At 40.6% G+C, this 72,089-nt stretch overlaps 2 protein-coding genes across 2 annotated transcripts; both read left to right on the top strand.

Moving 5' to 3' along the window:
- Positions 1 to 30,388: 30,388 nt before the first annotated feature.
- On the top strand, positions 30,389 to 36,936 carry LOC119895649 (GTPase IMAP family member 9-like). Its single transcript, XM_038708905.1, has 2 exons — positions 30,389 to 30,473; positions 34,047 to 36,936. Exons 1-2 carry the CDS (start codon positions 30,452 to 30,454, stop codon positions 34,856 to 34,858), a joined length of 834 nt encoding a protein of 277 aa, XP_038564833.1. The 5' UTR covers positions 30,389 to 30,451; the 3' UTR covers positions 34,859 to 36,936.
- Positions 36,937 to 40,968: 4,032 nt separating this feature from the next.
- Positions 40,969 to 45,658, top strand: LOC119895625 (GTPase IMAP family member 9-like). Its single transcript, XM_038708873.1, has 2 exons — positions 40,969 to 41,039; positions 42,991 to 45,658. The coding sequence occupies exons 1-2, from the start codon at positions 41,012 to 41,014 to the stop codon at positions 43,950 to 43,952; spliced, it is 990 nt and encodes a 329-aa protein (XP_038564801.1). The 5' UTR covers positions 40,969 to 41,011; the 3' UTR covers positions 43,953 to 45,658.
- The last annotated feature ends 26,431 nt before the right edge of the window (positions 45,659 to 72,089 follow it).

Here is a 72,089-nt window from a genome sequence, read left to right as displayed (position 1 = left end):
TTCCAGTCTCTGCAATAGGATCTGATGGTCAATGGTATCAAATGCAGCACTAAGATCTAATAAAACCAGTACAGAGACAAGTCCTTTGTCTGATGCAATAAGGAGGTCATTAGTAATTTTCACCAGTGCTGTCTCTGTGCTATGATGAGCTCTAAATCCTGACTGAAAATCCTCAAATAAACTATTGCTCTGTAGAAAGTCACACAGCTGTTTAGCAACTGCTTTCTCCAGGACCTTAGAGAGAAATGGAAGGTTAGATATAGGTCTATAGTTGGCTAAAACATCCGGATCAAGTTTGGGCTTTTTCAGAAGAGGTTTAATTACAGCTACTTTAAAGTACTGTGGTACATAGCCTGTTGATAAAGATAGATTGATCATATCTAGTATAGAGGTGCTGACTAAGGGTAGAACATCTTTAAGCAGCCTAGTCGGGATGGGGTCTAAGAGGCAGGTTGATGGTTTAGATGAAGAAATTATTGAAGTTAGTTGGTAAAGATTGAGGGAAGCAAAACAGTCTAAACATGTATCTGGTTCTACAGCTGTTTCTAAGGTTCCTGAGTTAAGAGATAAGTCGGTGCCAATTGAGGGCAGGTCTTGGTGAATTTTGTCTCTAATAGCTAGAATTTTATCATTAAAGAAGCTCATGAAATCGTAACTACTGAGAGCTATGGGAATACTCAATAGAGCTGTGACTCTCTGTCAGCCTGGCTACAGTGCTGAAAAGAAACCTGGGGTTGTTCCTATTTTCCTCTATTAATGACGAGTAGTGCGCTGCTCTGGCATTACGGAGGGCCTTCCTATAAGTTTTAAGACTATCTTGCCAAATTAAACGAGAATTTTCCACTTTGGTGGAACGCCAATTCCTCTCAAGTTTCCGTGATATTTGCTTTAATTTGCGAGTTTCAGTATTATACCATGGAGCTAACCGTCTTTGTTTTAGTATTTTCTTTTTTAGAGGGGCTACAGAGTCGAGTGTCATTCGCAGCGAGCCTGCAGCACTATCAACAAGATGATCGATTTGGGAGGGACTGAAATTAGCATAGGAGTCCTCCGTTACTTTGTGACTAGATAATGTATTTAGAGCTGATGGAATCGCATCCTTAAATTTAGCTATGGCACTATCAGACAGACATCTTGTATAGAAATTTTTGCCCAATGGCGAGTAGTTCAGCAATACAAACTCAAAAGTTATCAAACAGTGGTCGGATAAAGAGGGATTCTGTGGGAACACCACTAAATGTTCAATTTCAATACCATACACCAAAACAAGGTCGAGGGTGTGGTTAAAACAGTGAGTTGGTTCATGAACACTCTGAGAGAAGCCGATGGAATCTAACAAAGAGATAAACGCAGTACCGAAGCTGTCATTCTCAACATCCACATGAATATTAAAATCTCCTACAATAATAACTTTGTCCGTTTTAAGGACTAAAGTTGACAAAAACTCTGCAAATTCAGATAAGAATTCAGAGTACGGGCCAGGTGCTCGGTACACTATAACAAAAAGAATTGGTTGCAGTGATTTCCAACTTGGGTGCGAAAGACTAAGAACAAGACTTTCAAATGAGTTATAGTTTAGTTTAGGTTTAGAGCTGATTAGTAGGCTAGAGTCGAAGATAGCTGCAACTCCACCTCCTCGGCCTGTGCCTCGAGCACTGGGGGGGGTGGATTCATTTAGGCTAACATATTCTCCATCACCCAGCCAGGTTTCAGTAAGACCAAATAAATCAATATCATAATCTGATATTAGTTCATTTACTAGTACACCTTTAGAAGAGAGATCTGATGTTTAAGAGTCCACATTTAACTCTCCTATTCGTTTGCACTATTGCTCTTGTGGTTTTAATTTTTATGAGGTTTTTATGCACAGCTCCTCTTCTGTTTACCTTTTTAAATAATTTCGATGGTCGGGGGGCAGACACCGTCACTATAGGATTTTCACTAAGTAACTCCTGAAATGGAGGAGCAGAGAAGTGTGTTAGACTGCGACTCTGCGTAGGGTTTTGGGTGGGTAACTGCTGAACAAGAAGGGCAGAGAAGTGTGTTAAACTGCGACTCTGCCTCCTGGTCTCAACTCTGGGTTGTCATGGATTTGGTCCACTAATAAACTTGGCCAGATTTCTAGAAATGAGAGCTGCTCCTTCCCAAGTGTGATGGATGCCGTCTCTCCGGATCAGACCAGGTCTTCCCCAGAAAGTCTGCCAATGATCAACAAGCCCACATTGTTTGCTGGACACCACCTCGACAACCAGCGGCGGAATGACGACATGCGGCTATACATGTCATCACTGGTCAGATTTGGCAGGGGTCCAGAGAAAACTACGGTGTCCGACATTGTTTTTGCATATGTACACACCGACTCAACATTAATCTTAGTGACCTCCGATTGGCGTAACCGGGAGTCATTACCGCCGACATGAATAACAGTTTGTAAAACTGCAGTGGGAACATGAACCGGACCAGAACTAAAATGCAACAATATAATTTTTTTCACTTGGTCTGGACCAAATGAACCGAACTACAGGTGTGAAAGCACCCTTAGACAGAAAGGATGTATGGTTTGAAAGAGGTGTCAAGGAAGCCATTCACACCCGGGTTGAGGAGCCATCGCTGAACGGAAAAGGCCACCACTTATCCCCCACTTACAACGCTGTCCTTTTATCACTTCCCAGGAAACTGAACAAATGTAACCTCTTGGCCTCAGGTGAAGATGCCAACGATTGTTGTTCAGACTTGGCCTCGGGTCATTCCATAACGACTGCTGTTACAGCAGCCAGGAGCGCTAACGAACCAGCGGTATCGATTATCCCGGCAAACAACCCCACAGAGGTTAAATAGCTGAGTTTCCCTACTAGTCAGTGAGAACTGAAGAAGTCTCTTGGATGAGGGATGAAACATCTTCTAGTATCTTCAACCAAGTCCAATTGCCCTTGACTTTAACTTTCTTTGGATTGTATAAAAAATTAACACAAATTCCCACGTGTGAAAGCAGGCCAGAGCAGTGAAGAGCAGTGCGAAGAGCCGTTCAGATGCACAGGTGAAGACCTTGCCTTACCCTTAGGGTGCTGATGGGACTGGGTCTGATACAAGCCCAGGAACAAATTAGGTGACAACCAAGAACAGGTTGGTGACAACTGTAGAGACAGATGGCAGCTCGGAAAGATGGCACCTGGGGCAGGAAGTACCTTGTGTAACGAAATACCCAAGGATGGTACAGACAGACCTTCAGAAAGATACACTCAGTGGTATCTCAGAGGGGATTCAGAATAAACACCCCAGCAGGGTGGACAACTTTGGCAAATGTAACACATCTGTAGGAAAGTCTGCAAGAATTTTGGCTTGTATCCACAGTCTAATTTTTTTTGGTCATTCCGCATAGCTCATGATGGAGAAGTTGGATAAACAAGATGATATACATTTTTAAATATCCCTCCAACAAGGTTATAAAAGCAGTTCTCATTTAAGTTGATTATGGTGGATATAGGAAGAATGTGAAATATGCATTGTAAACCTGGTTGGATTAAAAATCCTCAAAAACTCATTAAAAATTTCCATATCAGTGTGTCCGTAATGGAATTGCATTTATTTTAAAATGGTCACGTCTGTTGGATTTTTCCGTCATTACTGTTGAACAGAAAAATTATACTCAAAACTTCAAGTCCATGTGTGAATGTAGCTGACAAATTTCTCTGGTAAACAGTTCTCAATACCTGTACAAATGTACTCTACGCAGTACTCAGCCCCCTGATTTCTTGCCTGCAGCTACATTTTTATTTCTGAACTGTGACTGGTCAGATTTTGGGTAGGAACAGGTGATGTGTATTTAAGGGGAGGGGCCTAGGAGCAGGCTATAATATATAATGATGAGATGGAAATTCAAGACATCCACAGTGACAAGACATCACAGATCTGCTGCCTTCACAAGACAAAGATGGCCAGTGAAGAATTTCTACTTTCTCGTAAGTATATTTCTTTGACAGTACTAATGCTCTGTGTAGTGTTTGGGTTTATATATGGCACAATAATCTTTTTCTCTAATATAAAGAAGTTCATCAGTTATATCCATCCATGTTTGTCAGCTCTCATTTGCCAATTAGACCGCTTTTACTCTATTATACAACACTTGCTTTATCAGAATTAATTTGTTTATTATCCTAATATGTTTTCCAAAAATGTATTATGTAGTATTTGATGACTTAGCAGCATTTGTGTACTTCCCAAATATTTAGTTTGTCATTATGACTTGACATATCAACTTTATGTTGGCTGGCTAAAACTTGACCTGTGTGTTTGCTTTTTATTCAAATCAAGCCATAGCAAAAACCTTTTTTCCAGGTTTATTTGTATAGCATATTTCATAAGTGATTTACATAATGTATTAAACAAATAAATTAAAAAGTTAACAACAAAGACATGCATTAAATATAATTTGGTAAAAGACAGATGTATTCCAGTCTGAAGCATTTTAGAGATTATTAGCTCTGTTCTCAGACATGCTGGAAACCAGTGAAGAGTACTAAAAAGTGTTGTGTTCAGTTTTATTGGTCTTGGTCTGTCTCTAGCAGCTTTCTGAATGTGCTGAAGTTGTCAGAGTTTTTGGGGAGACCTGAAAAAAAAAAATAAATAAGACCACCAGAGAACTCTAACCTGCTGGAACAAAAAGCATGGAAAAGTCCTGCCTGGTCATAAATCCCATGATATTATGTTTTTAATATGGTACAATAAAAACTTGATTTAACTGTTTAACTTAGTCCAAAATGACACCAACATTTCTGACTTGGGTTTTGGTTTTGTTGAGATGAGCGATAACTGTCTGTCTTCCTTCTTTTGCACCAGGACAGTCAGCTTTGTCGACCTTTAGCTGGAGAAGGTTTGAACATGTCCAATATATTATTTGATCGATTTCCTTGCAGAGAGAATCTATAGGACTGTTGTAACTTGGTTACAGAGCAAATGTGGTAAATGTGGGTGTCATCTGCATAATTATGATACTTGCTTTTAAATGGTCAATAGAAGAGGTCTAAGGATTGAGCTTTGGGGAACTCCACTGTAGCAGAAGCCTCTTGCTACGGGTAACCCCAGTACAGATGCCAACTCAGGAGCTTGTCTAACCAGTGACTTTATTTCACACACTGCCGTACACATATACACTTCAACATAAAGTTCTTTGCCCAGGCCGGCCGTGCGCTTCCCGGCTCGTTCACACTGGTCCCTCCAGGCAGTCCTCTGCCTGTAACACCAGCGTCCAACACAAACTTGCTCACATACTGGCTGTTCTTCGTTTCATGGCAGGCAGCAGCCATCTAAGGTCCAGCACACTACTGCATTTAGAAGGAGAGCATAATTAATGAATGAACAGTAGCTGTGACAATTTGCTCTCCCCGGCTCTGCTCACCTGAGCCACCTCACCCCACTGCAGCTGAATGCAAACCATGCCACCTCCACATCCACACATCATGTTGGTCCTTTCAGATGCATAACCCTGTCCTGAAATTAGGACTTTTTGGCATTGTGAGAGCCGGACCCAGTTTTGGAGTCTGTCCATTAGTACTGTATGGTCAATGTGTAAAAGGCATATACATCTAATAAGACTAGAACTGAAATCTTGCCTGAATCAGTTTATAAATTAATATAATTCTGAGCATTATTCAGAGCTTGTCTCAATTATTTTAGTTTAATAGTGAAGGCTTGATATTGGTCTGTAGATGTTAATCTGAGATGCATCAAGACTACTCTTGATAGATTATTAATAGATTTAATGACTGCAGTTGTCAAGGCTTTGGGATGACATACTATGTATTGAATATCTGCTGCAAATCTGTTGCCAAAAAAAGCTTGTTGGTGGAGCATCAAGACAGAATGTGGATGGCTTAAGCATTTTTGGATGAAATTCAACTTTTAATTGATGATCTAATAACTTTAATTTTATTACTGCTAGCTATAACTTTTATGTAACAACACTACATCACAAAATTAACCATTAAAATAAAAATTTTCAAATCTAGAAACTGTTAATATCATGGGTGAGTGGACTTACTTACATAATTGAAAATGTTTCGCCTCTCATCCAAGAGGCTTCTTCAGTTCTGACTGACTGGAAAGGAGTGTCCCCTGTGGGTTCTTTATCAAGGTGATGGATACCGCTTGGTTTGTTAGTGCTCCTGGTCACGCGAGGCCAGGTCTGAATGACGGTTGAGGCACAATGCGAGCATTTGTTCAGTCCCCTGGGAAGAGATGAAAGGAAAGCATTGTAGGTGGGGGATAAATGATGCAGACCTCCTCCCTTGTTAAGAGATGGTATATTTACTTGGGTGTAAATGGTCTCCTTGACTCTCTTTCAAACCATCGGTGTTCCCCGTCAAAAATGTGTACATTGTTGTCCCAGAAAGACGCTTAACCTTCAGATGTGTGTTGAGCAATGCGTTTGTGTGGTGGTTTTTCATTTCCCCAGTATATAGGTCTGCGCCGGCCTCACTACACTGAACATCATAGTGCTACTAATACGTTGTTTGGGTGGAAAGTCTTTAGGGGAATTACAAAATATATCGTCTGTCCATGTCCTCTTGTACAACTCTTCACTATCAGCACGATGACACAATTTGTCTGTCTCTTCCTAAACTGTTCAAAATCATGATGTGACTGTGGTTAAGGTTTGGGTAGGTGTATGCACAAATACACCTAAGTTTAGGGAAAGATCATGGTTTGGGTTAAAATGACTACATACTAAAATTAGGGATAAAATAATGCTTGACTTGTAACAGAGTATTTGTACACTGTGGTATTGCTACCTTCACTGCATTAAAATGAAAATTAATTTCATTAAAAAATCTTCCCCCACTGATGTTTGTGTGATATTTTCCAACAGAGCTGAGGATTGCACTCATTGGGAAGGTTGGAGTTGGGAAGACCTCAGTCATGAAAACCCTCCTGATGAGCTCAGAAGAAGTTCTCCCTGACACAGAAAAGTGTCAGAAGAAAGAAGCAAAGATCGGAGGACAAACTGTGGTGGTTGTTGACACTCCAGGTCTGTGTAACCCAGATAAAACAGACGAGGAGGTGATGGAGGAGATTAAAAAATGTGTCTCATTAACTGATACTGGTCCTCATGTGTTCCTCTTTGTGCTGAATTTGGATAGATTTACAAAAGAAGACCAGGACACAGTTGAGATTATCAAGAAGACTTTTGGTGAAAAGGCAGCAACATACACTATGGCTTTGTTCACCCATGGAGATCAACTGAAGAAAAAGGGAAAAACCATAAAAATGTTTGTCGAAGACAGCGGAGATCTCAAACACTTTGTTGACACATGTAAAGGGGGACCACATGTTATCGACAACAAAGATAAGACACTGTCTGAAGCCACCGAGCTATTGGAGAAGATCAACAACATGGTAAAAGAAAATGGAGGAAAGTGCTACACTGCTGAAAGCTTCAAAGAGGCTGCGAAAGAAGGAAAACGTTCTGGACTTCGGAAGAGAATCGCTCTCTCTGTGAATGGCTCTGCTCTGGCTGGAGCAGGTCTTGGAGGAGCAATATCTCACTTTGTTGGTAGCACGGTTGGAATCCCAATAGGAGTTGCAGCGGGAGCTGCAGTCGGAGGTGTACTTGGAGGTGTAGGGATAGTTACTGCAGAACACATTAAGGCTAAAAAATGCGTAATGCAGTGAATTTTCATTATTCTTATGAGCATGAACATAGGTTTCAGACAAACAAACGCAAAACTGTATATCTGAATGGTATATCATATGTTTATATATATATATAAATAACATTGGAATGGAACTGATGAATGAAAGTAATAGTAACGAACAAAAGAAAAAAATAATTTCTGTATTATTTTGACACTCACACTTAAAACTTTTTCTTAACAGAGACCAGAACTGAGCTACAAAGTCCTTCCTAAGTTCACAGTAGCTGTTAAGTTAGTTATTACTCCTTCAAAAAGTAATAATATTACTAGTGCTGGGCAAGTTAGCGTGTTATTATCACGTGAACGCATTAACTAACACCAATTAACGACCCACGTTAACGCAGTTTTTATTATTATTATTATTTTGAAAGTCCGTTGGTCACTGGCTATGAATACACAAAGTCAAACCATGGGTCACAGGAGGGACGGGATGTTGATCAGCCTGGAAATCACCCACCCAAACAAGCAGCGGAGGGAGGCTTCGGCAGACTAAGCTGGATGCAGTGTGTGGGAGAAGTAGATAAACAAAAGCAAGACAAGCGATCAAAAAAGGCCACATCGAAGTGGATAGCTATACACTGCATGCTGGTTAGTATTGGGGAAGATGTCGGTCTGGGGAACGTTCTTAAAATTACAACGTATTCGCTTGGCCCCGCGGGGTCGCTATGCGCTCCTCAGGTGAACAGACAGGGAGACAAACGCTCCATGAGTAAACGGCAATCGCTCTGTGGATAGTAACCATTGCACAGCTTACCTGATAGGCCTTCATCTCGTTTTGCAGGGATGCTCTGCCATGTGAATTCCCTCCTGTTGATGTCCTAGTTAGTAATAGTAATAGATTCTGGAAACTCACATAAAGTGAGGATCAATCTCTCTTTCAATGATTGGTGCTGCGTGTCGTGTAAAAAAAGTTCAAGACAATTTAACATTGGCGGCGGGTGGGTGTGTGCATGAGGCGACCACTTCACCTCACTCTAACAGGGAACACAGACTGTTTCTGCTGCTCCCTGATAAAAAGAAAAATGTTTGTGCTGATGCCTGTTCAAAAAAAATCCCAAGAAAACTGGACTCTGATGGTAACTTGTTTTAACAACCTAGAAGAAAGGTAATGCCCTGGCAGTGTTAAATAGCTTGGTTTTATATTTGATTTGATCACATTAATGTTTAAGTTGAGATTTACAAGAAATACTTTTTTGCTACTGTGTAAAGGGAATACTGCTGGTAAAAAGCACATTATTTGTTTAAAGTGAAAATTAATTTGTTAATCGTAAGAAAATCATGTGATTAATCGCGATTGAAAATTTTAATCGTTGCCCAGCACTAAATATTACTTTACTTATTACTGGGTGATAAAAGTAACTACTTATGTTACTAGTTAATTACTGTATTACTTTCACTACCGTCAACTCTTGACTATTGAACTACTGTTTTTCTGCACATGAAGGCCTATTTATAAGAGCAGTATTCAGTATTTTTACACAACATAGGGCCTAAAACTTAAGCAAACTTAACGCCACTCTCTCCCTATGAGTCCAAGCGTCAGTGACAGTAACGGTCGAAGATTCAGTAAGTTTCAGTTGCTGTGCTGCTACAGCAGATGCTTCAATAAATTAAATATAGAATTCTTCGCGGTTGAAAGCGTTTTGCTGGTCGCACAAAGTTTACAACGGATGACAATGTTCTTTGCATCTTAGACTGTGACACAATAAAGGCAGTAGCTACTTACAGCTGTGGAAAATTCAGTTCAAGGATGGTGGATTCAGTAACGCTGTAACACAGCAACTTGGATTAGTAACTGTAATAATATTACTGGTTTAGAAAAGTAATCCTTTACACTACTGGTTACTGGGAAGAAGTAACATTATTACAGTGACGTGTTACTCCCCAACACTCGACTTAAGTAATGTTTAAATCCATTGCTAGAAAATGTGTCCACTCAAAAGCAATCAATTCGGTAAACAGGTACTCACTTTACCATCACAAGCTAGCAAGATTTGAGGCCAACAGATATATATTTTGTATTTGTTTTTCTTTCTGTCTGCATACATGGAGAAATTTGTTTTTCAGAGTTAGTAGTATTCATACAGTTTAGAATGAGGTGGAATATCTGATTATGCTAAGATAACTTTATTATTTACTAATTTAGATAATTATAAAAATGATATGTAGACTGTATGCCATACAGTACATAATCTTTAACTTTCCACATATCAGAAATGATCATGCTAATGCTAGCTTTGTCAGCTGTTTGAGTTATCTACACAACACATTCACTATGTTCAGTGATAACTACTCTTTACACAACAACCCAGTTTAATTTAGTGATGCATTTAAACTCCACTGTGGATTTCAGCAGCTGGACAGTCAGAAGATTGAGATAATTTACATGTAGCCTGATTTTTGGTTTTGATTCCTGGTTGGCAAAATTCCCAGATTCAGAAGGATTTTCCTCAAACCTGAAATAACTGATTCTTTGGCCATGTAGCACCAGGTCCTGAGGTAAATATTTGGCTCTTTAGCTGCTCAACTTGTGTTGTATACTGTTTTGTTGTGTAATCTGCTCTTTATTCTTAGACTAACAATAAACACCAAAATCTGTCTCGTAATGCCTCGTAATCACTACAGTATCGATGGTGTTTAGGTTGTGATGATTTCTCATACCACATGAGGGAGTAACAAGGGGCATAGTGGGACTTTACAGCAGAGCAGGATTTAAACAACATAAAGTGACCCGTCAATATAATGGGGTGGAGCAGGTGGGGTAGCCAGTGGTGTAGCTCAAACTGTTGCACATGCAAAGTAGGCATGGTTTTATAAAATGTATATATTAATGTGGAGTTGAGCCCCCAGACAGTTAAACAATCATGTGAAATAGAAAATGTATTTTACCTATATGCACTTATATAATCCTGTATATGTCATCTACCTTATGTACTTATATTCATCTTATGTGGTATTATAATTTGCACTGTGTACCAGTGTTTTAAAAAGAATGAACATCTGTCACTGATTGTTTTGTTGTTGTAAGCATATTCCTTTCCTGTGGCTCAAAGCTTTTCTCATAGACTACACTATTATTCTATTCTAGCTTTCTCTGTCAGAATCTCTAAGGGTTTCTCTTACTTTAAATAAATATCACAAAAAACAACAATGGAATTTCTTCATTTGTTCTTTTATCCAAGAAAATATACAGTCTTCACCACACTATGTTTGACAACACTGAAAATAAACTTTGACTTGTTATTTATACCTCAACAACAGTAAAAAGGTTTGTTCTAAAATGAGACTAAATCATTGTTGATAAATGTTTGAGGCTACTTCCATCGGTCCAGGTTTGTTTATTTTACTTTTTTCTTTCAACATAAGTGCTTGCATAATGTTATAGAATAGATTTATCTCCTTGGCTTTGATTTTGACATATTTACTTTTACCAGCTGTCTTGTCTTCTTAATGTCTTTCTTCAATAGGAAAAATGAAACGTCTTTGTTTTTGGTTCCATCAAAAACAACGGCATGTATTTAAAGCAGGAAAGTCAGTAAATCAGTCTGCATTGATCTATGAATTAATGTGAGTGATTCACAGCTGGTCTGTACAGAATAGCTTCTCCATCAGTTCATGAAATCCCTGCAGCACCTGAAGGCAGCAGGACTGATGTGTTCATTGTTGTCCCAAAGTATGCTAACGTGGCTGCAGATGGTTCAAGAGTTCAACAACTCAACTTATTCAGTAACATCTTATGATCAGTTATATCAAATTTAACAATTAGCCCAACAAGTGAACCAGTCATGAGTCTGAGTTAATGCAATCAGCTGTCCCAGATGCTGAAGATGGAAACTACTGTGACCCACATTGTTAAATCAACAGCCTCTTGTAAACGATAACAGGAATCAGCCCTTACAGGAAAAGAATTCTGCTGCTTGAGTTGATGAGTTTCTGGTGTTTATCTTTACGTCTGAGCTGGTGTGTGAAGATGCCAGGTGGCTGCAGAACAGAAACAGACCTGTTTTTAAATGACTGTACAATATGCAGTGGCAGAAAGTAACTACACATACAATTTTGAGGAAAATGTCCTGCAAATGCCTGCATGTCTTTGACTGTCTCTGATCATACATGTAATCAATAATTTGACCACGTAAGCACTGCCCTTAACTGTCACTGGCTTTGTTATAAGTTTGATACATTACAGGGGCCCACAATGCTACAGTCTCCTGGAAGAAAAAACATTCAGTTGCTTCTTTTTGTTCCCAGCAAGCTTGTTGAATTGTGAAATGGAAATTGTGTTGTGAATGTTTGTGCATTTTACTGTTGTAGCTGCTCATTGTGGCACTAGCTTTAACTATACTTCATGTACTGTTTACTTGTTTAATCCAGGGGTTCCAAACCTAGGGGCCGGGCCCTCTGAAGGTCAACATATAAATCTGAGTGGTTGTGAAATGATAATGGGAGAGGATAGAAGAAAAAACAAAGTTCTGATACACAAATCTGCTTTAATTTTTAGTGAAATATTAGATAATTTTAACAGTTATTGAAATTAAACAATGTCATAAGTTGAGAGGGAAAACGTCTGAGTGGAGCAACTCAGAGACAAGGACACATGTTGAGGGGACACTGGTTTAATCTTTAACAATGTGTTGTGTTTTATGAGTTTAACATTTTTCATGTATCTCAGTCTGTAAAGTCACTAGTTACTCTAAAAACAATGACAAGGAACAGCTAGGAGACTAGCTACTACTAAATGCCCAGTCCTAAATACTAAATGCTCAGTCCTAAATGCCCAGTCCTAAATACTAAATGCCCAGTCCTAAATACTAAATGCCCAGTCCTAAATGCCCAGTCCTAAATACTAAATGCCCAGTCCTAAATGTCCAGTCCTAAATACTAAATGCCCAGTCCTAAATACTAAATGCCCAGTCCTAAATACTAAATGCCCAGTCCTAAATGCCCAGTCCTAAATGCCCAGTCCTAAATACTAAATGCCCAGTCCTAAATACTAAATGCCCAGTCCTAAATGCCCAGTCCTAAATACTAAATGCCCAGTCCTAAATACTACCAGTCCTAAATGCCCAATACTAAATACTAAATGCCCAGTCCTAAATGCCCAGTCCTAAATACTACCAGTCCTAAATGCCCAATACTAAATACTAAATGCCCAGTCCTAAATGCCCAGTCCTAAATACTAAATGCCCAGTCCTAAATACTAAATGCCCAGTCCTAAATGCCCAGTCCTAAATACCCAGTCCTAAATACTACCAGTCCTAAATGCCCAATACTAAATACTAAATGCCCAGTCCTAAATACCCAGTCCTAAATACTAAATGCCCAGTCCTAAATGCCCAGTCCTAAATACCCAGTCCTAAATACTACCAGTCCTAAATGCCCAATCCTAAATACTAAATGCCCAGTCCTAAATGCCCAATCCTAAATACTAAATGCCCAGTCCTAAATACTAAATGCCCAGTCCTAAATACTAAATGCCCAGTCCTAAATACTAAATGCCCAGTCCTAAATGCCCAATACTAAATACTAAATGCCCAGTCCTAAATACTAAATGCCCAGTCCTAAATGCCCAATACTAAATACTAAATGCCCAGTCCTAAATGCCCAATACTAAATACTAAATGCCCAGTCCTAAATACCCAGTCCTAAATACTAAATGCCCAGTCCTAAATGCCCAGTCCTAAATACCCAGTCCTAAATACTACCAGTCCTAAATGCCCAGTCCTAAATACTAAATGCCCAGTCCTAAATGCCCAATCCTAAATACTAAATGCCCAGTCCTAAATACTAAATGCCCAGTCCTAAATACTAAATGCCCAGTCCTAAATGCCCAATACTAAATACTAAATGCCCAGTCCTAAATACTAAATGCCCAGTCCTAAATACTAAATGCCCAATCCTATGTGGCCAAATTCCCAATTCTAAATACCAAATGCATTTTAGATTTAGACTTTTAGTTTTTGATTTAGACTTTTAGTTTTAGACTTTAGTTTTAATTCTGACCCAATAATCCCTCCACAGTGGCCAGCCCGCCCCTGCTGCTTTGCCAAAGTGAAATATTTAGTCTTCCTTCACTGATCCATTAGAGATGAACTGTGCATTTTCTCTTCTGACCACCAGAGGGAAGCATTTTATTAAATAAGTGTTCACTGAGAATCAGAGCAGCCTTCCTCAACTCTAATGTGACAAGTCAAGTGTTCAGTATATTTACCATTAAGTTTGATAACATCAATATAAAGCCAGCTATAAACATTTATTGAATTTGTATTTGCAGCAGAAATTCCTAAAAAGCCCTAATAAATTGTTTTATTTGACTCTCCTGTATGAAGACTGTAAATATGTTTTAAACTGTAACACAGAGTTAATTCATTTTTGCATATGTCCTCTCACAGCGCTTTAATCTATTGTTGGTCTTATTTATTTCCTTTTAGTTTCACATTTTACTACTTTGAGTTACTTTAACCTTGTACTCCTTATTAATTTTATTAGTGTATACTGTTTATTTGAATATGTATTTGAGTATTTAAATGTGCTAAATGAAGAAATTGACTTACCTGACACATGAAAAACATCAAAGGTAAGTTACTTTATTGTCACACACACATAGGCCCTACATGTAGCCTAGTGAAATTCATTCTCTTAACCCATCTCTCAAGGGAGCAATGGGCAGCCACTGTGCAGCGCACTGGGATCAGTGTCACTGGTCAATGGCACTGAAGAACCCAACATGTTTTTGATGGTTGGGGAAACCAGAGCACCTGGAGGAAACCCACAGAGACATGGGGAGAACATGCAAACTCCACACAGAAAGGCCCTGACAATCCTGATCCTGGGTTTGAACCCAGGACCTTCTTGCTGTGAGACCACAGTGCTATCCATTGTGGAAAGTTTACTGTATTAACAGGTTTCTTCAGAAGAAGGCAAAGTATTGAGTATTTTTGCAGTCAAACAGTTGAAACAATCCAATCTTACACCAGCATTCAAACTCTGCCATTTAACTGAAAAAATTGCATTTTGGCAAATTTGCACTGTTAACCAATAGCGAACTGTCTTGACTGAGCTGACTTTTCAGTGGACGGAGAGCAGGAGAGTAAAAAATGGAGGAGGCTAGCGTAGCTTATTAGCTGTGGGTCTCAGTCCAGTTTTTTAAACTCCTGTCCTTGAGTATAACTGCTCCACAACAGGGAGCTGGTTCACACACAGTTAACTTCACTTTATTGTCTGTGGTGTCTTGTGATGCGCAGGTGTAATTTTGCGTCCAAAGTCGGAGGACAAATTTCAGCGTGCTACAATCAACAAACACAAATCATGAGATTCCAGTAAAGAGCTCCAACTAAAGCCCCAGGCACTAGGTATGATTTTGGAATGTTTACCGTGATTTACGTGCTTCTTCAGAAGAAGGCACAGCAAGTAGAACCCTGCTGGAAAGAATGAAAATGCGACTGCTCAAAGGTGATTTGGGGAAGGGGCAGATTCAGAATGAGCTCTATTAGTTTTATTTTTTCTAAATCCCCAATAGTCTGAAAAATGTCCGATTGGACAGTGAGCCCATTTGACAGTGTTATCCCTAAAAGAAACAGAAATTGCTCTGAAAAGACACACTTTCCCTGCAGTTGTTAGTTCACTGACTGCTGGCCTTTTCCATGGTGCTGAACTGCCGGGGTGTCGCTCTGCACCAACTTAGGGAAAACTCTCACGATTTTATTCACATTGTAAATTTGACTGCAACAGTAATTTCACTTGATTATGTCATTTGGTGTAAGGCCTGAAAGATGGAAAACCTATGGTGACACAGGACTTTAACCCTGGAGACCACTGATCATGTCCTGTGTGAAACCAGGCCCCCTCCCCCATGACCTGGAAGGGGGCGTTAGTAGCTCAGTTTGTATAGACTTGGCTTGGAAACCAGTGGGTCACCGATTCAAATCCAGCTCTGAATAGAGATATGGAGTGTAACCAATAGCGAACTGTCTTGACTGAGCTGACTTTTCAGTGGACAGAGAACAGGAGAGTCAAAAATGGAGGAAGCTACAAGAGTTTATTAGCTGTGTGCCACAATCCAGTTTAAACTCCTGTCCCACAGTATGACTGCTTCACAACAGAGAGCTGGTTCACACACAGATAACGCAAATTCACTTTTTTGTCAGTGGTGTCTTTTGATGTGCAGGTGTAATTTTGTCGGAGGCTGATGTGAACTTTTTCCCTCTCAGTTGCTTGTAATTACAGTTTAAACGCTTTGACGTGAACGTGGCCTTACTGCTAACAGTAAGTGTATATTTTGGCCACTCAACTATTAACAAACAAAAAGCATGAGATTCCAGTAAAGAGCTGTTGACTCCAGCTAGAGCCCCAGGCACTAGGTGTGATTTTGGAATGTTTACCGTGATTTACATGCTTCTTCAGAAGAAGGCAAAGGCAAGTAGGATCCTGCTGGAAGGAGTGTGATGACTAAACACATGAATGTAATTGTCTAAGAAAGCCCAAGTTTTTATTAATGAGTGAACTGAGATGCTACAACAAGCAAAATACAGAAAGAAGGACGGGGAGGTCAGGGATGTCACCACAAAGCGCAACCTCACCCTCGTGGTGTTTGAATATGGAGGCTTTGGGACAACAGCCGCTCATTACTCGCTGTGGTACGAGATGACAGTTTTTAAAGTTAGCAAAGATCGAAAAAAAGTTATAGTCAGAAACTGCAGTCTTTCCACCTTGGCTAGCTTCAGTTCCAGTGGCATAAAACTGCAATTCATGTCAGACAGCCCCCTCTCAAGTGAGTAACACCAAGGCATGTGGGGCATTCATCATGGCCATCTGCATGATGACACCCTACATTCACGGATTAACTGCGAGAAGAATCAAGGGACATTTTCCATCATGATGTGAGCATATATAAGCTACGCCCCGCACCATTCCAGTTCACTGGTGATGTTGTTGATATTAAATACAAACATCCAGTGTTGAGCACTGACTCTGGCAGTCAGGAAGAATTAAATAAAACTGCATTCTGGCTCTGAGGGATCACAATTAGTTCATCTTTGGTGAACTCAATACTGACAAACAAATTTGCACTGTTAACAAATAGCGAACTGTCTTGACTGAGCTGACTTTTAAGTGGACGGAGAGCAGGAGAGTCAAAAATGGACGAATCTAGTTTAGCTTCTTAGCTGTGTGTCACGACTGACTGAAGAATCCAACATGTTTTTGATGGCTGGGGAAACCAGAGCACCCGGAGGAAATCCACAGAGACATGGGGAGAACATACAAACTCCACACAGAAAGGCCCTGACAATCCTGATCCTGGGTTTGAACCCAGGACCTTCTTGCTGTGAGACCACAGTGCTATCCATTGTGGAAAGTTTACTGTATTAACAGAAGAAAGCAAAGTATTGAGTATTTTTGCAGTCAGTCGCAACAATCCAATGTAAAGGCCCCCTTACACCAGCATTCAAACTCAGGACAATAGCGAACTGTCTTGAATGAGCTGACTTTTCAGTGGACGGAGAGCAGGAGAGTAAAAAATGGAGGAGGCTAGCGTAGCTTCTTAGCTGTGTGTCACAATCCATTTTTTTAAACTCCTGTCCTTGAGTATAACTGCTCCACAACAGGGAGCTGGTTCACACACAGTTAACTTCACTTTATTGTCTGTAGTGTCTTGTGATACGCAGGTGTAATTTTGCGTCCAAAGTCGGAGGACAAATTTCAGCGTGCTATCAGTAAGTACAGATTTTGGCCACCCAACTATCAACAAACACAAAGTATGAGGTTCCAGTAAAGAGCTGTTGACTCCAACTAGAGCCCCAGGCACTAGGTGTGATTTTGGAATGATTACCGTGATTTACATGCTTATGGCGACACAGGACTTTTACCCTGGAGACTGCTGATCATGTCATGTGAATCATGTGAAACCAGACCCCCTCCACCATAAACTGGAAGGGGGCGGCAGTAGCTCAGTTTGTATAGACTTGGCTTGGAAACCTGAGGGTCACCGGTTCAAGTACTCGGACTAGACATATGCAGTGTAGACTGGTAGAGGGGCCAACTCTCCACCTGGCAACTGCCGGAGGTGCCCTTTAGCAAGCCACTGCTTGGGGCTCTGACATCTCTCCATGTGTTGTTGCATGTGTCTGTTTTTCAGACTGTGTGTCATTAATAACACCAGAGTGAAAAAACATTGAATTTATATTTATGAAATAATAAAGTATATCTTCTATATCATCTTTTAGCTGAGGAGCGCTCATCACATTAGCACAGCCAAGCTCCACCTGGAGCCCCAGGCATTTGGCATGGTTTTGGAAGGTTTTAATAAACAACTCTCTTCTGAAGAAGGCAAAGGCAAGTTTGATCCTGCTGGAAGGAGTTTGATGACAAAACGCATGAACATTATTTTCTAAGAAAGCCCAAGCTTTTTAATTGATGATCGTGATGTTTGTATATGGAGGCTTTGGGACAAAAGCCGCACATTACTCGCTATAATATGTGATGACAGTTTTAGCAAAGTTAGCAAAGATCGAAAGACCTTATGGTCAGAAACTCTTTTGAGTGATCTTGAAAGTGGATTCAGACTGGATGCTGAATCACTTTACATTCACAACGTACCTCTGTTAAGGCTCAGTTACTCAAGCATTAAAACTGTGACATTTAACTGAAAAATGAGAGTTACGGATGTATAGTGTTGTAGTCAAGACCGCCCAAATCGAGACCAAATCAAGACCAAGACCACAGTTTATCGAGACTGAGACAAGACCAAGACTTTTAGGGGCTGAGAGCAGTCGAGACCAAGACCAGTTCCCTGCATTGCATGGCACGCAATAAAATATGGAACGAGATCATAGGTAGTTCACAAAGTGATCTGAAAGATCATAGGTAGTTCACAAAGCAGGGAGGGGTAACAGTTATTAATTAGGGTTATTGGTTGCATTTGAAACAATATGTTTTACTTCTAATCAAAGTTAGGGTGTTAACAAATCAGACAATGCAAAAGCAATTTAATGACATTTCAAAAGTTATGGTCTTGACTGGTCTTGAAATAAAATCTAAAATCCTCAATAGCCTATGCAACGGGGTTGTTTGGTTCCGTTGGTGAGTGAAGAGAGTGTAGCGTTCCTGGACCGGACTGAATACACACTTGATTTGAAATGGTGTAAGGCAAACTTGAAAGACCTATTGAGCCCGTGTGTCCCATTGGGTATGCATTTGAGCCGATACAGCGGGGAAACCGAGCAGTGGTACGTCGCTATGTCCAACATTCGGTGGTGATTTGGGGCGAAGAGCGGGTTGGCAACGCTAACGCTAACGAGCGTGTCGTGGTACCACCATATTGTTACACGCTGCGGTTAAGTGCAAGTGTAGGAGAGAGTGTGACGTTCAAGGAATGTGTAGAAAAATGTATGTGTATTTCTTGCTGGTGTTACCATTAATGTTAGCAGAAATATAATGTAATATGTTAATAGGTGAGTGTATCAGAGGAATTAGCCTAAAGTGAATGTGTGTTTTGAGTTATATTATTTTGTTACATTAGTATTTTGAGTTAAGTCAATTTCGATTATGTGGAATATCTGTTCAATTATTTTGATGTCATATGTACTTATTTTCCGTAAGGTAGAATGCTTTATGTATTGTATATTGTCAGTTTGGTTATGTCATTTGTTGTTTATTGTTTCACTGTAAGCGGAGATTTGAAGATAATGTGGCTGGGACTGTATGTGATTGTAGTCAGAAATAAACAAGCTCTGGCTTGAGAAAGACGCTAACTTTGGTCATCTCTCTGTTAATCCACAGTGGCTACACAGTGGATACTAAATGCCCAGTCCTAAATACTAAATGCCCAATCCTAAATACTAAATGCCCAATCCTAAATACTAAATGCCCAATCCTAAATACTAAATGCCCAGTCCTAAATGGCCAAATGCCCAGTCCTAAATGGCCAAATGCCCAATTCTAAATACCAAATACATTTTAGATTTAGACTTTTAGTTTTTGATTTAGACTTTTAGTTTTAATTCTGACCCAATAATCCCTCCACAGTGGCCAGCCCGCCCCTGCTGCTTTGCCAAAGTGAAATATTTAGTCTTCCTTCACTGATCCATTAGAGATGAACTGAGTATGTTAAATTACTGCAACACTCCGCAGTGTCCCTACAGTAATGCAAATCCATCTATCTCATTAAAAAAATATATTTTTTCTCTAAATTAATTCTAATTTACAGTGTAATCATGGAATAATCAAGGACATGTCTTTTTGACAGTTGCGCACCTCCATGAATGGACTGCACTCATTTCCAGTGACAAATACAGCCGCAGGGACAGAAACATTGCATTCCATAATTCCTCTAACTAAAGGCTGAGAATGCCACATATAGTCATGGCCATCAGTGCAGTCTGTATTGATGTGTAGATTCTGACTTTTCAGTGGACGGAGAACAGGAGAGTCAAAAATGGAGGAAGCTAGGAGAGTTTATTAGCTGTGTGCCACAATCCAGTTTTTTAAACTCCTGTCCCAGAGTATGACTGCTCCACAACAGAGAGCTGGTTCACACACAGATAAGGCAAATTCACTTTTTTGTCAGTGGTGTCTTTTGATGTGCAGGTTTTGTCGGAGGCTGATGTGAACTTTTCCCCTCTCAGTTGCTTGTAATTACAGTTTAAACGCTTTGACGTGAATGTGGCCTTACTGCTAACAGTAAGTGTATATTTTGGCCACCCAACTATTAACAAACAAAAAGCATGAGATTCCAGTAAAGAGCTGTTGACTCCAACTAGAGCCCCAGGCACTAGGTGTGATTTTGGAATGTTTACCGTGATTTACATGCTTCTTCAGAAGAAGGCAAAGGCAAGTCGGATCCTGCTGGAAGGAGTGTGATGACTAAACACATGAATGTAATTGTCTAAGAAAGCCCAAGTTTTTATTAATGAGTGAACTGAGATGCTACAACAAGCAAAATACAGAAAGAAGGACGGGGAGGTCAGGGATGTCACCACAAAGCGCAACCTCACCCTCGTGGTGTTTGAATATGGAGGCTTTGGGACAACAGCCGCTCATTACTCGCTGTGGTACGAGATGACAGTTTTTAAAGTTAGCAAAGATCGAAAAAAAGTTATAGTCAGAAACCGCAGTCCTTCCACCTTGGCTAGCTTCAGTTCCAGTGGCATAAAACTGCAATTCATGTCAGACAGCCCCCTCTCAAGTGAGTAACACCAAGGCATGTGGGGCATTCATCATGGCCATCTGCATGATGACACCCTACATTCACGGATTAACTGCGAGAAGAATCAAGGGACATTTTCCATCATGATGTGAGCATATATAAGCTACGCCCCGCACCATTCCAGTTCACTGGTGATGTTGTTGATATTAAATACAAACATCCAGTGTTGAGCACTGACTCTGGCAGTCAGGAAGAATTAAATAAAACTGCATTCTGGCTCTGAGGGATCACAATTAGTTCATCTTTGGTGAACTCAATACTGACAAACAAATTTGCACTGTTAACAAATAGCGAACTGTCTTGACTGAGCTGACTTTTAAGTGGACGGAGAGCAGGAGAGTCAAAAATGGACGAATCTAGTTTAGCTTCTTAGCTGTGTGTCACAACTGACTGAAGAATCCAACATGTTTTTGATGGCTGGGGAAATCAGAGCACCCGGAGGAAATCCACAGAAACATGGGGAGAACATACAAACTCCACACAGAAAGGCCCTGACAATCCTGATCCTGGGTTTGAACCCAGGACCTTCTTGCTGTGAGACCACAGTGCTATCCATTGTGGAAAGTTTACTGTATTAACAGGTTTCTTCAGAAGAAGGCAAAGTATTGAGCAGAAAACCTGCTGAAACAGAGGAGCTATCCAGGAGTTCATAACTGAATTATAATTAAATAATTTATCATGTGTGAGTGAAAAGGTCATTTGCTGAATCAACGATGTTTCTTCTCCACACAAAGATGTGTTTTAATGCTTAACATTCTCTGGCCTAGAGCAAAACCTAGTCACTTGCATTTAACAAAAAAAGTCTGCATAAAGTCATTAGAATAAAACAAAACAGTCTCTGGGTTGAGACACACCGTTTTTGGGAGGAGAGCATTCCGAGATACCTGGTTAAGTTTGGTCTTCAGATTTCGGCTATAATGTCTTGAGGTTGGCAACTATACTTCAATCTAGTAAAAGGTGGAAAATGCCCAAACTGATTGTTGAGCTGTTTTATCACGTCTGAGAGCAGCCAGTTAAACTGCATGGTGTCAGGACCGGGGCCAGAAACTCAGACGCAGACCAGAGTTTGAGCAGTGAAAGGATTTATTGAACACAAGGGAGAGACAGGTGTGGCTTGGGGATGGGTGGTTGTTCCAAGGGGCATGAGGTCCTGGTTCCATAGCTCAGGGAGGAAGGGAGGAAGCAGAACACAGAGAGACAGACAAAAACCAAAACACACCAAGCACACCATAAACGCCTCAAGGCGAAAAGAACTCAAAACTACAATCACACACACATCCCAACAGGAAGGTCAGGGTCACGACCAGGGGTTCGTGACACATGGGCTGTTTGGTTTGAACAACAGAACTCACCAAACATCACAAAAACATTAACAAGAACCTGAGAAGCAGTGACATGTTGTACTTCACAAGAGAAATACAAACACAGAAGAAAAAAAGACGTTGTTGACAACATAGTTCTATGTATTTAAGTGCAAGTGCTGAAGTGCTATTGTGGCTATTGCACATTGCTCCATTGCTCGTTGGTATGGCAGACACAGCGCATACTCAACTGTAGTGACGATGGTCCGTCAAAACTAAGGTGCTTGTATGTGTATTGCACGTTGCCCTATTGCACCAATATTACAGGTGAAGTGCTCACACATTTATTTCACACGGTTCTATTTCACATTGTTCAGCTGCTTAATGGAGGCTGGTACATGCGTGCAGTTATGCACAGTAACAATTATATGATTTCATCAAAAGATGTTTGTCAGCAGAGAGCAAATTTCATTAGAGTATCTCAGCCATGTTACTGAAATGGCCTTGCTGGAGGTCAATAATAGAAATGGTGCCATTTTTCTTCTCCTTGATCTAACAGGCATATTCAACACAATGGATCATTTTATTGACCATTTTAGAAATGGTGTGGAACCGCATTTCAATGGTTTCCACTGTTCTCTGATAGACTATGTCATGTCGATGTAGGCAACTGTGTTTCTACCTCTGTTTCTGTACCCACTTTAACTCACAAATGTGCTATGGTGTCACATTTCACGTTTTCCACATGAAACTCCAGGTATCATTTCCACAGGGACTCTTGCATAGCACACACTCAGCACAAAGGATGAGTCAGATGGTGTTAGAAGAGCAAAATAGGTCAATTTTCAAGCCAACTTCTTTTGCCTTCATCATTTAAAGATGTTTACCCTTGGGGTTAAGCGCTCAGAATCTGGAAGGAGCTTGGAGTAGAGCTGCTGTTCCTTTGCGCTGAAACAATATCATATATTATCGATTTTTAATTACCAAAGCCTTGGTCAACATAAGAAGGAATAAAGTTGTCATTATCAACAATCATTGCATAAAAAGAGTATTGTGTGGTGATAGAAAAGTTGTTCCTAATTGCTGGTTGTTGTTTAACATTATTTAGGAATGGTACACCTGATATTAAGAGCAAAATACATACTTGCCATTCAAGGTCTTACGATATTGATTTATGGTCTTAAGCCACCCATTCTGATTAGTTTAGATTCATTGACCAATAATAGCATTGAAACCTTGGTACTACAGACTAGAGAGCTGCACTGGGATTGGGATCCTGGGATTGAGCGGGTCCCACGAGATGCATCACAAAGCGCGCGTGAACAGGTGGTTTTAACTTGGGTGGGAGCGGGCAGTTAAAAAATATACTGCTTAGCTAGCGCTGAAAGATGGAGTCAAACAAAGTAAGTGTGCTTCTGAGAACATACTGCACAAACCTGACTTGAACTGGCTACCTTGGTTACAGGAGGCAGACACACTGACGAGGAGGCTAAAACCCACAGGTACTAATGTTGGTCGCCAGTGCTCTTAAGGTGTCGCGGAGTGAGGTTAAACCTTACTCCCACAGAGTGACAGATTTTGTTGGTACGATTATTGTCATAATCACAGTTTCATAATTATGCATTAAATAATTTCACGAAACTAGTAATGACTGTAGATGATTTATAATATTTTATTACATTAAAAATTATATTTCTATAATATGTAAGTAATATTAATGTAGGAGGAATATTAACTTAATTTATCTCCCAGGGGAAACTGTTATTAAGGAGGGGAATAAACTGAACTGTTATTGTCATCAACTCTCCTCCACTGCATCAAGTTTAATGTAGTTATTCACTCTTTTAGCAGCAACCTTTTAACGGCAAGTTTTTTAACAGATCATCTTCAGTAACGCCCTGGTCAGTCTTGGTGTACTCGAAATGCTCCCACACTGCCGACTTCAGCCGTTTCTTTGGTGGAAAATAAAGCTTCAAAGTTTGGTACCTCTGCCATAGTTTAGCCAGTGTACAGTAGTCAAGCTGGTGTACCGCTCCTGTAACTTTGTTTTTGTTTTGCAACAGAAACACTACTCACTGTACAGCCTCTCTGGCTTCCGTCACACAGACTTATACAATACAAGACCAAAGCAAGGCAAGTTGGAAATTTGGAAAACTTCTCAGTTGAATGAATGCAATGATTTATGTCGGTTATTCTGAACGTTCAGCATAGCTCAAACATTTGTGTCCTTTTTTAACTTTGCATGTCACAATGTTTGCAGGTGCGGGAGCGCGCAGGGCTCTACTACAGACCTCCATTTACCACTGGCAGTTAAACTTTCTCCAATGTCATTGTAGGACTTCTATTTTTTCAAATAAGCTTAGACAAAATTAGTGGCATTGTCCTTTGCAAATTTGTTTAAGGATAGGAATTTTTCTTAACCAGATCCTCCAGTTGGTCAGAGATATGAATTAAATGGAAACGTCATGCTATTTGGATCTCTGCTAATCCCCACTGGTAGAGCTGTATATTTACCCACATTGATCTTATAGGTAGATAGATTACTAAATTCATTTAATGTTTCCAGCCCAGCTGGAATTTATTTTTTTTAGGGTTGCAGACAGCAGTATATCTTCCCCATACAAGGTCACAAAGTTTACCACCGTCAGCAACATTAGCATTTGGGTCCAATCTTAGCCGGAACTTGACCTATGGCCATGAAAAAAAAAAAAGTGGGAACAGTGGACACACCTAACCCCAGGAATCCACTGACTCCAGCTACGGCACGTTATGGCTGCGCCACAGTTCTGATGCGTCCATAGCCTGGCCTCAACTTCCACTGGAAGCGTGCAACCTGCCCCACGTTATTGACTGGTTATTAATTTGTCCTTTTTGTACTTCTACCACCTTTTTAACAGCTCTCCGTGACCCTGTTTTGTTCTGTTGTCTGCAGGCTGCATGTGCCACAAGGAGCCTTTCAGAATCAGAGCGATTTGCCTTATTTAGATTTTGTTGATTTGGTAAATAGTGTTTCCATTTCGTGCTTCTACTATGATAAAGTAGTCTACGTAGTTAAATGATTTCTTTTTATGTCCGTTTTAACCGTGTTAATTGTTGATTTACGATCGGGAACTCCACAGCGTGTTTTATTTTGAAAATACACCGATTTCTCTATGATGTTCTGTGTCTGACTTCCTGCTGGTATGATCTGCTCAAAAACAAAGATTGGTCCAAGTTAGGAGGGGCCGCTCGTACACCCACTCCATATTGAAAGTATTGGTTTGGCCCAGTCAGACTCAGACAGTGTTCGCTGCAGCAGACTGGCCAGCCAGTGTGACACCTGCGTGGTCATGGATCATAAAGTAAAACAGAAACTGAAAAATAAAACCTCCTGACCCCGGGCCGGTTCGGCCTGAAATGGGCCGACTGTTCGGGATTGCTCTCGAACGGCACAATGCGGAGCAGAGAGCCGCTTCTGGGACATGCTGTGGATGTATCTGGTGGACTAATGATCATTGCCTATAATGGCCGCGATTAGCTCTGGCAGCAACGTGCGGGAGTCAGTGGATTTTAGGGGTAAGAGTGAGCCAGGGTGACAACAATACAACACTTTGAACATTGAAAATTTCTTTCTATTTGGTCAATTGCTATTTCTGTGTCTAAAGAGCCCAGAATAGGATCTAGAAGTTTTTTGTAGAATTTTGAATGACCCCCAATAAGCACCTTAAATTGTAGGAATGCTGAGATTAACATTTTATTTTCTACACATTGCAAACAAATTTGTCTATATTAAGTAGGTTCTTCAGGGTTAATACCGGTGGTGGAAATAGGGGGGAACGTACCATTGTGGGAGTTAAAGTCAAAACAAATAAAGTTTAGTGTGCTTGAACGAACTACAAATCTAACTATTGGGAATGGTTGAGTCTCTGTAAGTTATATTACAGAGAGTATGGTCTAGGCGTGCTATATATGAAAGGTGCACTGAGGTTACTTATGTTAGGAAGTGATGCTAACTAAAACTGAATTGATCTACTGCCCGTACAGCCAATGGGAGTGCAGGACATTGCTGGATCCCTGGAACTACCTCACAAAGTATGGTTTCTGTGTTAGTGTTGTCACCGCTACTGCCTGAAGGTATGCTTGGTAACCTTGAAGGAATTCTTGTACATTTAAAACTCTTCTTAAAAATGTCAAAATCAAGTGAAAATGTCTTTGAATACCCTGCATAGTTCTGGGAGGAAACCATCAAGGCCAGCAGCTTCCCCTTATGGGATGTCATCAACAGCTTCCTTGTGCTCTGCAAATGTAATTGGCTTGTCGTTGCTTATTTAATTGTGGGAGGTGTGTTAAGTGATCTAATCAGGATGCATCCCTTCCTTTGGAGGTTTTCCAGGCATTTCCAACGAGGAACACACTGAAGAGATTACAAATCTCATCTGGCTTGGGAACTGCCAGGAGGGGATGGAAAACATTGCTGGGGAGTGGGACATCGGGTCTACCTTGCTTAGCCTACTGCATTAACAGCATAGCTCTGGATAGGTGAAAAAATGTAGATACAACCCCAGTTCCAATGAAGTTGGGACGTAAATAAATGTAAAACCAGAACACAATGATTTGCAAATCCTTTTCAACCTATATTCAATTTAATACACTACAGAGACAAGGTATTTAATGTTCAAACTGAACTGCAAATATTCACTTTCTTTGAATTTGATGCCTGCAACATGTTCCTAAAGGGCTGGGACAGGTGCATGTTTCCCGCTGTGTTACATCACCTTTCCTTTTAACAACACTCAATAAGCGTTTGGGAACTGAGGACACTAATTGTTGAAGCTTTGTTGGTGGAATTCTTTCCCATTCTTGCTTGATGTAGAACTTCAGTTTCTCAACAGTCCGGGGTCTCCGTTGTTCATAATACACCACACATTTTCAATGGGAGTCTGGTACCCACACTCTTTTACTACGAAGCCACGCTGTTGTAACCCGTGCAGGATGTGGCTTGGCATTGTCTCGCTGAAATAAACAGGGACGTCCCTGAAACAGATATTGCTTGGATGGCAGCGTATGTTGCTCCAAAACCAGTACATACCTTTCAGCATTAATGGTGCCCTCACAGATGTGCAGGTTCCCCCTGCCATGGGCACTAACACACCCCCATACCATCACAGACGCTGGCTTTAAACTTTGCGCTGATAACAATCTGAACGGTCCTTTTCCTCTTTGGCCCGGAGGACACGACGTCCATAATTTCCAAAAACTATTTGACACATGGACTCGTCAGACCACAGCACAGATCAAAGGCTCTCATTGTTTGTTTTTGGCCTTGTCGCTTACGTGCAAAGATTTCTCCAGATTATCTGAATCTTCTGATGATATTATGGACCGTAGATGACCGTACATTGAGGAATGTTGTTCTTAAACTGTTGGGCTATTTACTCACGCCGTTGTTCACAAAGTGGTGAACCTCATCCCATCCTTGCTTGTGAATGACCGAGCCTTTCGGGGATGCTCCTTTTATACCCAATCGTGACATTCACCTGTTTCCAATTAACCTGTTCATCTCTCGAATCTTCCAAACAGGTGTTTTTTTCAGCATTCAGCATTGGTTTTATTTACGTTTTACACAACGTCTCAACTTCATTGGAATTGGGGTTGTAGATGAATGGAGTCTGCAGTGCTGGAGACTATGTCTTTTTCAGTTTCAAGAGTAGGTTTCAGAAGCTTTTTAATGAGCCAAGAAGCACTTTCTTTGACCCACACAGAAACCTTGAAGAAATCGGGGCTGACTATAGGACATAAATGTAAAAAAATTTAGTGGTGCATTTGCCATTTTTAGGGATCACACATCCTCAGTATCTCACAAAAGTGAGTACACCCCTCACATTATTGAAATATTTGATTAAAATCTTTTCATGTGAGAACACTGAAGAAATGACTCTTTGCTACAATGTAAAGTAGTGAGTGTTCAGCTTGTATAACAGTGTAAACCTGCTGTCCCCTCAAAATAACACATCACAAACCGCTGGCAACAAAAGGGAGTAGTGTTCATTTATTTTTGATGTAGACCTAAATAGAACTGTCAGCTTCTTGGATAATACCATTGATGAAGGTAGAGGTCAAGGTTAGGGGACCCTCTATGAAATAATAAAGCAAATAAATAAATTTAATGAATTAGAATGACTTGTGTTCTTAGCTTAGATCTGGAGAATCTTATAATGCAAGACAATCCGCAAGAGTTTGATGCTGTATCCTTTTTAAAAATGACTTTAGAAAAGATGTATTTTCAACACTGGCAGCTTCGAAGGAGACTCCATAATGTTGCTCAATAATCAGTCCTTTAAAACAGCTGCTACACACTCTCTACATCAGTGGTTCTCAAAGTGGGGTCCGGGGACCCCCAGGGGTAATTGAGTTGGTCCATCTTACAAATTCTTTATCACTTTTTACTTTATATTTAGAAAAGTCACAAAAGAAAATTCCTTGTTAACCTACATGGCAATAAAACCGTTTCTGATTCTAGAAGGAATATTTCCATCAGATGATAGAAGACAGAAGGCAGATCAAAGGACAGGGCATCTCTATAGGTTTAACTAAAACACATAACCTGGCCTATCTGGTATTGTATTTACTAATACTTTACCAATGTTATTTATGCAGTTTGTAAAAGATGTGATGCTAATCGTGGTTAGCATGTTAGCAAGTATAGTGTTAGTATTGTTCATGCCAGTGCGGCTAACTAAGGCTAATGTAAAACCTTTAGTCCAGATTCTCTCAAAATACAGAATGGGAAAATGGAGCCTCCTTCATGATACTGAACATTCCCTCTTCACACTGTAGGGTGTTCAACACCTGCTGGGCAGGTGCAAACCCGGCAAGGCGCAATGGCCAGTTGCCATCACTGTTGAAGCCATGAAGCGCTTTCCTCCACACCATCATCTGGTAACCCTAAGGACGCCATGTTTACTCACCCTCTGGGAAACATCCATCATCATACCAGTACCCAAGAAACACTGTCCTTCAGACACAATTTCTGACAACCAGTCAGTCCAATAGTCATTAAATGCCTGGGAGAATTGTTTCTGAACATCATCCTGCCAGCCATCAGACCACAGCTGGACCCCCACCAGTTTGACTACAGGACCTAAACGAGCCACAGTGGGCGCTGTTGCTGTCTATTCCACAGCCCCAACCAAAGTGCCTCGCTGACATGTTGATGTTTTTAAAAAGCAATAAGCATGTTCAAAACTCACATGACAAAACATCTGATTAGTGAAAACTATGATTGCAGTGTGCTGTTAAGGTTTTTTTTTCACTTGTCCCCCACACACTTGGAGATCAACTCAACTGGGAGTGATAAATTATCATGAAGGATTTTACTGATACACTCTTACTGACACTCCTTTTAGATGGTTCTTTGTTTTTCTATAATTGGTTCTTTTTCATTACTAAATAGTGACCATCAAATTACATTTTATGAACGAATAAAATTATGAACATGATAGTTTCCAGAGCAGCACTGTATAAACTCAGTATCGCACTGGAAATCTAAAATGTCAAAATAAATAATATTTCTGATGTCAAAATACTGACTGAAGGTTAGAAAGAAAGAAGAACTCATATCAGTCAGTATCAGTCCTTTCTCCTGTCCTCCTCCTCCCTCTGCTGCTGCATCTTGTTTAAACAATATCTGGACGAGAGGGAGGAGTTAGCTAGCTTGAGTTGTAAGGTGCCTCCGTAATTCACGTTAGCTGTGGTATTAACTGGGATGCTAAATATGGCCGTTGTCGCGGTCTGTCTGAAAGGCCCATAAGTGTATGTTTCTTTGTTGTACTGGCTGTGAAAACAAATCTCCCTCTCTGAGAATAAATCTAAATCGCTCTAGTACCTGGTTGGATTTCACATACAACTAATTGAATGTCATAGCACAACTACCATATCAATAGTTACTTAAAATGAAACAACAATATATACACAATATAACCACGGTAAAAACAACCTCAACATAAAAATAAATATAAAAATATTTCATATGTAGTAAATTAGTGGTCAATTCCAACAGAATAGGCAATTCCTTTGATGCTCTTTCGGCCAATGATTTGCTGCTTGCAGCTACATTGTGGTTTCTGATCTGTGATTGGTTTCCTCAACCCGGCTGACATGTGTTGAAGGGGGAGGGAACTACACAGACTTTATAATATATAAAGCTGAAAGGACAAACTATTGAACAACAAGACATCAACAGCAACAAGATATCACAGATCAACTGCTTTTACAAAACAATGGAAGACAGCAAACAGACTGGTAAGTATATTTCATATACAGTACTCTTACTCAGGGTAGTGTTTGATAAAGCAGAGCAACAACTTATACCTGATAATTACCTACAATGATCTTTATAAGATTCCTCCTCTCAGTCATCATATTTAAGCCTCACATTTATTTTACTGACCACCTACTCAGTCTTATGCAATTTTTGACTGTAAAGTCTCAACAGACCTTATTTGTTGTATTACATGTAACTTACTTAACTTATAACTTTTGCATTGTTATATTTAATTACATTTTCTAAGCATGTTTGTAAATAAATTATATTTGTGATTAATGTTAATTGGTTATTAGGTTTTTGGTTTACTAAATGAACTGACTATTTAGACACAATTTTGCAAAACAAATAATTAATTAAAGCAATTATAATCAAGGATACACACAACTAAAACTACTTTGTATCTTCCAGTTAATGGGTATTAATATAAGTATGTTGATCACAAAATGTCAAAGGCAAAAGCAAACATCTAATGAAATACTTTCTAACATAGTCAAACATACACTTACTTATAAATGGCAGTTCAGATTGTCTGCCATTTTATTGAGATTAAATGGCTAAACACATGAGTACAAACAACAGTTGAACATTTTTCTGCTGAAACCAACTTGTAACCAAATTTTGTGTATACAAGATGTTTATGTATGCAGTTTTAAAAATCACCTTCATCAGTTGTTTGTGGTTTTTGTTCTTTACATTTGATTTTTTTTGGATCAGTAAAACATGTGGTAGCAGTATAATCAACATGGCTTGCAATCAGTGCTCTTCAAATGGACTAGAATGTTTAATCATGAGGCCAAAAATGCAATTCTTATCTTTTTATCTAAGTGTTATTCTCACATGAGAGATGTCTGTCTAGTTTACATCCCAGATTGTTTCCACTACTTTTGCAATAATGAAAGATTTCCCTACCTTAACAAAAACCCAGGTTCCTTTCCTAGTTTGTATTTAATTCTAAAGAGAATGGGTTTAGTTCTACAAAGGTTAAGAGACATTCTGTTTTCAGATTGAGAGAGAATGTGTAACTACAGGTCCAACTATGAGACATAAAGAGAGCAGTATCATCAGCATACAGAAAAATATGAAATAAACAAGCTGCTTTTAGATTACTAAATGGTAGTCTACAATAACTAGAATTTTGCCCCTTTGAGGGTGTAATGTTTCTTACACTTCAGAAAATGTACTGAAAAATAAAGACACTTAATGGTGATAATTTCTAACAAGTGCTGACTACCTTTGTACTGATTCTTTTTCCGGTTTGATTTGTACCATGTCAGCATTAGTATGTTCTGCCTCCAGGAAATAGGCACTTGCACTTACATCAACTTGGTTTTTATATGTTACAAATTCACTGCCAGCAATAAAAGTGGAAGCATTACAACTAGTGCTGGGCAACAATTATAAAATTTTAATCGCGATTATTCGCGCAATTTTAATTTAAATGTACTGCTATATACACAAAAGTGTTATAACATTTGGTTTGCAAACACTTTAAACAAATAAGGTGCTTTTTTACAAGCCGTATTCCCTTTACACAGAAGCAATAAAATATTTCTTGTAAATCTCAATTTAAACATTAATGTAATAAAATCAAATATTAATCCAAAGCTATTTGCTACTGCCAGGGAATTACCTTTTATCTAGCTTGTTAAAATAAGTTAAAACAAGTCCAGAGCCACGATTGTAACAACATAATATATAAATCTGTTTTTTTGTTTTTTTTCTGAACAGGTATCAGCAGAAACATTTTTCTTTTATCAGGGAGCAGCATAAACAGTATGTGTTCAGTAGCAAGTGTCCCTGTTAGAGTAAGGTGAAGCGGTCGAGCACAAGGCGTAGCAGCAAGTGGGTGTGTTCCCGTGAAACTGTCACAGTTTTGCTTGCTTGTGTCTTGAACTTTTTTGTATGCGACGCACAGCACAAATCATTGGAAGAGAGACTGATCCTCGCTGTTTGTGAGTTTCCAGAATCTATTACTGTTTACTGAATAGGACATCCAAAGGAGGGAATTCGCTTGGCAGAGTATCCCCGCAAAACTAGATGAAGGCCTATCAGGTCAAGTTATGTAGCCTGTAATTTTAACTTAAGTTAAATAGGCTACAGCTGTGTAGCGCACAGAAGCCATTGCCGTGGTTCCTATCCATAGAGCGCTGTCTTACTTCTCCCACACTCTGTATCCAATGTAGTCTGCCGAAGCCTACATCCTCCACTGCTTGTTTGGGTGGGTGATTTGCAGGCTGATCAACCTCCCACCCCTCCTGTGACCCATGGTTGGACTGTATGTGTATACAGAGCCTGTGAACAACTGACTTTCAAAATAATAATAACTAAAACAGTGTGATAACTTTCGGTGTTAATTAATTAATGCGTTAACACGATAATAATGTGGTAACGTGCCCAGCCCTAATTCCAACCTTAATCAGTGTTACAAACTCAGTACTGACTGAAAAAATTTAACCTGAAGCGCTGCAGGTGAACATGGACTGTATGCACATACAATGCACTGCTGAGACTGTTCAATTCTACAAACCCATACACTAGTAGTACTAGTAAGTAGTACACTACTTGACCTAACTTGACTCCACCCGATCTGACTCCACTTGACTTGCCTCAAATCAATGCCACTTAATTTGACCTGACTTGACTGCATTCAACCTGACTCCACTCAACCATGGCTACCTGAGCATCTTGTTAGTGTTTCTTGCATTGTAGTGGCCTGAAACTCAAAGAGTTTGTAAAACTTAAAGAGGTGGTATTCTGCTCATTTTCAAGTTCAAAATCCTATTTAGGGGTTGTACCAGAACAGGTTTAAATGGTTTAATCTGTGACGTCACAGGGATGAAAGGGAAGCAGCTGGACTATATACGAGCTGTTTTCAGTTCAGAGCAGAGTTTTCTGTGGGAGATGGGAACTCCCTTTGAGCTGGACTTTGGGCTTTTTCACTTTGCAAACCTGTTACATGCACAAAAAAGGGATATAACTCAATAAAGGAGAGGGGAAAAGCCAAAAAGCAGAATATCAATTCTTTAAAGGTTTAACATAATTAGAGGTAGGTAACATGAAACTTGAACTTTCTGGCATTATTTAAAATTTTACTGTAATATTTTAAAATACACCTGTGACATTTTACCAGTATTCTATTTATATTTTTTGTATTTATCCACAATTTTTATTTAACTGGAAAGAATAGGAAAATATTCCGTACGTTTGAACAGATAAAAATATCCCAATGTGGCACATGTGATCTCAATGCCTCATGTTGTGAGAAGGTGTGCTGGAAAATCCTACTTGCCAGCAATATCTTATTGTCATCTGCATCAGTTGTTTTGCTCTAAAAATGTTTAAAAAGAAATAAAATGTTGTGCTTGAATGCTGATAATTGCCACTTGCAGCTATTTTATTTCCTATAACTGATAGGCATTGCATTGTGCACTTCAATTTCAAACTATTAGGTGTGTGTGTGTGTGTGTGTGTGTGTGTGTTTGTTTGTATGTATGTGTGTATGGTCATGGCTGATCTAACTTTTTATAAAATCAATTATGTCATTTCAGAGGAATCAAAGCTGAGGATCGTGCTCCTGGGAAAGACCGGAGTTGGTTTGAGTGCGTCAGGAAACACCATCCTTGGGAGGAAAGAGTTTACGAGTGAACTGTCTTCTGCATCTGAAACAAGAGAGTGTAAGATGAAGGAAAGAAAGTTTGATGGACAAACACTGGCTATTGTTGATACTCCAGGTCTGTTTCACACAGACAACGATCATAAGAAGGTGATGAAAAAGATCTTACAATGCATCATGATGACTATGCCCGGTCCTCATGTGTTCCTGTTGGTGCTAAAGCTAAATTCCTTCTCACAGCAAGATGAAGATACACTGAAAACCTTCAAGAACATCTTCAAAGACGCAGAACGTCATACTATCGTCTTGTTCAGCCATGGAGATCAATGTGAGGATGATAATTGTAAGGTTCAACATCAATGTCAAGATTTCGCTAAAAGAAAAGAAGATGTCAGAAATGTCATCGTTCTGCGTGATGATGCATTTCATGTCCTTAACAACGAAGTCGAGGATGAGTGTCAAGTTAGTGACCTGGTGCAGAAGATCAAGAACATGGTCCAGGAAAATGGCTACTACAGAGGCGAAATATATGAAAAGGCTGAGAATGCCTTAGAAGAAAATAATAAACCCCATGAGGTACAGGAAGGTAATAACGAGCAGTCATTTTGGAAGCATATGGAGGACCTGATCAACAAGGGTCAGGCTAAATTGAAGGGATACATTCTAGATTCCTTTCCAGCTGTGAAATGTTTCCTCAACAAAATACAAGACATAGCATATGAATGCATGCCAGCTGAAGCTAAGTAAAATGAGCTCATCAAACAGGTACTGAAACACATACAGCACAGGGAAAATCATAGTGGTGAAAGGATGCAAATATATTGTTTATTTTTCACTGTTCAATACACTTTTCAAAATGTGTACAATGTGTAGATGCTATATTCGTAATCTGTGGACAGTTGGGGCATTGACTGTTGTGTGAATAGTGATCTTTTTCTTTTCAGGAAAGGTGACAGTAGTGTGAGTTTGTTATACTGCTACATAAGGCGTCAGGTTGATTTTTTTCCTACCAAAATCTCTAAACATTGTCACTTGACTGTCCAGTCACCACAGTCCCGATGAGATACGATGCTTGCTAAGCAATAAGCTTTTATTACCAAGCGTTTCGCCTCTTAGGCTACACACAGGCCACTCCTTCTTATTGGAGAAGGTTGTTGGATCAGTATGCATCCCAAAAGGAAACCTGCTAAAAAACAAGGTGCTGCCAAAGTTATTTACAGTTAATTTTCCCCTAAAAGATGCGAGAATTATACATCTATCAAAAAGTCAGATTGTAAAGCACAGAGCTCTTTGCAGTAAAAGTAAATTGTACTTATCAGAGGAGATTTAATGCATCACACTTTTACACTTTATATTTTGATACATTCACTGTGCTAAATTGCTCCTTATTAATTAACTTGTGTAGATCTGTTAAGAGGTAGGTGGTCAGCTGGTCCCAGGACTGCTAGTGGTTCGTCATGCATCCACATCCCTCTGTTCAGAGCATTATAATGGCTGAAGCTACAGCATCATAGTAGGGTGTATTTGAAAGCCATACTGCAGCAGCTAAGGTTGACAGATGAAACTCTTACAAGCTAAGAGTATACCAGCAGTCTACATTTTACTTGTCATGCTTGTTGCTGTAGCCTGATGAATAGAGACCAAAAAATGTATAATAACAGTTAACTACTTTTATTCCATGGATGAAAATGATATATTTTGACCCCAGATGATCTTGCTCAGGTAAAAGTGAAGAAGAGACACACCTGTATTAAATAGACATTGAATTATGAAACATCACAGCATCTCCTAATTTGATTTGTTTGCCAAATCATTATTTATTATAGACAACAACAAGATGGAATGTATGTTTTTAAACGCAAACTTAAATACTCACACTTAATGGATACACACTGGGAATGTTGTCCTGGTGTATATGTATCAGGTGATCTAATCAGGAGATAATGATTTGTCATTTCATCACAAATAACAAGAGTATGTTTATTTCTTTATCTTTACCTGAGGAAGAACATCAGTAACTTAATTACTATATAAATAATAAATATAAATAATTCAAGTCACATCTACATCAAATAATAGACCCAGTGTATTTTATTTTTGCTACTCAAGTAATTTTTTCAGTAAATATTTTTGTACTGTCACTCATGTTGTTATTTTGATGACCACTTTCACTTCGACTTGAGTACTTGTTTTTGCAAAGTTACAGTTCTTATACTTGAGTATCTCTGTCAGTCTTTATAACTTCCTGTTAAGCTTCACTTTGAGAAGTCAATGTATGATTGTTGTTGTATGTGGGAGTGGGCTTTTGTTTTTGAACTTAAATGGGTCTGACACGAAATCATGCAACATAAATCAAATAATAGCGTAAAATGTTTAAATCAAAGCACCTCAAACCGTTTCTGTGCTCTGTCTGTCTGATGAAATGTTTATGGCGGGAGCTTTCAACATTAATTTTGTGTTTGAGGAAAAACTGTTAACTGAGCAAAGAATTTTCAGTCATTTGAGATGTATGTAAGTAGATTTGTTAACCTGTAATTAAATCCTGTTGTAAACTGCAGGTAAAAAAAATTAAATGCTTATTTTGTGCATACATATTGTGATGAAAGGCTTCCATCAATTTCCTTTAATATTTTGGATAACACTTAAATAAGGCTGGCATTATTATTTAAGTGTTATACTTGTATTATCCTGAATCCTTGTCAACGTTTATACGTATTTTATTTTCATTCAACATGTGTGGTGGGTTACTGATCAGGTGTTTTTATTCCCTGTGCATCCTTGATGTTTCTTGCATCATATGAATAAAGTGATATCTGTCTAATCTGTATGATGCTCCTCATTGTGAAACTCATTCCCCATTTATGACATTAAATTACATTTCACTACATTGTACTTCTCTATAGTTAAACAACTATGCTTGTAAACAACCAAACATTACTTTTTTCAACATGTTTAATCATCAGCACCACATTAACACTAACAACCAGACAGGAAAACACAATTTTACTTCTCTGCAGTTTTCTTGCTGTAATCACCAGACAAAACTAAAACAAATGGACAGAGTGAATGTAAATGCTCTGTATTTGTATAGCGCCTTTCTAGTCTTTTCGACCACTCAAAGCGCTTTTACACTACATCTGCATTCACCATTCATACACATTCATACACTGAGCCTAAGTGCTCTAACAGAAACTAACATTCACACACATTCATAAACTGGCAGAACAGCCGCCAGGGGCAATTCGTGGTTCAGTATCATGCACAAGGACACTTCGACGGCCAACCCGCACACACCCACCAAACAGGAGATAACATACCTCAAAGCCTGTTGCGCAACGTTGCACAACATTATTTGTCATGAACATGTCGTTCAATCCGACAACACAGAAACACAGAAACACACACACACACACACACACACACACACACACACACACACACACACACACACACACACACACACACACACACACACACACTAGCCTATACTAGATCTATTAGTTGAACTAGTGCAGTGCCTGTTCACAGGGTCTATGCACGCCTCTGTGTGCTTTTTGTTCAAAATGTGCGTCTCACATTGGTTTCACCTACAGCAGTGGTTGGCAAGAGGCGGCTGCTGGCTAAATAAATTAATAAATTAATACTTTGATAGCGGCTGGTGCTGAAATAGATCTCAATTATGCCAGCAACAGTTACTCATAAATTCCCTTCCTCTTAAGTGATTGTGCCCACAAAATAAAAGCCCGAGAAAGTTTTTTGCAGCAATGCTTTATTTCAAATTGATTTCAGTGCTTTTACTTTGAAAAATTCTGAAAGACATTCAAAAGACTTGGTGTACTTGACACACTTCTTAGAAAGCTTAATCCTATCCCTTGTCTCTAGGTTTACAAAGTGCCGCACAAGGAATAAAACATAAAAAACATATAAAAAACAAATGGTTCCGAAACAATCGAAGGGCAACAACAGATAAAAGCATGAATCACATGCTCAAAGTGCTTTATTATGAACATTATTTATCTGTTTATCTAGTTTAAAATCATTGTCTATTTTTACACCCAGATTTGGGACGTCTTAATTTCTTAATATCTTAAGTCTTAATATCTTTTAAACACGCTAATAGAGGTATGAGGGAGTTGTTTTCACTTCTTTTGAGGGGCAGATAAATATGGGAGTCATCTGCATAGAAGTGGTAGAAGATACCATGCTTTCTAGTAACATTTGCTAGAGGGAGGAGATATAGTGAAAAGTGGTCCAAGAATTGAGCCCTGTGGAACACCACAAAGAAGGGGGGCAGTTGATGAAGTCCCCAAGCTTTTCTTAAAAGCATCTTATAGGACATATAGGACTTAAATCACTGAAGAGCAGTCTCCCTTTTGTCCCCACCAACACAGTGCTCTAGATAAGAGAAAATAACTGTGTGGTCAACTGTCTAAAAGCAGCAGTGAGGTCTAAAAGCACTAGTATGGCAGAATTACCAGAGTCAGTGGTTAATTAGAGGTCATTAAAAAGTCTTAAAGTGAGTTTCAGTGCTGTGAAATGAAAAAAAAAAAAAAAACGGATTGAAGAATCTCAAAAATACCATGTACATCTAAAAAAGACTGGAAAAGTGATTTCCCTGAATGAGAAGAGCAGGACGTTCCTCTGCCTGGAGATGCTAAGGAAATTGGTGGTGGATGTGGCTCAATCAACAGAATGCACACACTCCAGCACATGCATTACTGTGTACATGTGAAAAACTCTTCATAGTTAATTTGATGAAGAGGGAAAAATTATATATTTACGCAAGGGGGATAAAACCCACAACACTCCAACTGCAAAACCCGTGCACTAGTGAATGAGCTAACCATTCACTTAGCCTAAGTGAATGGAGATGCTGCAAAATATTCACCGCTTCCTTAGAAGTTAACATAAAACATAAAACTCCCTGCGTGCGTACCCTGTTGTCACTGTTGCAGAGTTGAGCAGCATAATCCCTGCCCGCATCAGAAGCTCTGCCATTGCCCTTGAGCTCTCCCTGCCTTCGCTGCTGCAGAGCTAAGCTCTGTTGTTATTATTCCTGAACGTGTTGCTGCTACGCCACAGACACACCATTAAGCAACAATCTATGTTCTGCGGCATGTTCGTCCTCATCTAGTATGAACATGGCGCAGTGGCTTATTTGTTTTCCACGTTGTAGGAGGCACTATGGAGCAATTTTGCATGCCCATATTCAAGACCCATATGACACACGAATTTTCACAAAATCTGTTTTTAAAGTTTCATGAGTTTTTGAGGATAATTAGGCTGCCACCTTCATATGCTTTGAAGGTGCGCTGTCAGCAGTCATGTGTTCATATGCTTTGAAGGTGCGCTGTCAGCAGTCATGTGTTCATATGCTTTGAAGGTGCGCTGTCAGCAGTCATGTGTTCATATGCTTTGAAGGTGCGCTGGCACCAGTCATGTGTTCATATGCTTTGAAGGTGCGCTGGCACCAGTCATGTGTTCATATGCTTTGAAGGTGCGCTGGCACCAGTCATGTGTTCATATGCTTTGAAGGTGCGCTGTCACCACTGATGTTCCAGAGGCAGCTAAACAAAGCAAACCTGTGTTTACAGGTGCTGGGTTGTTAAACTGCATATGTGAAAGAAGTAGTATGAACCCTTTAGTGTTCACTATGTGAAGTCTGATAAATGTCATTAAGGGATGTCGCCTGTGTCAGCACCAGTTGGGGCCGAAGACTACATGCAAAAAATCTGTAGTTAGGCTAGATGTTCCAGGCTACATTAGAAACTCAAATCTCTGACCAAACTGTAGGTGATCATGTAGCGTTGTGATAAATATATGCTCACCAGATAAGCGATTAAAAGTTATACTTAACTTTCCATCACTTATCTGGGGCTGAGTTGCGGGGACAGCAGGATAAGCAGGGTAGTCCTTTACCCTAAGCAGCGTTCTTCTGCTCCTCCTGGGGGATCCCAATTTCTCCCACGTGTTCTGGGTCTACCATGGGCTCTTCTCCCAGGTGGACGTGTCCAGGAGGATCCTAATCAGATGTTAAACCACCTCAACTACAACTAATTTTGAGGAGGAGCAGCAGTTCTACTCTGAGCTCCATCTGGATTTCTGACGTCTCTCTGAAAGGCTGAACCCAAATACCCTCGCCAGGAAACTCACAGATCACATGTAGGGACAATCTATTTCTTTTGGCCATTACCCAGAGTTGAATAAACAAGACGACATCCATTTTTAAATATCCCGCCAAAAATGTTATAAAAGCAGTACTTGTGTAAGTTTATAACATTGGAAATTGCATGTTATATGTGTTTTATAATCCAGTGTAATAAAATTGTAAAATTATGAAAGCGTATAATGGCATAATGTAAAACAGACTTCTAGGAGGAAAATATGTTTGTATCATTGTTTTGTTTGCCTAACTTATTGTAGGTGTAATTTTCTGTATCTATTTTTGATTGTGTTTTTGCATTTAAATAAAATAATAAAAAACAGACCAAAAAGAAAAGCTTTACAAAGGTGGTTTTATTTCAATACTTCTGTATTAGATTAAATAAATTTTTTCTGGTATTTCTTTCTACATGTTACATCTGTTGGATTTTTCAGTCATTAAAGAATAATGATACTCCAAATTGCAAGTCATTGTGTGAATGTTGCTGATTTCTCTGGTAAACAGTTCTTAATACCTGTGGAAAACAGTACTCAACCCCTGATTGGTTGCTTGCAGATACATTTTTATTTCTGAACTGTGATTGGTCAGATTTTGGCAAAGAACAAGTGATGTGTATTTCAGGGGAGGGAACAAGAAGCAGGATATAATATATAATGATGGGATGGAAATTAAAATAGTCAGAACAAGACATCTACAGTGACAAGACATCACAGATCTGTTGCCTTTACAAAACAAAGATGGCCAGTGAAGAAACTTTTCCTTCTCGTAAGTATATTTCTTTAACATTACTAATACCCAGGATAGTGCTTGGGTTTATATATGGCACAGCAGTAATTTTCTCTAATTTAAAGCAGTTCTTCAATTATATTCACAATGCATGATATCTGTCAGCTTTTTTTTGCCATAAGTAGATCTCACTGTGTGTTATGTAACACTTGTCTCTGTCACAAGTTTGTCATACCTGCATTATGTGGTATTTGAGAACTTATTCAACTTTATGTTTGCTGGCTAAAATAAAATTATACTTATGTGTTTGCTTTTTAGTCAAATCAAGACATTTTGAAAAAATACAGAAAATTTAGAAGACATAGCAAAAAACCTAGTTATTTGTATAGCACATTTCATAACAAAGGCAACTCAAAGTGCAAAAAAAACAGAAATAAAAACAGTCAAGAACAAAAATACAAATAAAATATAATTTGGTAAAAAACTTTGAAAATTTAGAGACAAGCAGCAGTCCTTTAAACTCTTTTCCGGGACATACTGTTATCCGGTGAAGTGAACGTAGAAGTGTCCAGTTTTCTTAATCTTTGTCTGACTAGCAGCTTTCTGTACAGAAGATGCCTGGAAGTTTTCGGTGAGACCTGAGAAAAGACTATTAGAGAAATCTCAGAAAAGCATTGGTAATTCCTGCCTGGACATAAATCCCACAGTATTTGCTATGTTTTAAAGATGGTGCGATGCAAACTTTGTTACTGATTTGAATGTTTAACTCAGTCCAAGATGACACTAACATTTTTGACTTGGGTTTCTGTTTAGTTAAGAGGAGCGATAACTCTCTGCCTTCCTTTCTTTGCGTCAGAGACAGTTATGTCAATTCTGTCTACCTTTTGCTGGGTTTGATTGATGAAGGTTTGATCCTGTCCGATAATTTATTTGTTCAATTCACTTGTAGAGAGAATCTATGCACTCACTTGGTTACAGAGCAAATGCAGTAAATGTGGATGTTGTCTGCATAATTATGGCAGTGGCATTTAAATGGAAAATAGAAGAGATCCAAGAATTGAGCCTTGGGTAACTCCACACATCATGTTGGTCCACTCAAATCCTGTCCTGTTTATCTTGTCCTAAAATTAGGACTTTTTTTTGGCACAGTGAGCCCGACTTTATGGTCAATGTGGTCACACACATCCAATAAGACTAAAACTGAAATCTCGCCAGAATCAGTTTCTAAATCAATAACAGCTCGTGTTTGCTGTTTTTTTAAATATTATTTTTGCTTCGGGAAAATGATCAGATGACAGAACTATTGACTATCTGCTGTAAAAGGTTTTTTTTAATTAAGCTTGTTGATGGAGCAAGTGGATGGCTTAAGATGCAAAACTATTTCGTCCTGTAGTCAATCACATCAAATCTGGCCATTTCCCCATATTCCTTCCACATGATTGTACATTTGAATCCCTTTTTTGATAAAAATGTATTTTTAATAGCTGATCTATTAGCTTTAATTTTAACTGCTAACTAGGAATTTTATGCAAAAAAAGCACATCACGAAATAATCCATTTTCAAAACTATTAGAACCTATCTATCGTTCGGGCTTCAATTGAAAATGTATATATGTAAAGATGTGAGCAATACTTTCTATCTACACCAAAAAATAGTCAAAATGACCAATACATAAACTCTCAAGCTTGTGACTTGTATTTCAGCAGGACGACAAAATTTGCCTGTGTTTTCCTAAACTGTGCAAAATTATTCATATTTTTCATGATGTGACACTGTGGTTGAAGTTTGGTTAGGTTTAGGCACAAATACAATTAATATTAGGAAAATATTGTGGTTTGGATTAAAATGACTACATACTAAAATTCAGGTTCAATTACTGCTTGACTTCTGACAGAGTATTTGTATACAATGGTACTACTTCCTTAAGTGCATAAAAAATTGTCAGAGTCCTTCTTCCCCCACTGATGTTTGTGTGATATTTTCCAACAGAGCTGAGGATTGCACTCATTGGGAAGGTTGGAGTTGGGAAGACCTCAGTCATGAAAACCCTCCTGATGAGCTCTGAAGAAGTTCTCCGTTACACAGAAAAGTGTCAGAAGAAAGAAGCAAAGATCGGAGGACAAACTGTGGTGGTTGTTGACACTCCAGGTCTGTGTAAACCAAGAAAAACAAAGGAGGAGTTGATTGAGGAGATTAAAAAATGTGTCTCATTAACTGCTCCTGGTCCTCATGTGTTCCTGTTCGTGCTGAATTTGGATAGATTTACAAAAGAAGACCAGGACACAGTTGAGATTATCAAGAAGACCTTTGGTGAAAAGGCAGCAACTTACACTATGGCTTTGTTCACCCATGGAGATCAACTGAAGAAAAAGGGAAAAACCATAAAAAAGTTCATGGAAAAAAACAAAGATCTCAAACACTTTGTTGACACATGTAAAGGGGGACCACACGTTATCGACAACAAAGATAAGACACAGTCTGAAGCCACCAAGCTACTGGAGAAGATCAACAACATGGTTAAAGAAAATGGAGGAAAGTGCTACACTGATGAAATGCTCCAAGAGGCTGAGAAAGAAGGAAAAATAAACTTTGTCGGCACATGTAAAGGGGGACCACATGTTATTGAGAACAACTATAACACACTACCTGAAGCCACCGAGCTACTGGAGGACATGATTAAAGAAGATGGAGGAAAGTTCCACACTGCCGAAAGCGTCCAAGAGGCTGAGAAAGAAGGAGAAAGTTCTGGACTTCGGAAGAGAATCGCTCTCTCTGTGAATGGCTCTGCTCTGGCTGGAGCAGGTCTTGGAGGAGCAGTAACTCACTTTGTTGGGAGCGCAGTTGGAATCCCAGTTGGAGCTGCAGCGGGAGCTGCAATCGGAGGTGTACTTGGAGGTGTAGGGATAGTTACAGCAGAACATATTAAGGCTAAAAAATGCGTAATGCAGTAAATTTTCATTATTATTATGAGCAAGAGTTTAGGTTCCAAACAAACGCAAAACTGTAAATATGTATATGCTATATCAGTGGCTCTTAACCTGGGGGTTGGTCCATAAAAATAGAAAAAAATAACTTACAAATAACTAGACGGACTACAGTTGTGAATGGAATCACTTTGGGTGGACACTGTAAATATTTTGCACTGTTTAAACCAGTAGGTGGCGGTGATGCCAAAGACGATCAGACAGAAAGTTTCTAGGCAACCACCAAAGTAGCTGTCCTGTCAGTCTTATCAAAGATTATAGCGGCAGCGATCTGTTATCTTTCGTGTGCTGCTCTTTTGTTGCTAAAAAATCTGCTTTAATAAAAGAGACAAACGGAGAGTGCATGCTCTGGCATTCTTTTGAGTGCATGAGGTGTACAAACACGCAGGAGAAAGGGAAAGGGAGATCTGTGTGGGCACATGAGACCCTCAGAAAGGGGAGACACCGCAGGTAGTGGCCTACCAGTTGGTCCAGGCGCTTCATCTCGATGATGGTCGGTTCAAGTCTTATTTTAGGATGAGTCAGGAACAGACTGTTGCAGTCTCCGGACAATTCAAGCAACTGTAAACTTCCATCAGCGCAACTGAGGTCTCTCCCTTCATTAGATTGGACAATGGGCCAAAATGCGAGGCGCTCAGGGCACATTAACAGCGCGCAGAACGCTCACTGCCAATAGAATACAATTTTAAAAAGGCTAAAAACACATTCTGTGTGATCTGCTGGGGCGGAAAGGGGTTGGACTGCCAGAAAGGTTAGGAACACCTGTGCTTTATCATATGTTTCTATATCAGTCTAGCAAATAACAATAGCATGTAACTGGTTATCAGGCTTTCCTATGTAAAATAATTGCTGTATTATTACATAATTAGACACTTGCTGCTTGGAAATGTGTCCAATCAAAAGCAATCAAATCAATTATGTAAACAGGAAGTCAAAATAGCATCACAAGCTAGCAGAATGTCAATAATGATGTTAGAGGCATATATATATCTGTCTGCATACATAAAGACATTGTTTTTTCAGAGTTAGCAGTATTCATACAGTTTATACTGAGAAATAAGACATGATTATGCTAAGCTAACTAACGTTCTTTACTAATTTAGTAAAATGTTATAATTATCAAGTTACATAATTTTAGGTGTATGGATTATTTTAGTAAAATGTAATTTGTACACATGCGAGGAATTTGACTCAGGATTGTACGTTGCTCATGATGTGCTTACTCATATACAAAAACACAAAATCAACAATAATAAAAATAAAATAAAGTCAGACAGACTTCAGTGTAGACCACACAAATATACACACTATGAACAGAAACAATATAGACATGTTGACAAATAGTGCAGTGAGCAGAGTGCAAAGGATGCTGGAATAAATAAGTATTAAGTAGTTTGTGCAGGAGTTATGACTTGGATTGGATTTGATGTACAGTATCAACAATATGACAATATAACAGTATGAACAGCTCTGGAGAAATGGAGAATGATGAATAAATAATAAGTGGAAACCAGTAAAGAGGTGGCTGATTAGAAGCAGAGTTACTGAGTTATTGCACAGGAATTGTTCCTGACAGCTGTTCATCAGAGTGATGGCTTGTGGGAAGAAACTGTTCCTGAGTCTGTTGGTTTTGGCGTACAGTGCTCTGTAGCGCCTACCAGAGGGGAGGAGCTGGAACAGGTTGTGTCCGGGGTGAGATGGATCTGCAGTGATCTTTCCTGCCCGTTTCCTGACTCTGGAAATGTATAAGTCCTGAATGGAGGGCAGGTTGGCACGGATTATTTTTTCTGCAGTCCTGACTGTCCGTTGTAGTCTGCTCCTGTCCTTTTTGGTGGCAGATCCAAACCAGACAGTGATGGAGGTGCAGAGGACAGACTGGATGATGGCTGTGTAGAACTGGATCAGCAGCTCCTTAGGCAGGTTGAGCTTCCTGAGCTGATTCAGGAAGTACATCCTCTGCTGGGCCTTCTTGATGACAGTGTCAGTGTTGGGCTCCCACTTCAGGTCCTGGGATATAGTGGAACCCAGAAACCTGAAGGATTCCACAGCAGACCCAGGGCTGTTGAGTATGGTGATGGGGGGCAGAGTGGGGGGGCTCCTCCTGAAGTCCACGGTCATCTCCACAGTTTTGAGCGTGTTAAGCTCCAGGTTGTTCTGACCAGCTTTGGGAGTTCGTGCTCTGAGGTTTGCTTTGTAAAAGTCCCCAAGAACAATGAGCAGGGAGTCTGGATGTTTTTTCTCCACGTTAGTTATCTGGTCGGCCAGGTGTAGCAACGCCTCACTAACACAGGACTGAGGTGGAATGTAAACAGCGACCAGGACAAACGAGGAAAACTCCCGTGGTGAATAAAAAGGCTTAAAGTTTATGTATAATGTCTCTAAGTGAGGGCTGCATGATTTCATTTCATTTATGTAGAAAAAGAGTCCGCCTCCCCGTGTTTTTCCCGTGAGCTCCCTTTCGAGATCCGTGCGGATGAGATAGGTGAAGTGCGCTGTCTGGGATGCACTTGGTGAGACAGGATTCTGTGAAACAGAGGGCAGCAGATCTACAGAAGTCCAAGTTATTACTGTTGAAGAGAAGCAGTTCATCCATTTTGTTGGCCATAGAGTGGACATTCACCAGGTGGATTGAAGGGAGCACAGTGCGAAAACCCCACTGTCTCAGTTTAACCAGCGCACCTGCTCGTTTTCCCCTTCGTCGTTTCTGAAGGATCCCAAACAGAGCTGCTGCTCCTCCAACTAATAACTCAGGGAACGTTTGGGGTTCATTAAGGAGCAGTGGAATAGTATGAGCAGTTGAAAGTCCAATATTTAAGAGCTGTTCTCTAGTAAATGTTACCAGAGAGGGACGGCAGAAAACAAAATATATAAACAAAAATATAAAAAGCACTACGGAGCGTAATCCAGAGGCCGCCGTCTGCAGCGCCATCTTGAATCTCTACTTTTAGCTTTGTCAGCTGTTTCAGTTTCAGTTATCTACAACACATTCACCTGGCAGTTAGTGAACTGTATGTAAGAACTAGTTAGTGAGCATCCAGTTTAATTTAGTGATGCATTTAAACTCCACTGTGGATTTTGGCAGAGGACAGTCAGAAGATTTTGTTCAGAGAGGTTTTAAATACTTTCAAAGGAGACATGAATTATGCATCTAGGCCTAATGGTTGAGGAGATATTACTGATTTATTTGGGGTATATATTAACAAGGGGCAAAGTGGGACTCTCAATGCAGGATTTAAACAATGTAGAGTGTACCATTGATATAATGTGGCCGGTTGAAGCAGGTGGTGAGGTTCAAACTGTTGCACATGCAAAGTAGGTATGGTTTTATAAAATAGATTTATTTATGCGGAGTTAAGCCCCCAGACAGCTAAACAATCATGTGTATTAGAAAATGTATTTTACCTTTTTATGTACTTATAATCCTGTAAATGTCATCATGCTTTGTCGTATGCATTTTCTGTTCCTGTGGCTCAAGGCTTTTCTCACAGACTACACTATTATTTTGTAGCTTTGAATGTTTTAGTTTTCTGTTTCTCTGTCAGACTCTCTAATGGTCTTTGAGCTCTGTCCTTCAGCTGACCAAATTTTTTCTTTTTTCTTACTTTAAATAAAATTAACAAAGACAAATGTTTGTTGTAACTTTGTTCATTTATCCAAGGAAATATTTACACGATTTCCACCACACCATGTTTGACAACACTGAAAACAGCTTTTAACTTACGGTGCCCGAAACCTCAACAACAGTGAAAAAGTTTGGTATCCGTTGTTCTGCTGCTCTAAAATGGGGCTAAATTATTGTTGATAAATGTTTGATTCAAAATAATGCAAACATCATATATTTTGTGCAACATTTATATAGAGTTTCTTTCAACACCTCCAATCCAGATTTCCTTCATTTAACATTTAATCCTCCAAATGTAGGAACTGATGTTCGTATATGTGGTGGTGCCATGTGCACGCGTGACAGTTCTCGTGGGATTTGTGGAGGGATCTACCTATAAGGGATGGATCACATCGATATACATGCACACCAGTACCTCAAACGCCTCACTAAATTAATAAAGTTGCTAACATACTTCCATCGGTCCAGGTTTGTTTATTTATTCATATTTTTCTTTCAGATTAGTGCTTGCATAATGTTATAGAATAGATTTATCCTCTTGGAGTCTTAATGTCTTTCTTCAATGGAAAAAAAACAACAACATATATTCGTTTTTTTGGTTCAAAAGAAAACGGACACTTTCTATGCACAGACCATTTGTTCTGTAATATGTAGTAGATAAACTATAATTAATGTTCTGTTAACCAGCTAGTTAATGTGATGTTCTGTTTTTACTCAGTAGAGCGTACCATAGAATCACTTTTTCATGCTCTACATTCAACTTCAGTTCGTCCTGAGCAAAGTCATTCTAATGCTGCAGATGTGCTGCAACAACAGATTGATGATAAAATACAATCATTTGTTTCAATTAAACACTCTCCAACCAAAATCAGCACATAAAGCAGGACAGTCAGTCTGTACTAATGATTCACAGCTGTATGAAAAGCTTCTCCTTCAGTTCATGAAATCCCTGAAACAACTGAAGGTGGTTTCGTCAGGTTTATGCTCCTTTCTGACGGTCAAAGAGCAAAAACTCAAGATCTATTTGGTGGAAACCATCTTTTTCTTCAGTGTTGTCCCTAAGTATGATAACAAGTTCAACAATTCAATTTATTCAGTAACAACTTATGATCAAATTTAACAATTAGCCCAACAAGTGAACCAGTCATCTGAGTTAATGCGGTCAGCTGTCCCAGTTGCTGAAGAAACTACTGTGACCCACGTTGGTCTATTGTAAACACAGTTTTTTACTGGCAGTAACCCTGTTAAGATAACAGGAATCAGCCCTGACAGGAAAGAATTCTGCTGCTGATGAGTTTCTGGTGTTTATCTTTACATCTGAGCTGGTGGGTGGAGGAGGTGTGTGAAGTTGGAGTCGATGTCAGGTGGCTGCACAACAGAAACAGACCGGTTTTTAAATGATTGTAACACATGTAGTGGTAAGAAACTACATACGATTGCCTCGGAACATTAAGTACAATTTTAAAGTTACTTTTATTTTACTCAAGTATTTCCATCTAATGTTACTTTATACTAAAATAGTGTAAGAAATATTTCCCCTCTCAACGTCTCAGATGGTGTCATTTGAACAACTGCTCAATCCACTTCACGTCGGGTGTAACTTCCTGATTAACCCGTACTACCAAAGGTCTGTTGCCATGGCAATTTACGCTGCATCTCTAAACTTCACCGAGCAGGTTTTGTTGGTGGTTAACTCGAGGTCACCCTGCACGTGGACTACACACCACATCTGTACTCAGTGTTGATGATGAGAAGGATTAATTCACAACGCTTTATAAAATATGTTTAGATTTCATCCTGATTTGTTCCACTGCGGCTGCAATGAAGTTCTGACCTCAACAGCATGACGTTCAGACAGCGAGCCCTGCAGTCGAGCTGTGATTTTAGAGAGGAATCTTAATTAATTAACGGGACAGTGTCTTAGATGGAGCCCCTCTGTAGTCTATAATTGAATTGAAAAGTGTTTTCACTTGCGTGGGAAATGTCTACTGTAGAGTTTATCCAGCTTGATTGTTGCCTTTATCAAGGCGAGGGTGTCAGCATCTGTGACTGAAGTCAGATCAATTAATGACATTGCTGAAGGTTGGCAATACACAACGTGAGCTTACACGCTGCAACATTATCCTCACTTTGATCACGTTACAAGAGTAGTAACACAGCTCCCATGGGTCTCAGTTATTGTTGACAGTTTAATGATATATGTATATTAGGGAGTTATGGCATAAGAGAGAAAAGGCTTAATAGCCAGTGGTGACTTCATCAACCTCCGTCATGGTGAGTGATTTCTCTTTCTTTTTTATTATTGTAGAAAACACTTTATAGCATATTTTAACAATCCGAAACATAAAACGGTGTTGAAACAGTAGGGCTATCAGATTACAGCAAAAAGCCAAAAGAAAGAAGGAAATTGTGAGAGTCTCATTCAAGTGTCATAATGTGCGTCTGTGTTGCAAGGGTCTTGCTAAATGTGGTCACTGGATTTTATCATTTGAGTTTGAGAACGTGCGTCGCTTTAAATGTTGCCGCCGCAAGGAATTGTGGGACGGCATTCTCTCCTTTCCTTTTGTGTACCCTATGCTAAAGGAGATATAAAAGTAAGCCGTGAGGCTCCTTTCCTTATTATTTAGAGAATTCGACCAGCTCTTTTCATGGCTGCCACTGAAATACTTCTGGGTCACTCAGTTAGGAACCTTCCTGAGCAAAAAAGACTTTTTGGACACAGCCCATGTCTCTGATTGGCTGTTCCTGCTCTGATCATCTGTGTAATTAATGATTTGACCACCCAAGAGCTGCTCTTGAATGTCACCAACACTTCCATGTCAGTAGGAGTCTCCTAGTTTGTTTTATTCTTTACTTTTTTAAATTAAGCCTCCGCTTTCTCCTTAATTATATAAGTTTGATTAATACATTACCTAAGCCCAGAAAGCTACACTCACCTTCTCCTGGAAGCAAAAACATTGATTGGCTTCTTTTTGTTCGCAGCAAGTATGTTAGTGTAAAGTAGCATGAAATGGAGATACTCAAATAAATTAAAGTACCTCAAAAATATACATAAGTACTTGAGCTAATGTACTTAGTTACTCACCAATGATGTTACTTGTCTCAAGTCACTCTCAAAGCAGTGCTGTGAGCTGATGACTGCTCTGAAACTCAGTGTGCAGTTGTTAATCCTGCCATCTGGTGGCCACAGGAGAAAATACACAGGTTATCTCTATAAAGTACAGTAAGTTAACATACACTATATGGACAAAAGTACTCGGACACCTACACATTAACCCTACAGGAGCTTTATGACATCGAAATTCTTATTCCATAGGCATTTCTATGGAACAGTTTCCACTCCTCTGGGAAGGCTTTCTGCAAGAGTGTGTGGAGTGTGTCCGTGGGAATGTTTGCCCAATCTCTGTTCTAGTTCATCCCAAATGTGTTCGATAGGGTTGAGGTCAGGGCTCTGTGCGGACCAGTCATGATCTTCCACATCAAACTCAACCTCTTTGCACTGTGCGCCTCAGCTCTCTGTGAGCCGACTCTGAGTTGCTGTGGTTCCTAAATGCTTCAACACAATAATACCACTTACAGTTGATCATGGAATATCTAGGAGCGAAGACATTTCACTAAATGACTTCTACAGTACCATGTATGGCTTGATTTTATACCTGTGGCAATGGAACTGAATGAAAAACCTGAATTCAATGATTAAGAGGTGTGTCCCAGTACTTTTGTCCATATCGTGTATTTCACTTTGTCAGAATAGGTTTTTATTTTGTCATAAACACGTAACACACTGCGCACAAGACAAAAGACTAAAATAACATATTCCCATAGTGGCCCTGAAGGCACCAATCATGATAGCAGCACAGACTGCTCTACAGCCTTACATTAGATTTAATTATATTAAAAAGTTTAACTCATAGTACAAATTGTACATATTTAATAAAATATGAAATATATTCACCATCTTCATGAATGAAAAACTCATCTTTTGAAAATGTTCATATTGAAAGGATTCAGATCCAAAAGATATTAGAAACTATCACATTCACAAAGAACATCAGTAATAATAATACTGAGCCCTGTTTCCTGAGAATGATCAAATTGCAGAAGAGCATTTGTAAAAACGCTCTCAATTTCCATTTATCTCAAAGCAGCGCTGTTAAAGTCGACTCTCTGTGGTGCTGAAGACGAAACTGAATACACATAAAATCACTTCACACATTTAACTGTCTCATAATAGGCTATATAGTATATAAATAAAAATACATCATCAAGCGTAAGTGTAAAGATCACAAAGAAATGTTTTATGCTTGGAATTGTTCAGTATAAAAATGTACCTTAATGTGCTGTAAACAGTGTACAGCTTTATAATTCATGTCCCTGGGTTGAACTTTAAGAAAGTAAACTCTGTATTTATTTGCTGCTGGAGGCAGATGTTACTCTCAAAACTCAGATTAGAGAAAATGGATAAACTACCTCACCTGGAATCCTGAAGTGACAGGCATCAGAGCGCAGGCTTTCTGTCACAATCCCCTGGCCTTGACCCCCTGCCCTGGGCTCCTGGTCTGTGAATGAGTGAGTTTTGATTATTTTCCCCCTTGGTATGACTGCAGGATGCTTGGTGTGTTTTGGTTAATCTCTCGGACCTCAGCTCAAGTTCTCTGCCTGCCTGCCGCCCTCTCCGACCATGTTTACAATCCACCTTTTGTTCACACTATGAAACATCCTGAACTGCTCTCTGTCTCCAGTCTGCTTCTAGGTTCTGTTTAGGAGATCCTGACAGTACGATCCGACCATGTTGGACCCAGCGGACCTCGACAGAGTTCAACAAGCCATAACCCAACACAGTCGCACTCTGCGGGAGATCACGGATGTACTCCGTTGGCTCACCATCAACATAACCACTCTCCGGACCCAGCTCAGCCCCTCAGCTCAGGCCTCTGCCTCTGCCCCTGCCTCCTTGCCAGACCGGGACCCCTAGGTGCCTGCACCAGAGAGGTATGACGGTCATCTGGGCCAATGTCATTCATTCCTGTTACAATGTGGCCTTGTGTTTGATCAACAGCCCCGTACGTACCCCACCGACAGAGGCAGGATCGTATTCGTAATTGGACTTCTCCGTGGTGAGGCACTGGAGTGGGCGTCTGCTGCTTGGGAGAAACAGTCACCTCCAACTACGACGCATTCACCGCGGAGATTCGTAAACTGTTCTACCGTCCTGTTAGAGGTAAAGATGCTTCTAAAAGGCTGTGTTCTGTTATCGCTGAGTATGCCATCGAGTTCCACAGTTGCTGTAGAGAGTGGTTGGAACGAGGAGTCTTTGTAGGCAATTTTTCAGAAAGGGTTGAGTGAGGGGCTTAAGGATGAGTTGGTTTCTTTTCCTGAGACCTCCAGTTTGGATGATCTTGTCTAGACAACCGGTGCCGTGAGCGGACGCTTAAATTATGTGGTGACTTTCAGGGTCAAGAAACATCAAGCCGGACGCCCATTCCCGCTTGTTCGAGAAGGAGGAGCGGTCCGGGACCATTCCTGACTCTATCATACCCAGCGCCTGCATCGTCAGTGCCGCTATCTGGAGTATACAGCGTCAGGTTACGGAGGCACTACAGAACCAGCCTGGTCCAGGAAATCCTGACACTTTCATCGACATCATTTCAGCCACTTCCTCTCCTGAGACCAACAAAGACACTCTGCACTGCACATTTGCTGAGGAGAAGGTGTCCGAGGTCTGGGACCAGATCAATGAGTGACTGAAAAGATCCACGATGAACATCAAATAGATAGATTGCCATCTGAGTGCGGCAATCACCAAGCTGAAGAACTCCATGGTGAGGGACGAGCACGGGTTATGTTAAGTTTAAAATTGGGTCTCTGTGTAGCAAATCACTTGTAATCAATATTTTCATTTCTTCATACAAGCTTGATTTGATGTTTGTAACACAGACTTGGTTGGCACTAGTACTGGGAATGTGAGCTTTATTGAATCCATCCCACCAAATGTGAGTCTGAGTGTGACAGAAGAAAAAGGAGGGTGTTTGTGCCTTTTTCAGGGATACGTTCCTTTTGTAAGAAAATATACTTTGGAGAATTTTCATTGTCTCTCTCCAAGTATTCTACATTTAGTCATATAGGGGCCACCTATATACTAGTAGGTGATTTTAATGTAGCCTACACATAGATAATGTTAATAAGAAAGATGCAAATAAACTCTCTGCCACACTTGACATGTTTGAACTGATTCAACATGCTGAAGGATCCGATCCATAATGTTTGCTCTCGTCTTGTGTAATTCCTGCACTTTGCATTGTCTTAGTCAGATAGAGTCTGCAGCCGTGCTCCCTCCCTCACCACTGGGCTGGCACAACAAAACATCAAGGCAGCACTAATGACCAGCCTCCGTTCAGACACACACTGTTATCGAGTGTATCGAGTGCCCCTATTTTATTTTCTATATTCATAAAACTGAAACTAAGGCTGGGATTTTACTTTAGAAATAAGGCTTGTTTTAACACGATAGCCAGAAAAAAAACTTGTGCAGGCTACCTTTTTAAGTGTTTTGGACTATGGTGACACCATGGTGTACCATAGTGCTCTGTGCTTTTAACTAACTGATTCCCATACTCATCATTGTATGCTTTATGAACTGGCAGGCTGGCCGTCACTAAGTCTATGTAGACAACTTCATTTGCATATTTTATATAAGGCCATGTTGGATGCTGTATGCTATGCTGTATTTCTATTTAAATAGTAACTGGTGTGCCGTCTTGGCCAGGTCTCCCTCGGAAAAGAGATTTCAATCTCAAGGGACGTCCTAGTTAAATAAAGGTTAAATGAAAAAATATGTTGAAGTTCTGTGAGCTAAATGTTGTCACTGTTCTGTGAAAGTATAATGTGTCATACTCATACTGTACCTTCACTGATCTATTAGAACTCTCTATCTTCTCCTGTGACCACCAGAGGGTAGCATTTCATTAAACAACTGCACACTGAGCAGTGACAAGTCAAGTGTTAAGTATTTTATCATTATGTTCCAATACCATCAATATAAAGTCAGCTATACTCAGGTATTGTATTTATTTTTCTGCAAAAACTCCTAAAAAGCCCAAATGAAACGTCTACTTTCATTAATTTGACGCTCCTGTCAGAAGACTATAAACTGCTGAATGTGTTTGTGCTTTTTATTTTCAAAGTAAAGATGTTTTGAACAGAAGAAGCCTCTTAGATGAGAGGTGAAACATCTCAAGTCTCTTCAACAAAGTTCAGTTGCCATTGATTTTAACCCACCTTGGATAACCATGACCTGGATGACCAAGAATCTTTGCAGACAACTTTCTAAGCAGTTTGGGATGAACACCCTCGGAATGGTACAGGAGAATGAAAGGATAGCCAGGAAAAAGCACAATGCCAGCTACTGACTGAGAGAGTGAGACGGATCTGCTTCAACACTGAAGCCTTGAATAAAGAGTCTGCAGAACAGCTGAGGCTGAAGGTATCGGCAGCCCTTTCCAGCGCAAAGGCAATAAAGGAAGACTGTGACATCACTGAGCAGGAATCAAAACATTACTATCCTAAAGGAGGCGAAACAGAGGCATCAGCAGAGACTGGAGAGTGACCTCAACACCAACAACACCAAAGATATGTGTCAGGGCATCAAAAACATCACAGGCTACAAAAGCAAGAGGAGGACTTTGTGTGAGGCCATTACCCTTAGTCAGCACTTCTATACTAGATATGATCAATCTATCTTTATCAACAGGCTATGTACCACAGTACTTTAAAGTAGCTGTAATTAAACCTCTTCTGAAAAAGCCCAAACTTGATCCAGATGTTTTAGCCAACTATAGACCTATATCTAACCTTCCATTTCTCTCTAAGGTTCTGGAGAAAGCAGTTGCTAAACAGCTGTGTGACTTTCTACAGACCAATAGTTTATTTGAGGATTTTCAGTCAGGATTTAGAGCTCATCATAGCACAGAGACAGCACTGGTGAAAATTACGACCTCCTTATTGCATCAGACAAAGGACTTGTCTCTGTACTGGTTTTATTAGATCTTAGTGCTGCATTTGCTATTTACCATTGACCATCAGATCCTATTGCAGAGACTGGAACATTTCATTGGCATTAAAGGAACCGCCCTAAGCTGGTTTAAGTCCTATTTATCAGGTCGATTTCAGTTTGTACATGTTAACGATGAGTCCTCCATGCATGCCAAAGTTAGTCATGGAGTTCCTCAAGGATCTGTCCTCGGACCAATCCTCTTCACTTTATATATGCTTCCTTTAGGCAATATTATCAGGAAACATTCCATAAGCTTTCATTATTATGCAGATGATACTCAGTTATATCTATCAATCAAACCAGATGAAACTCATCAGTTAGCTAAACTTCAAATGTGCCTTCAGGATGTTAAAACCTGGATGACCTGTAATTTTCTAATGTTAAACTCTAAAACTGAAGTTATTGTTCTGGGGCCCAAGCACCTCCGTGACGCATTATCTAAAGATATAGTTTCCCTTGATGGCATCGCCCTGGCCTCCAGCACCACTGTGAGGAATCTTGGAGTTACCTTTGATCAGGACATGTCGTTTAAGTCTCACATTAAGCAAATTTCAAGGACCGTCTTTTTTCACCTAAGTAATATTGCGAAAATCAGGAACATCCTGTCTAAAAATGATGCAGAAAAACTAGTCCATGCATTTGTTACTTCTAGGCTGGATTACTGCAATTCCTTATTATCAGGCTGCTCGAAAAAGTCCGTTAAGACTCTTCAGCTGATCCAGAATGCTGCAGAACGTGTTCTGACAGGAACCAGGAAAAGAGATCATAGCTGCTTTGCATTGGCTTCCAGTAATATCCAGAATAGAATTTAAAATCATTCTTCTTACCTACAAAGCTCTTAATGGTCAGGCACCATCTTATCTTAAAGAGCTCATAGTACCTTACTACCCCACCAGAGCACTGCGCTCCCAGAATGCAGGGTTACTTGTGGTTCCTAGAGTCTCCAAAAGTAGACTAGGAGCCAGAGCATTCAGCTATCAAGCTCCTCTCCTGTGGTTCCAGTTTGGGTTCAGGAGGCAGATGCCATCTCCACATTTAAGAGTAGGCTTAAGACTTTCCTCTTTGATAAAGCTTATAGTTAGGGCTGGCTCAGGTGAGTCCTGAACCATCCCTTCGTTATGCTGCTATAGGCCTAGACTGCCGGGGGATTTCCCATGATGCACTGAGCTCCTCTCTCCTCTACTTTCTCTCCCTCTGTATGCAACCTCATCCCATTATTGCATGTTACTAACACAACTTCTCCCCTTTCTGGTAGTCTTGTGCTTTCTCGTCCCTCTCCTCTCTCCTCCTATCACTTCCTGCAGGTTTTCTGGCTCAGGAGCTGTGGAGTCTGGATCTGTGGTTGCGGGTCACCTGCTGCCCCCGTGTTCCTGCTCGACACGCTCTGCTACAACAACTATTGTTACTATTCCTATTGTTATTATAATCATTAACACTACTATAAATATCTGTACCATTTTTCATTTAGTCTATAGCAACATCACCTTTACTGTCTGTATCGCTGTGTGTATATTGTGTAGTGTTTCTCTTACTCTCTCCCTTCTTCACCCCAACCGGTCGAGGCAGATGGCCGCCCACCGTGAGCCATGGTTCTGCTCGAGGTTTCTGCCTCTTAAAAGGAAGTTTTTCCTTGCCTCTGTCGCCTAGTGCTGCTCTTGGTGGGAACTGTTGGGCTTCTGTAAATAACATCACAGAGTACGGTCTAGAGCTGCTCTTTTATGAAAAGCGCTGTGAGATAACTATTGTTGTGATTTGGCGCTATATAAATAAAATTGAACTGAATCCTCGGGAAGAGGAAGTCACACTGAATGATTCAACACTGAGTTATGACTCTGAGAAGGAGTGCTAAAAACAGATACATGCAAACCACTTCCATGGTCCTCCACTGTTTTCTCATCACAAGCAGAAGGAGCACACACACTTTGTGTTACATTTTCACTCTCCTCCTAAATGTGTTCAGTTAAGAGCACATGTGCTCCTCAGCAGACACTGAGATGGCCGACCTGACTGACCAACTCTGGCAGATCATTTCTGACCTTCCTGAAGTATTTCCTGATCTCATTCTTCTGGCTGTTGTGATGTTCTTCATAAGTATTCACTGAATGGGGTATAGTATGAGTGTTGCTCCTCTGCCTCCTTTAGCGGTAATGGTACGTGTAATAAGTGTAGTTTATTTATAGACATGGAGGCGAGGCTCGTCGATCTGATCCCAAACCTCGGAGGCCTTCTCCTCAGCAAACACGCTGCACAGAGCTTCCATCGTGGCCTCAGATTCAGCCAGTTCAGGCTTCGAACACAGATTGGCAAGCTTCTCTGCGAGATGCGTCATCCAGTCTGTGATGGGGCACAACATGCACCTGATATTTACAGTTTTCCTCAGATCAGAAGCGAAATTCTGAAATCTACTTGTTCAGCCTCCACACGATCATCTCGTGCACACCTAAAAACAGTTTCTCATTCTTTTGCACAGATTGCTTTGACACATTTATGCAAATTATTATGTACAACTGCCGGCTGTTTCCTAAATTATTACTTGTTTATGTCATGTTGATCACAATGTCTTATATTGGTTCTCTGTTGAATAGTCTGACCCCCCAAAATATCCAGGCATAAGTTCACTGCACACGTCATGACATGCAAAACATGTTGTCATAATCTGTAAACATATTTTCTATGTGTCTATTAGACTTTATTTATTTTATATATCTATAGCTGATGACTACATCTGTTGTGATGTGGATGAGAATCTGTGGCCCGACAGACAGGAACGTCAGCCTGACGACCGTTTCCCGTGTTTGCTTTCCAAGCCAAGTTTATTTGTATAGCACATTTCAACAACAAGGTAATTCAAGGTGCTTTACATAAAACATAAAAGAAACAGGGAAATATAAAAAAGTTTAAAAGTTAAATAGAAAATAAAAACAGGCAGGTCTCCCACCTTTGCTTATTTTACTCATTTGATTCCCCATCTCCCACTCTATCCCTGCTTTAGTTACTTAGGGACTCTAACCCTAAGGGGACTCTAACCCTAAGGGGACTCTAACCCTAAGGGGACTCTAACCCTACGGGGACTCTATTGTTTTATTTCTCTCTGCTGCAGGCGGCTGTGACGGTGGACACAAACTGACGGAGGACCTCTGCTGCTCAGACTCACTCTTCCCACACATTTCCTACGCCCTGACTGGTCAGCTGACTCGTCACCATGCTTTTAATCAAACAACACCACATTGTTTCACTAAATATTTCTCACACAAACAAAAGAGGTCCAATTAAATGCCCAGATTATATACACAATAACTACAATAGATACACTACAATAAAACATAGAGACTAAAGATAGGAGTATAATGTTTACCCTAATTTGTACTGAATATACACTGTACAATGATGGTAATACTGTAATATACTGTGTACATTAGTGAATGTCAAGTAGAGCATCACAGAACTGTCCTCGCATATTATTTTTAACAGATGTATGATACATGATTATTTTACAGTATGCTACTATAAACAGATGGTTGTCTTGAGGGTTTGTAGTGAAAAAGAAAAACTGACAGGATTACCACAGACGAACGCCACAGAGTGAGGAAACCTCTCTGCTCATCAGCTGTTTAACAGACAGTCAGCCTGACCAAGACTTAAACCTCCACAGGGGGGCGCCGGAGAGCTGAAGGGGAGGCAAAGGTACTGCAGGAGGTGTCAGACAAACGAGACATCGCTGTTTCCATTTCAGCCTGTGACCTTTGTTGCACGCACAGCCTTCAGGTACTAAACTCCCATCAGACACAAAAGAACTCATATTATATATGATAGAAGTACAAAAAGCACAAGTATTGCATCCATCGGGTGTCATAAATGAGAGGGAACATGACAGCAGTTCTGCAGAGCCACGGTTAGCCTGTTAGCACGATCCGTGTTCTGTGTTCAGATATGAAAATCTTTAGAGCTCATTCAGTTTGTCCGACAACGGGGTAATTTCAGCATGTAGACGAATCGTGTGCTGCTGCAGGTTAGGAAGGATTTTATGGTGTATTTTGTACCTGTACGTGGATGTGTAAGGAAACTGTTGTTCTATTAAGTTAGTTAAGTTAATTTTTATTTTCTTTACACTGTCGTCGACAACGAAATCTCTTACAGTCCTCAAACTAAAATGTACAAAAGAAAATCACACAAGTAAATGAGACAAAGAAAGTCTCAGACATAAATAGTGCAAAAGTTGAAATACAGGATCAAATATATAAAATAGAATAAAATATAATATGAAACTGGGATAGAATGAGGTTGTGCAGTAATGTAGTAAATGTATGTGCAGGTAGGAACAGAATATACGCAGGGATGCACGTAAACGTTTCTACTGTGATGATTTACACACGTATGTATGCTCTTTATGCACACAGCGACATGTAAACAGGTTAACATGTACAACAACAAATACTGTACAGGTGAGGTGTAACAGTTTGCTGTCCCTGAGCCCGGTGGTGCAGGCGCAGATGCTGCGGTACCGTCAGCAGGCAGAACAGTTTGTGGCCGGGGTGGTTGGGGTCTCTGGGGATCCTGTTGGCCTTCTTCAGGCAAGGAGAGATCCTCCATGGTGCTGAGCAGTTTTTACCTCTGTAGAGGGCCGAGTGCAGAGCAGCTGCCTTAGAACAATTAGAAGCCTGAATGTTGATTAAACAGCCAGGAGTGTTCGGCGGTTTTCTAGTGTCAGAGTTCACTAGTGTTTCAACCTGATCGAGGGCGGAGCGGATATTATTTAGACATGGATCACTTTTGAGGATGTTCCAATGAGGATGATGTTTCTGACCCGCCTGCCAGAGGAGAAAATGCCCTCGGATAGGCTGCAGGGATATATGATGTGGGGTAACTACTACACTGTCTTTCACCAATCAGCCGTAACATTATCACCACCTGCAGGTCTTGTCAGAGCCTGGACTCCTGTGTGTTCTGACGCCTTTCTATCAGAACCAGCATCAACGTCTTCAGCAGTTTGACCTTCACTAGCTGGTCTGTTGGATCGGACCACACAGGCCAGCTGTCGCTCCCTACGTGCATCAGTGAGCCTTGGCCGTCCATGACCCTGTGGCCGGTTTACAGGTACTGACCCCTGCAGACCGGTTTGGAGATGCTCTGACCCAGTCAGATGACTCAAATCCACCCTCTGCCCATTTTCCTGCTTCTGCGGACACAATGTTCACCTGCTGCCTGATAGATCCCACCCACTGGCAGGAGCCATGGTAACGAGATAATCAGTGTTTTCCACTTCACCTGTCAGTGGTCATAATGTTATGGCTGATCTTAACATTAATTTCAGCCATCTGCTGTTTACACATATCATTCGGCCTTTATCATTCACATACGAGAGAAGTAAAAAACAATAACATTTGTCTAATTAGGATTCCTGCAGGCATGAGAGGAGGAAAACGTTACTTATATTGTCACTTGATATCACTTGACTCAGATACTGGCAGACTGATCGTGTTGATTTACCGCTTTATTTTCATCATACAGATACATGTTTTAGTCTCTGCTGTGGACCGGTTGTTCCCCACATCTAAAGCATTCACGTTAAAACATTAAACACATCCATTCAATAAACACTGCTGCAGCATCAAAAGCATCCACACTTTTTATTTTTGAATGAGTCTGGAGTGAAGACTCGTGTCAAGTCAGTCTCTCTGTAATGAGTTTTATTAAGAGCATCTCTTTCTACGTAATCCAGCTGCACACTTTTCCCACATACCTGTTACATTTAAAAAAGAAATTGCATATGTTTAACAGCTGAACAGTTTTGATGAAAGTAAACCTGAGTCACAGCTCACCCTCGAGGATTTCCTCCAATATTCTGTGCACCATTTGGGTTACCACGTTCTAATCAGGCACCCGTTATAAAGGCTTCATAAAGTCAGATTAATAAATGGCCCCCTCAGTGCTTATAAGCTATCATTATAATAACTTTTGGTTTGCCAGTTTGTATTTTTTCAGCTCTTTCACCACTTAACTTCTGGGAAGGTTTTTCTGAGCATCTGGACTATTTATCAATGACTCATTAAAATGAATAACAGCTGTCTTTAAAAAGCTCATTAGAAAGTGACAAACCGATGCGCATTTATGGTTTACCAGCAATATTACCACACCGAAAGAATAAACACCAGTCAGACGGATTTCTCCCCCAACCTGGCACTCTACTGCTGTTCCTGTTAGTGACACAAAACAGATCTACAAAACATTATTAACCATCAATAAAGCCAGTAGTTACAACTTGTAAACTCTTTATAAAAGCTGTTGTATCTGAAACCTGTACATATCGAGCATCTCAGAGACGAGTGTCATTGTGGAAGTTATAATCACCACTCCCTGCTGTGCTAAGCTTGGTGTTTCCTCGTGGCGAGGCCCAAACACTGTACAAATTAACATACATTAATGTACACAGCGTGATATTAAGGTCAGCCCACAACCAATCAGAAACAACCTCCGCGGACTCACCCACTGTGTGGATGGCCTTTGGTTAACATACTTACATGAAAAGGCAAAAAGAAAACAAACTGACATAACAAAGTATACAAAGTCCACCACCATGATTTACATTATTTCATTAGTAAGAACTGATCAGCCTAAACAATTAAAAACACACACACACACACACACACGTTCACACCTGAAAGTCCGCATCAGGGTCCGAGCCAAAGTTCATGTTTGATTCGTTCGGATTGTTCTGGTTTGGTTTCACACTGCAATTATGTGAGGGCTCCAAACAACTTTACATGACGTTCTTGCGTCCTTTCAACATCATGGATGTGGGCTGCGTCTCGCCATCCTCGGCATTGTTGGGTTTGTAAACAGTTCTGTGGATAGCTTTGACAAGATCGCTGCCGCTATATTGTTTTTATAACGGCATTAGCCTACAACCTGCAGCAACAACTTAACTCAAGGCTAGTTCAGATTGACCAAATTAACGTCCGTTTGTCAATGCATTTCTCCGTGCATCTGTTTGTTTCCAGTTTACACGGGAACCACCGCGGTTCAGTTTGATCCGAATCAGTTCTACCTATTTTCGTCTGAAACTTTCGTCTGTTTGGTGGAGGTTTCACACCTGTTTAATTTTGGTTCGGATCAAACGTGATAGGTGTGAAGCCCCCTAACCGTGTATTCCCAGTATTCCACCCGCTGCACCACACATCAATCTAAAAGTGAGTTATATCATTGGTATTTTAGAATCAGATCACTTTCTCACGCCACGTCTAAAACTTCTACCACCACCCCAATATTATATACTAATATTGCCATAACAAATGCCAGTATTCCACCTGCTAAATCCCCCACTGTAGCCCCCATGTTTGTCGTGAACTCACCACAAACAACAAAAGACCCTATCAAACATCCAACATAGAATCCAACATAAGCAGAAATTTCAACCGGGTCCCTGAGGCTTTTTCAGCCATTTTTTAAATCCTCTTTTTTAGCCTTTTCAGCCTCGTCAGTCTCTTTTTTTTTAGTATTTTCAGCCTGTTGGAGCATCTCAGGGGTGTAGTAGCCATCTCTTCCTCTTCTCTCAATCATGCTGTTGATCTTTTCCAGTAGTGACTTGACTTGATCAGGATTCGGTGCCTTGTCTGTATTATCAAAAACATGGTATTTCCAGTGGCACTGTATGATTACATTGTGGAGATCTCGATGTGTGCAATAATAATCTTCAATGGGAATTCCCAGTTTGTTTTCATAGCAGAACAACACCATAGTGTAAGCCATTGTGTTTTTGCCAAAGCTACTGCGAATGAGTTTCACCATTTTCTGCGGTTACTCTGTGAATTTATCTCTCACATTCAGCACAATCAGGAACACATGAGGACCAGGAGCAGCCAGCGAGATGGATTTCTTGATCTCTTTCAGCACCTCCTCTTCATTTGTGTCAGGCAAAAACAGAACTGGAGTATCAACAACTGTGACCTTCTGTGTATCAATAATCGCCGTTTCCACCTTGCACTTCTCTATTTTTTTTAACTCTGTTCCACCGAGGATGATGTTTCTTGCAGAATTCTTTACTCCGGCCTTCCCAAAACAGATGAGATATCTACCTCTTTATATTAATCGGTCCTTACAGCGCTGTCTACTAGTTATTTCTAACACATGGAAATATATAATATCGTGTGAGCTGTGTCTTTTTTGCAAGCATCTGGTAAATAGGGATAATTGCAAAAAAACAAACTCCCAAGGCATGTTGCTGTATGCATGCCCTGTGGTGTATATACCAGTAATTTGCTTCATCACACCATTTCCAAACACGAATAAAAGTATATCCACAAGAGCATTATCAAATGTGATTGGATTTGTAATCGGGAATTAAATACCATGAAATTCATATAAAACTGGAAAAACAAAGTCAAGATTACAGTGAATATCTAGACATCCAAATTCAAATTAACTTTATTGGCATGAATGTGTAACAACAATATTGCCAAAGCATAATACAAAACAAGCAATCCCATACATTTCATTAAACAAGTAATTAAAGCGTAACGTAATTAAAGTGTATGCGTGTTTGTGTTAAAAAATAAAATTAAAATAACAAATAAAACAGTAAGCATGTATAGAAATATACAGTGGGTACGGAAAGTATTCAGACCCCTTTAAATTTTTCACTCTTTGTTTCATTGCAGCCATTTTCCAAAAATCAAAAAAGTTCATTTTATTTCTCAGTAATGTACACTCAGCACCCCATCTTGACAGAAAAAAAACAGAAATGTAGAAATTTTTGCAAATTTATTAAAAAAGAAAAACTGAAATATCACATGGTCATAAGTATTCAGACCCTTTGCCGTGACACTCATATTTAACTCAGGTGCTGTCTATTTCTTCTGATCATCCTTGAGATGGTTCTACACCTTCATTTGAGTCCAGCTGTGTTTGATTATACTGATTGGACTTGATTAGGAAAGCCACACACCTGTGTATATAAGACCTTACAGCTCACAGTGCATGTCAGAGCAAATGAGAATCATGAGGTCAAAGGAACTGCCTGAAGAGCTCAGAGACAGAATTGTGGCAAGGCACAGATCTGGCCAAGGTTACAAAAAAATTTCTGCTGCACTTAAGGTTCCTAAGAGCACAGTGGCCTCCATAATCCTCACATGGAAGACGTTTGGGACGACCAGAACCCTTCCTAGAGCTGGCCGTCCGGCCAAACTGAGCTATCGGGGGAGAAGAGCCTTGGTGAGAGAGGTAAAGAAGAACCCAAAGGTCACTGTGGCTGAGCTCCAGAGATGCAGTCGGGAGATGGGAGAAAGTTGTAGTAAGTCAACCATCACTGCAGCAATCCACCAGTCGGGGCTTTATGGCAGAGTGGCCCGACGGAAGCCTCTCCTCAGTGCAAGACACATGAAAGCCCGCATGGAGTTTGCTAAAAAACACCTGAAGGACTCCAAGATGGTGATAAATAAGATCCTCTGGTCTGATGAGACCAAGATAGAACTTTTTGGCTTTAATTCTAAGCGGTATGTGTGGAGAAAACCAGGCACTGCTCATCACCTGTCCAATACAGTCTCAACAGTGAAGCATGGTGGTGGCAGCATCATGCTGTGGGGGTGTTTTTCAGCTGCAGGGACAGGACGACTGGTTGCAATCGAGGGAAAGATGAATGCGGCCAAGTACAGGGATATCCTGGACAAAAACCTTTTCCAGAGTGCTCTGGACCTCAGACTGGGCCGAAGGTTTACCTTCCAACAAGACAATGACCCTAAGCATACCGCTAAAATAACGAAGGAGTGGCTTCACAACAACTCCGTGGCTGTTCTTGAATGGCCCAGCCAGAGCCCTGACTTAAACCCAATTGAGCATCTCTGGAGAGACCTGAAAATGGCTGTCCACCAACGTTTACCATCCAACCTGACAGAACTGGAGAGGATCTGCAAGGAGGAATGGCAGAGGATACCCAAATCCAGATGTGAAAAACTTGTTGCATCTTTCCCAAAACGACTCATGGCTGTATTAGATCAAAAGGGTGCTTCTACTAAATACTGAGCAAAGGGTCTGAATACTTATGACCATGTGATATTTCAGTTTTTCTTTTTTAATAAATTTGCAAAAATTTCTACATTTCTGTTTTTTTTTTTCTGTCAAGATGGGGTGCTGAGTGTACATTACTGAGAAATAAAATGAACTTTTTTGATTTTTGGAAAATGGCTGCAATGAAACAAAGTGAAAAATTTAAAGGAGTCTGAATACTTTCCGTACCCATATAAATAGAATATCATCAAAAAGTTGATTTATTTCAGTAATTCCATTCAAAAAGTGAAACTTTGATATTATATTCATTCATTCCACACAGACTGATATATTTGTGTTGGTTCCTTTTAATTTTGATGATTAAAACTGACAACTAATGAAAACCCCAAATTCAGTATCTCTGAAAATTAGAATATTACTTAAGACCAATACAAAAAAAGGATGAACATGAAAAGTATGAGCATGTACAGCACTCAATACTTGGCATGGAGTCGATCTGTGGCACTGCTCAGGTGTTATGAGAGCCCAGGTTGCTCTGATAGTGGCCTTCAGCTCTTCTGCATTGTTGGGTCTGGCGTATCACATCTTCCTCTTCACAATATCCCATAGATTTTCTATAGGGTTAAGGTCAGGCGAGTTTGCTGGCCAATTAAGAACAGGGATACCATGGTCCTTAAACCAGGTACTAGTAGCTTTGGCACTGTGTGCAGGTGGCAAATCCTGTTGGGAAATGAAATCTGCATCTCCATAAAGTTGGTCAGGAGCAGGAAGCATGAAGTGCTCTAAAACTTCTCCCAAGGCAAAGTTGTTCCAGGTGAAGGGTCAGACTGAGAATGGTTCATAAAGACGCCTGATGAAAAACCGAGGAAGAGGAGGAGAGACCCTGCCCGGAGGAAGCCCGGGGCCCCCGTCTGGAGCCAGGCCCAGAGAGAGGGGTCGCCAGTGAACGCCTGGTGGCCGAGTTTGCAATGGAGCGCTGGCGGGCTAGCCCGAAAAAGCAACGTGGCACCCCCTCTCCATCCCTTGGACCCACCATCCATAGGAAGATCCACAGGGGTTGGGTGCGCTGCCACATGGATAGTGGTGAAGGTCAGGGGCCTCAACGGACAAGACCCGGGCAGCAGAGGCTGGCTCTGGGGAGGAGCTGGAACTTGTGCGGGAGATGGAGCGCTACCAGTTAGATCTGGTGGGGCTGACCTCCACGCACAGTCTCGGTTCTGGAACCGTACTCCTTGATAGGGGATGGACCCTATTTTTCTCTGGAGTTGCTCAGGGTGTGAGGCGCTGTGTGGGTGTGGGGATACTCACAAGCCTCCGGCTGAGCGCCGCTACGTTGGAGTTCACACAAGAGGGTAGCCTCCCTACACCTTGGGGTAGTGGGGGGGGGGGGGGGGAGCTCTGGCCTGTTGTTTGTGCATATGCACCAAACAGCAGTTTAGAGTATTCAGCCTTCTTGGAGACCCTGAATTGAGTTCTGTATGAGACTCCAGTAGAGGACTCCATAGTTCTGCTGGGAGACAATGATGGAGATACCTGGAAAGGTGTGACCGGGTGGAACTTCTGTGCTACTCATGGATTGTCTATAACAAACACCATGTTCGAACATAAGGATGCTCATAAGTGTACGTGGTACCAGATCACCTTAGGCTGAAGATTGATTTTGTAATCGTTTCATCTGATTTGAGGCCACATGTTTCGGACATGCGGGTGAAGAGAGGGGCAGAGCTGTCAACTGATCACCATCTGGTGAAGAGCTGGCTCAGGGGGTGGGGGAAGACTCTGGACAGACCCGGTATGCCCAAATGGGTAGTGCGGGTGAACTGGGAACATCTGGAGGAGGCCCCTGTCCATGAGATCATCAACTCCCTTCTCGGGGTTATCCAATTCCGTACATCCAAAGCAAGAGCTGCATCCGAGTCCTCAGTAAGTTGGACTCTTTCCAGGTGAGGTTTGGCCTTCATCAGGGCTGCGCTATGTCACCAGTCCTGTTTGTGATATTCATGGACAGGATATCAAGGTGTAGTCGTGGTGAGGAGAGGCTGTGGTTCAGTGGGCTTGGGAACTCGTCACTGCTTTTTGCGGATGATGTGGTCCTGATGGCATCATTGGTCTGTGACCTTCAGCTTCCACTGGATCGGTTCGCAGCAGAGTGTGAAGCGGTTGGGATGAGGTTCTCAGCAGGAAACCGGTGGAGTGCCAACTCCACGTAGAGAATGAGTCCTTAGCCCAACTGAAGGAGTTCAAGTACCTCAGGGTCTTGTTCATGAGTGAGGGGAGACTGGAGCAGGAGATTGGCCGGAGAATCTGAGCAGTGGGAGCGGTATTGCACTCGCTTTACCGCGCCGTTGTGACAAAAAGAGAGCTGAGCCGTAAGGCAAAGCTCTCGATCTACCAGTCAGTTTTCGTCCCTACCCTCACCTATGGTCATGAATGCTGGGTCATGACCGAAAGAACGAGATTGCGGGTACAAGCGGTCGAAATGGGTTTCCTCAGGCGGGTGGCTGGTGTCCCCCCTAGAGATAGGGTGAGAAGCTCGGCCATCCACGAGGAGCTCAGAGTAAAGCCGCTGCTCCTTTACGTCGAACGGTGCCAGTTGAGGTGGTTTGGGCATCTGGTAAGGATGCCTCGAGGATTCCTGGGTACGGATTATATCTCCACACTGGCCTGGGAACGTCTCTGGATCCCCTGTCAGAGCTAGTTAATGTGGCTTGGGAAAGAAAAGTTTGGGGTCACCTGCTGGAGCTGCTGGTCCCGTGACCCGACCCCGGATAAGCGGATGAAGATGGATGGATGGAAGGTAAATAGGGATACAACCAAAATTAATCGTCCGAAAATAGCAAAAAAAGCACTTTAGGTGTTCGGCCTAATGAGTCAAAAGACCGAATAAATTTATTGAACAATTAAGTCGACATGTTGACAGTGTGGAAGCATGTCACTGTTTGCAGACACTGTTCTGCTGATTTGTCTCGCATCACATCTACTCCATCTGTGGCTGACTTCTTAGAAAAGAAACGATTTGTGTGTTTCTGTCACTCGTTTCTGAGAAGGCAATTAAGCTAGCCGCACCTAAATTTGGAGTGAACACGTATTCAAGCCTTTATGGTAACTGAAACGGCCCAGAGCGAGCTGACAGACAGATTAGAGACTTTATTACATTACATTCATTCATTTAGCTGACGCTTTTATCCCAGGTGACTTACAATTGCTATACAGGTCAGAGGTCGCATGCCTCTGGAGCAACTAAGGGTTAAGTGTCTTGCTCAGGGACACATGTTACGCCGTACGAGAACCACATACAACATTATTTAACAAACTGGGTCGGACTTGATGAATTTAGTGCGTGGATACACATGCGACAACGTCTGTATTTCAAAATATGATTTCCGTTTCGGCAGAGAATTTTCATTTTGGTGCTTCCCTACTGGTAAGTCACTGAAAGTCTTTGGCAAGTGGCCTTCTTATATCCACAGACTGTAAATGAAATAAAATTAGCAAACATTATTTTTAACCGCAGCACCAGTTGGCTCGGTGTTCAGTTGTGATTCCTGTAACTGATTTAGAGTTGTAAAAGAATGCAGAACATTTATAAGCTGTGTTTAAATCAATCAGAGAGTGTATTGTGAAACAAAATGGAGCTTCTTAAATAATGGATACATAACACTCATCGTCCAACGCTTGTGTACAGGGTTGCGGAGGGGCTGGAGCAATCCCAGCTGACATTAGGTGAAAGGCGGGGTACACCCTGAACACAAGTCGCCACTCTATTGAAGCCCCATCACACATACAAACAACCACTCACACCTAAGGGCAATTTAGAGTCACCAATTAACCTAGCCTTCATGTTGGACTGTGGGAGGTAGCCGGTGCACCCATAGAGAACCCACGCAGACACGGAGAGAACAAGGAAACTCCACACAGAAAGGCTGGGACGACCAATGACCAATTTACGTCAAATATTAATGCCCAGCTGAATTCCATTCCCTGAAATTAGCTGAAATATATCTGCATTACAGTCCCCCTCAGGTTTGTTAGATTAAGATAATCTAAACAACTGGAAGACTTTCAGTATTAATAATGATCATGTACAATTCTCCAACAGAGTCAGAGCCGAGGATTGTGTTCGTTGGAAAGACTGGAGCTGGGAAGACTTCTACCATGAACATCCCTGGGTCCCCTCCCTCAGGAAAACACGTCCACAATCCAGCCCAAAGGGAGTTCCCATCTCCCACAGAAAACACTACTCCTGAACTGATAACAGCTGGATTGTAGTCCAGTCTTTACTTCTCTGCATCACCGTGTAACACGCGGCATAACACACAGCAGCTAGTGTGGCACATGGTGGTATAAAGCTGTTACTGTTACATAGAGACAGAGCTCAGTTAAAACTTTATGAAAGATTAATGTGTTACATACTCACCACTCTGAAAGTCTTGCTCCAGTCTAGGTTATGAAGCTGGTTCTGGTTGTTTCGGTATCAGACTCGGGTTCAAACATGTACGGCTGAACCGAAGCCATGGTTACCAGCTGAAAGGCCTTTGTTTTGGATCATACTACTTTGCTAGTCAGAACTCACCCTACTCTGCTTCTGATTGGCAAGACGTCCTTACCTAGGTAATGTGCATGTGCAACTCTGAACAAAGAATAAAAGTGATGCTTCACTCTGTAGCTATACTGAGGGTAAATAGATGTACTGCAGCAATGTAAAGTATGACAAATATCTGGTGTTTTTTTGAAAATGAAACCATGTACACATGTTCTGGTAAAAACACTAAATAAAATTAAAGCTGCAAGCAGTGCAACGTGTCGGCCGTGAGGCTGACGGGCTGAATGTTCTGGAGCTCCGCCGGTGAGGCTGTGAATTTGCTTCGCGATTCGGACGCTGCATGAAGCAGTTATACGTCACTTCCTGTGTCCCCTTTGTGGCGCTATGACTAGAAATGAATATTTGTGTATAGATGTGTTCGGGGCAGGACAGTTATCAAGCAAGTAAAGTTTTGTGCAGATGTGAGCATGTACACTGAAGTAACAACAATTTCCTGTGTCATGGGGAAGAGTTGATCTTTGACGCCACGGACACGCCCATTGACGAAAACTCACAGATAGCACAACTTTTCATCGACAATGCCTTTAGAAGGCACAGCAGAAATTTGAAGTCGATCCAACTAAATGCCTAGGAGGAGTTCGTTAGTAGTACGGAGTGTGTAAATCATCCAAAAATTGCCTTAAAATTCAAAATGGCCGACTTCCTGTTGAGTTTAGGGTATGGGTTCTTGAGGCTTTTTTGTGCGTGTTGATATGATACATGTCCCCAGAAAATTTCGTACATGTAGGTTGAACGTGGACGAGGGGCTAATTTTTTTCCAATTTTCTAGGTGGCGCTAGCGAGTCCTTTTTTCCCACGCCAATGCTCGAAACCCATAAAATACGAAATTTTTCACCACTTCTGACATGTTTGCAAAGTATGCAGAGTATGTTTAGGCCCCCAAAATTGAGCTTACTTGCAGAAAAAAGAAGGAAAAAAAAATCCTTAGTTTCAATAGGGACCTCGCACGGTTCGTGGGGCCCTAATTATGAACCTCAAAATGACATAATATCTGGCACGGTTAAGTTAATCATATCATCCTTATTTTCTGCTTCAGCAACTAGGACCACGTGGGAAAAAGAGCTTGGTCCTGTTTTCTCAGATGAATGGTGGCAGGTCGCGTTCAACTGGGTTAATTCTACACTGATTCAGTTTAAGGTTTTACACAGGACACACCTGTCCAAAGTTAAACTTAACAAGCTATACAACACGGGCGATATGAGTGACAGATGCTCTCTATCACCTGCCAATCAAACACGTTTTCCTCGTGTCCAAAGCTGGCTCCTTTCTATGCTAAACTATCAAAGGCCCTCAATAGACCAGTGATTTCTGACCCTTTGCCCTCTTTGTTCCTGGAGATTTTACCGGCTTCACTCTTAAGGAGAGAAATATTATAGCTTTTGCATTTCTTTTAGCTTGTAGGCTCATTTTGCTTCATTCAAAGGATCATAATCCTCCACCTTCTGACCCCTGATTTAACGACTTAATGTCCTTTTTATACCTTGAAAAAATTAAATTCAGTATTAGGGGCTGCTCCGATAACTTTAATGAGATGTGGGGTCCTCTTCTTTCCTTTGTAATTTCTATGTCGGTAGGATTTATTTAGCCAGTCACTTCACAGGGCAGACATTCTTTTTTTCCCTTTTTAAAATTTCTCTCTCATTTCTCACAGAGTGTCATTCAAAAGTATTCATTGTCTATTCTGAAATTAGAGGAATGCCACAAGACCACAACTAGAACCCAAAACCTCCACATTTAAACATCTCCAGTGTTAGACTGTGCTTTGTAGCAACATCCCTGAACTCCCTGTTCACCTTTCTGGTGTTTGTTGTAGCACCTTAATTTAAT

Source organism: Micropterus salmoides, unplaced genomic scaffold, assembly GCF_014851395.1.
Source record: "Micropterus salmoides isolate LMB-PRFRI ecotype aquatic unplaced genomic scaffold, ASM1485139v1 Ms_hic_scaffold_10, whole genome shotgun sequence".
In the NCBI taxonomy this organism is placed as follows: domain Eukaryota; kingdom Metazoa; phylum Chordata; class Actinopteri; order Centrarchiformes; family Centrarchidae; genus Micropterus; species Micropterus salmoides.
This window is presented reverse-complemented; position numbering and strand designations above follow the sequence as displayed.

Excerpts from the sequence above, each read along its gene's own strand:
- LOC119895649 (XM_038708905.1), top strand. The coding sequence starts at position 30,452 with ATGGAAGACAGCAAACAGACTG. Across the intron at positions 30,474-34,046 it reads GGAAGACAGCAAACAGACTG|AGGAATCAAAGCTGAGGATC; the intron begins GTAAGTATATTT and ends ATGTCATTTCAG.
- LOC119895625 (XM_038708873.1), top strand. The coding sequence starts at position 41,012 with ATGGCCAGTGAAGAAACTTTTCCTTCTC. Across the intron at positions 41,040-42,990 it reads TGAAGAAACTTTTCCTTCTC|AGCTGAGGATTGCACTCATT; the intron begins GTAAGTATATTT and ends ATTTTCCAACAG.